Raw genomic sequence first — 69604 nt, 5'->3', positions numbered from 1 at the left:
CGGGAGAACCACCTATGTGATTAGGATCCTCTCTGCATGTGAAGGATCCTCCTCGAAGGTGACCCGAGCTCCTGAGAAAGACCCCTTCCCCACCTGCCGCACACACCCATTTGAGGGAGCTCTGCCGGCCAGAATCAGGTTGGTTGGGACTTTCATTCCCCCCACCCCCTGACCTGGGAAGGGAGAGGGGCTGGGGATTGAATTAATCACCAACGGCCAATGACTTAACCAATCATGCCTGTGATAATAGAATCTCCAGAAAACTCTCCTAAACGGCCGCGTTCAGGGTGCTTCTAGGTTGGTGACCATAACCAGGTGCTAGGGGGTGGCGCACCTGGAGGGGGTGTAGAAGCTCCACCCCTCCCCCCACCCTATACCCCCTCGCCCTATGTGCCTCTTCATTTGGCTGCTCGTTTGTACCCTTTGTAATATTGTTTAGAGTAAACTGGTAATAGCGTTTCCCTGAGTTCTGTGAGCCGTTCTAACAAATTGCCAAGTCTAAGGAGGGGGTCATAGTAACCTGTGACTTTGCAGCCACGTCAGACAGAAGCGTGGGCACTTTGGGCGCCTAATACTTGCGCCTGACGTCTGAAGTGGGGGGCAGTCTTGAGGGACAGAGCCCTTGAGCTGGGTTAGTAACTCCAGGGAGTTAGTAACAGAATTGAACTGAATCGTAGGCCGAAGTCAGAGAATCGGCTGGTGTGGGGTGAAACCCCCCCCACAACTGGTTTCAAGAAAGGTTGCAGAGAAAAACAGTTTAGAACCGTCTACGTCTGTGGGCGCCTGGACGGCTTAGTCGCTCAAGCGCTCGACTCTTGATTTCAGCTCATGTCACGATCTCACAGTTTGTGGGTATGAGCCCCGAGTCGGGGTGCTGCGGAGCCTGCTTGGGATTCTCTCTCTCTCTCTCTCTCTCTCTCTCTCTCTCTCTCTGCCTGCACTCTCTCTCTCTCAAAATAAATAAATAAACTTAAAAAAAAAAAAAGAATTGTCTATACCTGTCTTGCCCTGGGTGCTAGGAGCTTCCCAGCTGTGACGTGATGAGTGGTTCATCTACGTGCCCAGAGCCCAGCTGCAGGCCCGGCATGGAAAGGCCCAAGGGGTCAGAGGATGAACGGAGGCATCCCAACCTCCCAAAGACAGAGGAAAAAGAAACTACTTGAACGGTCGGAAATGTGACAGAAAAGTCAAAGAGCCAGGGAATCAGGGGCACCTGGGTGGCTCAGTTGGTTAAGATGCTGACTCGGGCTCCAGTCGTGATCTCGCGGTTCGTGAGTTTGAGCCCGAGTCGGGCTCTGTGCTGGAGTCGACCTGGTGCAATCCAGCACTCCTGGTGTTTCCTTATTACCGAATAATCTGTATACAAATGATGCCAATATATAGGGAGAAAGTAGTATGGTTTGAAATGTGGGATGAATAAACTAATTTTTTGTGTAAGAGAGAAAGTGCAAACAGAGGAGACGGGCAGAGAGAGAGAATCTTAAGCAATCTGAGCGTGGAGCCTGACGTGGGGCTCAGTCCCACGACTGTGAGATCGTGACCTGAGCCAAATCAAGAGTTGGAGGCTCAACCACGTGAGCCACCCAGGCGCCCCAAAATGTATTTTTTAAAGTTTATTTATTCATTTTGAGAGGGAGGGGAGAAGCAGAGAGAGGGAGAGAGAATCCCAAGCAAGCTCCGAGCTGTCAGCACAGAGCCCGATGTGGGGCCCAAACTTATGAACTGTGAGATCATGACCTGAGCCTACGTCAAGAGCTGGACACTTAACCGACTGAGCCACCCAGGAACCACCGCAAAATCTATTTTTTTTTTTAATTTTTTTTATTTAAAAAAAATTTTTTTTTCAACGTTTATTTATTTATTTTGGGACAGAGAGAGACAGAGCATGAACGGGGGAGGAGCAGAGAGAGAGGGAGACACAGAATCGGAAACAGGCTCCAGGCTCTGAGCCATCAGCCCAGAGCCTGACGCGGGGCTCGAACTCCCGGACCGCGAGATCGTGACCTGGCTGAAGTCGGACGCTTAACCGACTGCGCCACCCAGGCGCCCCGACAAAATCTATTTTTAATGTATGAGGAGTTTAAGGCCCGTCTGGAAATTATGAGGACTCCTAATGTTCAGATTTGCAAGGGGAGTAGGAAAGGAGGTGGTAAAACATGATCCCTTCATTTCTTGTACCGATGGTTTGCCAACACAATGCACCCGCAGAGGAGAATCAGTCCCGTAGTACAGGGAGTTTCTGTTTGGGGAGAAAAAAAAAAATCTCCGTGAAAAATCTGAAAACACGAAAGATGTAAAATGCACCTGAAATCATTGCAGTTGGGGCAGGGACGGGGGAGAAAACATCGATTTCCCGGTGAAACAGTCACTAACAAATTATTATCTGCTCACTCCTAACAGCTTGAGGAAACAGAACATTCCGGAAATCCAGAGTTAAACGTATTTTATCCCTTGGAAAACAGTGTTTGTCCTGAAGAAGTCGTGACAAGTGTATTTCATCCGTGAATAAAGGCAATTTGGAGGGAGAGAGAGAAAGCCAGCCATTCTACCTCATGAATTCATCGGTGCCTAAAGAAGTCAGCAGATTCAAAAGGAAATCGCCAGAAAAAAATAAAACCTGAAACGTTCCAGGGCACAGCAGATGAAATCGATGTTCCCCGATTGGCTAACATGCGACAGGACCGCCGGTCGGGCAGAGAAGGAGCCCTGGCAGTGTAGGCGGGAAAGGTCTCGATCGCCGGGTCAGTCACAGAGGTGCCTGGATTTCGCTGGTATCGAAAAAGATGACCGGGGCCAACTCACATATGGTCCCTAAAGATTTGCCTGCAGCAAATCAAAGTGGGGTTCCTAACACGGGCGATCAAATCCGCCACGCAAACGTGGGAAATGTGGGGGTGCCACGCCGTGGGGCGCGAGCACCAGAGGTGTTCAGGAGTACTGGCGTGCCCATCGGTTGTGCTCTGTGATGCCAAGGCCTCTGCAGAAAAACGCAAAAGCCTGTGACGCGCTTCCACGACGCTCCGTTCCTTGTTCCACGCCACCCATGCGTCTGTCACAAGACTGGCGATTGCCCAAAACACATGTAACCAGAGCAGCGAGGCAGTATCGGGGACACGGAGTGGTTCGCTCCAGTCACATCGGGCCGTGCATCAGCAGGCTTTATCTGCCGCGATTTGAGCGGCTTGCAAAGATTATTGAAACTTGGGAAGCAGCATTAAACGATTATCAGACACACAGGTGGCCCATGAATTGAGAATTCCTTTACACGTGCTAAATGTTATAGGGGTTTTTTTCTTCCCCGACGAGCTTCAAAGTGAAACTGTAGACATGTTTTCATTGCCTTCAGAAGTAAAAGCAATCTTTAGCATCTCAGAGAAATGATGACTATTTCAAAACCATTTGGTAGACAGCAAAGGAAACTCGCCAGAGACGAATCTCGGGGAGGGGGGGCCGCGGGGGGGGGGTTCAAACTAAAAACAAAACAAAAACCCCTTTCCTTCAGAGAATAAAGATGCTGGCGTGGGGGCAGTGTGTGTGGGTGTTGGGGTGCAGGGAGATCATGCAAGTTCAGATGGTGGAACTTTCCCTGCTTTGTCGGAACAGCATCCAACAATATTCGACCCATAAAAGTGTTAGTTACTGTATCACTAAATTTGAAGTGTATTTATTTATTTAATTTTTTGGGGGGGGGGGGAGAGAGAGAGAGCACGCGTGCAAGCTAGCAGTGGGGGAGGGGCAGAGAGCAAGGGAGAGAGAGAGAATCCCAAGCCGTCAGTGCAGAGCCTGATGCGGGGCTCGACCTCATGAACTGTGAGATCATGACCTGAGCCGAAGTGAGTCGGTCACTTAATTGACTGAGCCGCCCAGGCGCCCCGGTTTATTACTAGATTTAAAAACCTTTTTAATGTTTTTTATTTATTTTTGAGAGAGAGAGAGAGAAACAGTGTGAGTGGGGGAGGGGCAGAGAGAAGGAGACACAGAATCCGAGGCAGGCTCCAGGCTCCGTGCTATCAGCACAGAGCCCGACGCGGGGCTCGAACTCACGACCTGTGAGATCATGACCTGAGCCAAACTCGGACGCTCAACCAACCGAGCCAGCCAGTCCCCAAAACAAATTAAACGTTTTTACGTAACTGCTTAAATGCAACAAACGTGAAGCAACGGACGGACGCATGGGGCGCATCCGCAGACCCGATGTAAGAAAGACGCTAGAACTTGAGTCTCACCAGAGCCGCACAGAGGCTCAGCTTCCCCATGACGGCTGGCGCCGACCGGAGCTTCAACACCATCACCCGGGACAGCCTGTATCTCAGCTTTGCACTCGGCCCTGGCTTGGCCAAGCCCTGGGACAAGTGAGGAGGCTTGTTTTGGACCCTGGGAGGGACCTGGTGGCTGACACTGACAACGGCCGGGCAGGTCCTCACGCCAGGACGAAGGAAGGAAGCAAAGGCAGCTCTCAGGGATGGTGCCTCGGAGAACCTTATGGCCCCGACAGGTGTGTGAGCCCAGCTTCCATATTTTACCCTTGAAGCCTTAACTCACGGGTCTCCAAACTGGCTGCCCCAGTCTCGAGTTGAAGGAGGGGTGGTTATTAGAAAATCAAGAAGCCTTTTGGAAAACAGTTAGCCGGAGACTTGTCAAACTCTCACTCCTGTCCACCGGCGGACGGGGTAGTTACTAAGCGTGCAGGTAAACAAATGGTCAAACACTGGGATGGAATTCAAACGAAGGAGCGGCTGCATGCCTGGGAGGAGAGTGGGGGGACGGGGACGGCACTGGGCCAGCTTCCTTTCCCACCTACACGCCTTGGCGTGTGGCTTCTGTCGCCCCACACTGCCGCCATCCGCACCTGCGTCCTCCCCACGAAGCCACGGGTCCAGCCCGAGGGTGCCCTGAAAAGAGCCTTCATGAGGTGGAAGCCTGGATGCCCCCTCTGTCCTGCCGTATGTACCTTGCCCCGTGACCTCCGGGAGCCCCGGCCCCACCATGTGACATGCGACCTGCCAAGTCCTCTGCTGGCTGGCATTAGCTGACATCGGTCCCTTCCAGCTGCCCAGGCTGACCTGTGTGACCTCTCTGAGGGGGTTCTCCAGATACACAGAGGGATAAAGAGAGATTCACTGGAAGGGATCGGCTTCTGTGATTATGGCGACTGTTAAGTCCCACGATCTGCCGTTTGCAAGCTAGAGGCCCAGGAAAGCTGGTTGAGTTTCAGTCCAAGAATTAGGAAAACTGAGGGTGTAAGCGCTAGCCAAAGCCCTAAGGCCTGCAGCCCAGGGCCAGCCAGTGGCAAGTTCCAGTCTGAGTGCTGGAGAAGACCGAGGTCCGGGTTCGCAGTCAGGAAGAGAGTCTATGCAGGCCCTCAACTGGTTAGGCGAGGCCCACCTGTGTTGGGGGAGGGCCATCTGCTTTACTCAGTCTACTGATTCAAAGGCGAATCTCGTCCAGAAACACCCTCACAGACACACCCGGAAATTAAGTTTAGCCAAACATCTGGGCACCCCACGTCCCGGGCAACTGACACACAAGGTTAACTATCGTGGGGGTGGCGGGCCTTGAGCCCTGAAGCTTCAGGATGCAGGGCCCATCCTGGAGCCCCGCCGGTGGGTTTCAGGGCCCACGTATGGGGTCTGCTGAGGTTTCCAAGAGAAGAACTAGGGTCGGGGAGAGGCCCCCCGGGAGACCAGACACTGAGGCGGCTCACCTTGTCAGCCGGGTGGGGACCCTGGATGACCTGAGCCTTAAGTCCTTCAACTTCAAGTGGGAATAAGAGAATACTCTCCTGGAGGGCGACAGTGGATCTCAGGTGGGATAGAAAAAAACCACTTGGTCAAGTACAAAGCACAGCCCGAACGGGAGGCTTTACCATCAAGAATCCCAACCCGGTTCCCATCTTCTGGCTTGCTTCCTTCCAGGGGCGTCGATCTCCCCGTCTCGCAAAGCATTGCCAGATAAAGTATAGACTGGATACTTCTTCATATAGGCATGCCCCAAGCATTGCCTGGGACCCACTTACACTGAAAAAAAAAAAAAAGGCGTTGTTTATCTGAAATTCAAATTTAACTGGGTGCCCTGTATTTTTTATTTGTTAAATCTGACACTTCTATCCCCGCAGGAAGCCCAAGGTGAGTGCAGGCTTCATTTCAAGTAACCTTCAGCGTGCCCTCAGATGACCAGAGGTTTATTTACATCTCATTATCCCTGCCTTGTGTTTGCCCAGAAACCACAGGGCTCCGGGGACGGCAGATCACCCAGAGAGTAAGACAGGGGGCCAGACCTCACCCCAAACCAGCCTCCGTTCCTCCGGACCAGCCTGCCGCAAGGCCGGTGGGGCTGGGGGCTGCTTTTCTCAGAGCTGAGGACAGCCTCTGTCCCCTAGGTAGTAGCTATGAAAAACATTTCTTCCTGGCGCGCGTGTTGAAGTACGTAGGGCGAAGTTACCGTTGCCTGCAATTTACTTTAAAATGCATTAAAACACAAAACCAAACCAAGGTGGATTTATGGGTGGATCGAGGGAGGGATAGGCGGGTACGTGACGTAGCATAATACAAAGTTAGTGATAGAACTGGAAAGAGGTACCAACTTGGCTGCATGTTTGAACTGTTTCCAATGAAGACGCTGGGGAATCTTGAACTAAAACACATTTTAAAAAACCCGCCCCTTACAGAAAATCTCTAATCCCACAACTCGGCAACATTTTGTTGCATTTCCTTCCCGCCTTTTTCTACGCATGTTTTACAGACTCGAGATCATTCCATATACCGTGTTTACTCATTCCTGCTTTTTAATCGCACTCCAACCAGGGGCAAACGTCGGTGTCCATCATGTTGCAGGCACCTACCTTACTTACCTTCTGTAATCCTCGTGTCGTCCTGAAGCATTTCCCATGTTCACGAACCCCAGCCACGAGCGCCGCTTGGAACAGTGATGTGGCGTTCGGCTGCATCCCGTTTCTTGGCATCGTGCGTAAAGCTTCCGGAACATCCTTGGTACTTCTTGTCGCTCATTTTTCCCCCTCCCCTGGAGATGGCTTCCTAGCCTGAGCATTTCTCTGGCTCTGTCTCCCCTTAAAGACCTTCAAGTGTCCTTTCTGGGCCAACTTCTGGGGCCCCTGTGGGGCTGGAGGCCTTGCTCACTAAGGCACGTGCCTTCTTCCCAGGCCGGGCACTGGAGCCCGGGGGGCACAGGGCTGCACCCGGGTGCCCACAGCTAGTCAGCACCCCAGGCGTGTGGCTCCACGTGCTCTCTGTCCACTGGAGAGGGGCTTTTGGGGGGCATGGGGGTCAGATGTCTGGAGGTCCGTGAGAGTCCAAGCTTATAGGACATCTTTTGGAATTGACGGGGGGGACGTCTAGAAAGAGGTCAGTCGCCAGCAAAGCACACCGGTGGGGAGAGATCTTATAGATGTTTTTACAGTTGAATGTGTCATTTAAATTTTTTTTTTCAACATTTATTTATTTTTGGGACAGAGAGAGACAGAGCATGAATGGGGAAGGGGCAGAGAGAGAGGGAGACACAGAATCGGAAACAGGCTCCAGGCTCTGAGCCGTCAGCCCAGAGCCCGACGCGGGGCTCGAACTCACGGACCGCGAGATCGTGACCTGGCTGAAGTCGGACGCTGAACCGACTGCGCCACCCAGGCGCCCCTGAATGTGTCATTTAAATCCTATTCTGGAGGCGCCTGGCTGGCTTAGTCAGTAGAGCGTGTGACTATTTTTTTTTATTTTAATTTTTTTAATTTTTTTTTAACGTTTTTATTTTTATTTTTGAGACAGACAGAGAGCCAGAGCATGAATGGGGGAGGGTCAGAGAGAGGGAGATACAGAATCTGAAATAGGCTCCAGGTTCTGAGCTGTCAGCACAGAGCCCGACACGGGGCTCGAACTCACAGACCGCGAGATCATGACCTGAGCCGAAGTCGGCGGCTTAACCGACTGAGCCACCCAGGTGCCCCAATTTTAATTTTTTAAAAAATTGATTTATTTTGAGAGCGAGCCAGTGGGAGAGGGGCAGAGAGAGAGGGAGACAGAGAATCCCAAGCAGGCTCCACACTGTCAGCGCAGAGCCCGACACAGGGCTCGAACTCACCAACCGGGAGGTCATAACCTGAGCTGAAGTCAAGAGTCTGACGCTTAACCGACTGAGCCACCCGGGCGCCCCTTCGAAGTTGTTAATCTCACAGTCATGAGTTCAAGCCCTACGCTGGGCACAGAGGCTACTTAAAAACAATAAATAAACAAATTCCGTTCCTGTCTGTGGTATTACCGCTTCCCAGTATCTCCAAGAGATCTCTGTCCTGTTTCTCTATCTCTAGGTTACGCCTAGAGTTTAAAATCGGGCCGTTGCTCCAGGCTGGGCACCAGCAGGGAGAGTTGGAAGACACTCTTCCTTCTGCGCTCCCTTTTCCGGGAAGCATGAGGTCCTGAAGAGCAAGGCATTTGAGCCGGAACCCCGGCTCTGCGGGTGCCCTGGGTGACCCTGGGCACAGGAGTCCTCCCCTGCCAGCCTCAGTTTCCCCATCTGTAAAGCAAAGGCAGTGCTTTCTGTTCCTGTGGGCGGGCTGAGAGGACGCACGCGGGTGTGCAGCACGGGGCCAGACACACACTAGGCCCTCGGGCCGCTAGTGGGACTGGCCGCCTCCACTCACCACCCCCTCGGGGAGGTCACGTTCACTTGCAGACCTGGCTGTGCTCCATCTTGCTCGGCTCTCTTCCCTGGAGCCCGAGAGGAATGTTTTCTCTTCCCTCCTCCTCCTCCTCTTCCTGTGCACTGTCTGTGGGACTCCTCCAGTGTCCCGGGCCCCCCAGGGGAGGCCCGAGTCCTCTCCCAGCCCTGCTCCTGCCCCGTAGCCCACCAGGCTGTTTCCAATTTGAACGCCATGCATCTTGCCCCCTTCAGATCCCAGCCGCCTCTTTGATGGAACTAATGATGATCTAGGACTCCAGGGCCCCGGACCTCCCCAAACTGAGATAAATCCTGCTTCTTTTCAGACAAGGGGCCTCCAGCCCTGCAGCTGACGCCCCTCCTCCAGGCAGGATGAGGAGGGGAGGTGCCTCTGGGAGCCCCCTCCTGGAGGGCTGTGCGCTTGGCTGGATCCAGGGAGACAGGAAGAGAGGGATTTCTCCAAGGCTCCCAGAGGGTCCCACCACTTGGTGGGGGGAGTTGGCAGGTTTGTGAAAGAGCCGACCGCAACACTCCTGCGCTGCCCCTCAGCTACCCTGGCATTCACTGGGATTGACTGGTATCTCTTGAGCACGCTGTGTCTCTGAGGCCGGCCACTGGATGCGGGAAGTGATGGGCGCCATGTTCCAAGAGGTTGGACGGCTCGGAGAAGAGCCAGTAGTGAGGGGAGTGGAGGGGCGGAACCGTCCGGTTTTGCCCAAGGACACTCTTCGCTGGCCTCCAGCCAGCACCCCTTTCTTCTCTGCGGCCCAACGCGGCCCCTCTGCCTTTTTAACCTTTCACTTCCTCCTCCTTCACCCCCTGCTGCTGGCTGCCCCAATTTTACCTCAAATGTATCAATGTAAAAACTTAAAACGAATTCAGGTTTAACTAAAGGGCTTTGGGCTTTCTGGGGGTGTCACTTCCTCCCGAGCAAAGGGCTCCATCAAACCACTGCAGTTGAACATCAGAAACGCGTGGGACCCTTACATGTGAAAGCCAGAGCTCACCTGGCCCCTCCCTCGGGGGGTTGAACTCCAAAAGGGACAAGTGCTTCCGTCCTGGCCTTGTCTTTCGGACTCCTGCTTGACGTCTGAAGCCGTGGCTTCGGGGACCCCAACAGCCTGGGCTGCTGGCTATGTACCCCGACCGGTGGGACCCGATCTTCTGAGTCCTGTAGCTGCTTAGAAGAGGCCTCCACTCAGGCTGGCGGTGACCCCCCTTTGCAGGGGCCCGAGGAAGGGATGAAGGGTGAGGAAAGAGGGTGTGGCAGCTCTCCCTGGGGCCTTGTGGTGGGGGTGGCAAGCCCTCCGTGACCAGCTTTGCCACTTGCCACCCGGAGCAACTTCCGGCCCCAATCCCGCCCTGGAAGCCCTCTTCTCTTTCCTGCTTAGGGGTGTGTGGTCCCAGGCGCCTCTGGACTGGGAGCCCCGAGGGCAGGCAATGTTCTTGCTTGTCTTTGAGGTCAGGGCTTTGTTCAGGGCCTGGGGATACAGCAGGTGCCCAATAAAGGTTTGCAGCGTGAGGCTCTGTGCCCAGCACACCCTCTCTGTTCAGTCTTCCAGCAGACAGCCATGCCCCCCCCCACCCCTGCCCCGTGTGTGGCCTTTGGGGAGGTGGCCTGGTTATGGGAGGAGGGGTCGGTCGTGCAGAATCGTGGGAGCGATTGAGAGGGGGGTCGTCCCACGGGGCCGGGCTAGCCCAGACGCGAACCCTGGACCTTGGCTTTGCCGAAGGTGCCTGGGCTGTGGTTTCTCACCCTGGGGGCGGCCGCCGAGCACCCAGAGGAGGAGGAGGAGGAGGAGGAGGAGGAGGAGGAGGAGGCGTCTGCAGTCTGTGCCCATCACCTGAGCTGCACCGGGCGGGGAGGATAACAATTATTGGGAGAGGTTTAAAAAAAAAAAAAAATCATTATCAAATAACTACAGCTTGAAAAAGTTGGCGGGCGGCACGGAAAACGCGGCCTGGATCGCGCCGGGGCCGCCGCCGCCGCTCGCAGGCGCCCCGCGGTAGCCAAAAATGGAAGGAAACACATCTGTAACGCATTTGTGTGATGTTCACCTTTGAGACCGCGCGGCTGGATGGAGGCGGTGAGTTCACGCGAAAGGAAAAACTCTTTAAGAGGACTTTCCTTAGGGGACCGGCCAGGCGCGGCGGCCGCGGGGCCCGGGCGGCGGGGAAGGGCGCCCCCTGCCTGGCGCGGGCGGAGCGGGGACGCGCAAGTGGTGGTGGGGGGGGGGGCACCCCCCTCTCCGAGCCTCAGTTTCCCAGCCTGGATAACAAGGTTGGATTTTTCAAGGGCCCTTCCGCTGGGAGACATTCCAGGAGTCTCTTCTTGTCCCTTGTGGTTCTGTGCGCGTCCCGGGCTCGGAGGAGAGGGACTGGCCCTTGGGTGGGGGGAAGGGAGGAGCCCTGACGTCCTGCCGGTTGCCAGGCCGCTGTCACGGCATTCCCAGCTCTCTTTCTACATTCCAGAGCCAGTGACGTCTTCTGGGTGAGCGTTGGTCCCCCGAGCCAGGCCAGATCCACCTTCCTGGACAGTCCCTGCTCAGTCGGTGCGGGGAAAGTGCAAGGGGCCTCTGCTCCTCAAGGGCAGGGGTGACCCACTCCCTCCAACCTTCTCATCCGCAACCATTCTTACCTCTTCAACACACCCCTCCCTCCTCGGGCCCCACACATCCCTGTCTCCCTTAGAGCCCCTTTTGTCCAGGTACCCACCACCTGCCCGCCTTCCCCATGGGGATTTCCTTCCCAGAATGCTCCAGCTCTCCCCCTCCCCCTCCCTCTTTGACAGTGACCCAAGCTTCCCCACCCTCACATCCCAGGGGCCCAGCCTGACTCCAGAGAAAAAGCAGATTGCAGGCTGACTCAGGCTTCCAGCAGGCTGGGAGAGAGATGTAGGAATGAAGTATAGGGACTCTCTTCCCTGGGGGGGGGGGGGGGGTCTGCTTCCTGCCACTACACACACACACACACACACACACACACACACACACACAGTCCCACTTTGCCCAGGAGAGGCACAGCTGGGGCATTCTCAAGGTCCAGGATTTCTGTCCACAATGTTATGTCCCTTGCAGCCTTTGCCCACAAGGAGACAGAAAGCACTGGAAAAATGGTTAGGTAGAGCCAGAAACACAGATAGTCCCTTTGCACAGGTCATGGTCAAATGTGCACTTAAAAATGGTAAAGATGGTAAATGTTATGTGTATTTTACCGCAACTAAGAAAACAATTAAAGGGGCGCCTGGGTGGCACCGTCTTTGGAGCCAAAGCATCCGACTTTGGCTCAGGTCATGATCTCATGGTTCATGAGTTCGAGCCCTGCACCCGGCTCTCTGCTGTCCTTACAGAGCCCGCTTCGGATCCTCTGTCCGACTCTCTCTCTGCCACCCCCCCCCCCCATAAATAAACATAAAAAAAAAAAAAGAAGCATCTGTATTTAAAAAAAAAAGCAGAGAAGGGACTTGAACTCAGGCCATTTGGCCCCAGAGTCTGGGCTCTTATCTCTGTACTATCCTACATGCCTAGAAGAAGCTCAAGAAATATTTGTTGAAGGACTGAACGGGAAAATGAATGAGTAACTTCAGAGACTTTCACACATGTCAGTTTTCCTTCCACTCCCTGGCGCCTCGGTGTCCCCGTATTACCCACAGCCCCGGACACATGCGGTCCCCACGTGTGTCTTCACAGTGGTGATCTGTGAACACCGGTCCCCCTGCACTTGCTGCTGTCTCTCTCCTTCCCCGGGTTTCTCAGCCCTCCCTCAAGCACCTTCTGGCCAGTGCTGCCCAGTCTGGTTGTGGGGCAGGGAGGCAGCCGGGCACGGGAACAGCCACCTGGGGCTCTCACACCTTCTCCTTTCTCCTCAGGTGTTGCTGTTTCCCGTACACCTCGCCTTGGACATGACCGTGACCACAGGCAGCGTCTGAGAGATCGTGTGACCCTCTTGGGCACTGACTTCCTTCCTAGATCTCAGAGTGGAGTCTGGCAGGTTAGTAGGGTTGGTGGGATTCCACTTAGGCCATTCCCCTGTGTTTTGCGGCATCTCGACTGAAGTCGGGGATCCAGGTGTCTGGTTCTCTGTGGGGGGGGGGGGGGCGGCGGCCGGAGGGGTCGGTTTCTGGATGACAGATAAGAGCATCTCGTTTGCCATCACTGGTCAGAGTTTGGCCAACCCAACCCCAGGCCACGCCTCCATCCCAGGTTGCCGTAAGACCATTTCTCCCGACTGAACCCAAGCCAGCTCTCTCTCTCTCTGTTCATTCACCTCATCTGTTCCTTACATGGCCCAGACACGGCACAGGTTGAGTACTGGACAGAGATTCAGAGTTAGCCAGATCTGGGTCAGCCTTGAACTTGGGCCCTGGACGGGCCCAGAGGGATGGTCAGGGGGCTTGGGAGCTGGCTGGTTTACAGACGACTGGGGGTCACGAGTGCAGACCCTCGGCCTCCCAGGGTGCGAGTTACGTTTGGTCAGGAGGTGGTCCCTCAGGTGGACAGACGCCTCGGGGCAGGAGCAGGTAGGAGGAAGGACCGGCAGCCTGGCAGCCCTGAGTGAAGCTGAGTCTGGGGCTCTGGGGCTTGGGTGAGGCGGGGATCCGCGGGTGCAGACAGGGCTCCGGGCTGGCAAGCGTTCTGGGCAGATTGACAAGGGCAAGGCCATCCCTTAGAGACCCCAGGAGGATGCGGGACGCTCGTTAGAACTGGGCCACCGGGTCACACAGAGCACACGTGGCAGGGCATCAAAAGGTCTTTACCAGGGGATGGCCGGGTAGCAGAAAGATATGGAGGGGCCAGGTTCCGTGGCAGATTCTCTCACTGTGCCTCTGTCATGAATTACCCAGAGCTCCCAGTTCAGGAGCCAAAGCAAACCCCTCAGCCCAGCAGGCCCAACTGCCTCTTGGTCATCCGTCGGGTGGGTTCCTTGTAGCTCCCTGCCTCTCCCCGCACTTCCCCCTGCCGAAGCTGGCCCTGTCCGGAAGATGGAGCCTGACATGGGCAGACAGCTGGGCACGGCTTTGGCGTTGTCCTGCCTGTCCCGTCCGCTCCAGACCCAGGGCCCACCTGGGCTTGCTTTTCTCCCCCTCATTTTCCCCGAGAGGCCAGTTTCTGGCACCAACTGTCATCAAATTCTAAACAGCCCAGCACAAACCCCCCTTAGAAGTTTAAGATAAGAGACACCCTTGCGGGGAAGGAAGAAAAAACCTAACAGGAAGCCAAGTGGGTAAACCGTTACTGGCATTGATGTGAGGGTCGTGTCTCTCTGTCCCGGGCGAGAGACACTGTGACTTTGGCTCCCAGGCTGGTGCAGTGGGGAGTCACAGAGAGGAGACCTCTGTGCACCTGGGTGGGGGGCGGGGAAGCCAGGGAGCAGTGTCACCAAGTCATGTCATTTCCTTTTATGACCTTCTAGTCCCTTCCAAGGTCTCTCTGCATGGTCACTTCTTTTTTTCTTTTCTTTTAAACTTCTTTTAACGTTTATTTATTTTTGAGAGACACAGAGAGACAGAGCACGAGCCGGGGGGGGGGGGGGGGCAAGGAGAGAGGGAGACACAGAATCCGAAGCAGGCTCCAGACCCTGAGCTGAGCTGTCAGCACAGAGCCCGATGCGGGGCTCAAACTCACAAACTGTGAGATTGTGACCTGAGCCAAAGTTGGACGCTTAACCGACGGAGCCATCCCAGGCGCCCCTGCATGGTCACTTCTGAGTGGCCTCCCGAGGGGCGGTCACTTCGGAAGCAAAGTGACCAGGAGCAGAGACCCTGAGGTCAGACAGGCCTGCCATGAAGTTACTGAGTGTCCTTGGGAAGTCACTTGGCCCTCTTGAGTGTCCTTTTTTTTTTTAATTTTTTTTTTAACGTTCATTCGTTTTTTTTTCAATATATGAAGTTTATTGTCAAATTGGTTTCCATACAACACCCAGTGCTCATCCCAAAAGGTGCCCTCCTCAATACTCATTCATTTTTTAAGAGACAGAGAGACAGCACACGAGAGAGGGGGACACGCAGATCCGAAGCAGGCTCCGGGCTCCCAGCTGTCAACACAGCGCCCGACGCAGAGCTTGAACCCACGAACCGCGAGACCGTGACCTGAGCTGAAGTCGGATGCTTCACCGACTGAGCCACCCAGGTGCCGCTTGAGTGCCTTTCTTGAGACCCTTCCGAACGTACCTCCCGGATCAAGTCATGGGGGTATCGAGAGAATTACCTGAGACAATGCGGGTGACGTTAGCACCGTGCCCGCCAGCACCTGCCACACCGTGAGTGCCCAGTGAAGGGTCCCTGCTGTTCCTTCCAGCCATGACTGATTAAGGCTGGCAGCTGGAGACAGGCTGGGGGGTGCCTTTTGCAGATCTGAAACCTGGGGAGAAAAATCTTCCTCAACCATCCAGAGCTGGGATTGGTCTCCCGAGGAGAAACCCCCTACCCCCACCATCTTATGACAGAGACAGAGACAGAAAGAAAGACAGGGGCACCTGGGTGGCTCAGCCCGTTAAGCATCCGAGTCTTGGTTTTGGCTCAGGGTCATGATCTCCCAGTTTGTGAGTTCCAGCCCCGTGTTGGGCTCTGGGCCGGACAGCACAGAGCCTGCTTGGGATTCTCTGTCTCCTTCTCTCTCTGCCCCTCCCCTGCTTGCACGCAGGTGCACGCTCTCTCTTTCTCTCTCTCAAAATAAACATTCTAAAAAAAAAGAGAGAGAGATCTTCAGCCTAGCTTGAGAACTATGAATCAAACACTTTTGATTCAACGCACCAAACATCGAGTAAGCACCCAGTATGCACAGACGAGAGCTTGAAAGTTGGCAGAATTGCCCGGGCCAAGTCTGTGTCTTCAAGTGGGATCGTGGAGAGCAGAGGAGGGCCGCCCGTTCAGGTGGGAAAGTGACAGAAAGGAGGGTCCCGAAGACCAAGACTGACACCGAGCTCCATACCTGATGGCACGCTGGCCCCCCCTAGAGGTGGAGGCACGAAGTGCAAGCCTGTGACTCCCTGTGCGCAGCTCGGCCTGGACAGCTGCATGACCGGTGGAGGAAGGGGCATCCCGGCCTCTCTCCCCCCCTCCCCCACCCCTCCCGTCCTCCCCGGAGTCCGCCCACGCTGCCTCCATCGCTGCTTCCTGCCCGAGCCTTTTCTCTCCCCGAAACTGCAGGAATGTGTGCCAGTGTGGCCGGAAGAAGTGGGGAGGTGGGCTGTGGAGGGGTCGGGGCCAGCTGGGTCTCCCAACTCAGAGTCCCAGTTCCCAAGAACTCTCAAGACCTGCTTCCATGCACAGCAGATCAGCCCTCGGCTCTAGTGAGGGCACCCACTCACCTGGCCCCCATTCCGTCCCCAAACCCTCTAGCACTCACCCCTGAGCACCAGCCCCTGTACCCTGCTGCCCCTTAACACCTCCGCCTGGACGTCCCCAGGACACGCCCAACTCCCCATGTCCCCAACTCAACGCTGACCATTTCTCCTGTCCAGAAAGCCCGTCACATGGTGTGGCTTCCAGCTCCAAAGTGCACCCCCCATACGGCTACTGCACCATGGCCACGGCCATCACGCCCGTTTCAGCTGCCACGACCCGTCGTCTGGACCCACCTTAGCGGCCACAGCCGATCGGGTCCCGTCTCTCCCTGCAGAGAACTTCAGAATGGCCTTCGATGAGATTTAAGGTAAAATCCGAATTCTGTGCTGAAGCCCACGAGGCCTCCATGATCGATCTGTGTGTGTTGTTTCATATTCTGCCCCGGTAGACTGGAGGCTCCGTGAGGGCAGGACAGGGCCGCTTTTACTCCACAATTCATAGCGCCTGGCGTATAATAGGCACTCAGTAAATATTTGTGGATCGAACTCATTTACTGACATGCTCACACACACATTCATGCTACACCTGTTCACCTAGGCCCTCCTCCGGGCCGCCTCCCACACTGGTCTGGGGAAACGGGGTGAATCAGAGGGCCCTCCTTGGCCTGCTCGGGAGTGGATGACCCAGTACCAAGCCCAGGTTACGACGGTCTGCCCATCAGAATTGCCCTTTCTTACCAGACTGTGACCGTCTGATCCTCTGTGAGTCAGGCCAGTACTGGCTTAGGGTCAGGAATCCGGGAGAGCTCACTGGGGCTCCTGTGGGGTGTAGGAGAGAATCCTAGCCCTCTGCCATTGTCCTGAGCTGGCATATTGCACACAGCTTCTCCATACACGTTTCCATAGCATCCTCACAGAACCCATCTCGCTGGGTGCCATCATTACAACCAGCACGTAGGCAAAGAAGTCAAGGTTCAGAGAGGGCAGGTGACTTGTCCAAGGTCACACAGACGGGAACCAGAATGTGTCGAGCACATCCTGCACACCATGCCTGGTTGCCAGCATTCTACATGTACTTTTAATTTTTAATTTTTAATTTTAGAGAGATAGAGAGCATGAGCAGGGGAGAGGGGCAGAGGAAGGGAGGGAGAGAGAGAGAGAGAGAGAGAGAATCTTTTTTTTTTTAATTTTTTTTTAACGTTTATTTATTTTTGAGACAGAGAGAGACAGAGCATGAATGGGGGAGGGTCAGAGAGAGAGGGAGACACAGAATCTGAAACAGGCTCCAGGCTCTGAGCTGTCAGCACAGAGCCTGACGCGGGGCTCGAACTCATGGACCACGAGATCATGACTTGAGCCGAAGTCGGACGCTGAATCACCGACTGAGCCACCCAGGCGCCCCAAGAGAGAGACTCTTAAGCAGCTTCTGTGCTCAGCGCGGAGCCTGACATGGGGCTTGATCCCACAACCCTGGGATCATGACCTGAGCTGAAATCAAGAGTCGGCCGCTCAACCGACTGAGCCACCCAGGCGCCCCTCTGCGTGTGCTTTTATACGGAATGCTCGCACACTTTTGCCCTGAGCTGGTTACACAGTGTTATTTCTAGGTGGCTGGCTAGAAGCCTGTTTTTACACGGCATCTCATTCAGTGCTTTCTGATGAGAACTCTCGATGCGTCTGGTTTTCACTGCAAGCTTCTAGAAGGCAGTGGTGACGTCTGATGGTTTTCTCTGAGGTCTGGTCTGTGAGGGGAGATGGCAAGTGCCACGGAGCGAGAACTGGACGGGAGTCACCAGGCCTGAGTTCTAAGGGTGCCCGAGGCACAGGCTGTGTGCCTGACACGCCAGCTTCTGAATCCCTCGGTCCCATCCCTGAAGAGTGGGTGGTCTTAGGTCATTTAGCCTCAGTTGTCCCTGTCCTTCAAATGGGAATAATAGTAATACGCACCTTACCGTGTTGTTGGATAATTATTATGTACCTGCTGTTGGGGGTTTGGGGAGGCCAAGAAATACAACTTCTCCCCTGGCAGATTCGGAACCCAGTTGACTCAGACACTTGCAGGAGGTAGACCCTCCCTGCACGTGGCCGGTTGGAAAGGAGCATGCCCAGAAGGAACTACGCTGGGCACGGTCATTCCTGCTCCAAACTCCACCAGTCCGGGGAGTCCATTCTCCTCCCCGGGGGTGGGGGGGGGGAGGGGAGGAGGATCAGGAAGCGAATAGGGGGCACCCTGCCCCAATGGACACTTCAGCAGTGGGGGGAAACGTGCTCCCCTGATATTTAGAATGTCTGGCACAAAATAACTAGTAGCTGTGATGATCTTTTTCCAGCTTTTCAGGGCGCCTTGCATCACCCATCTGGGCGGACGATATCGTTCCTAAAACCCTTCGCGGGCTCACACGCACAGCCCCGGGGTGCGATCCGAACCAGGCTACCGTCCCCTCTCCGTGCGCGTTTGTGCGGAGATGTGCCCTGGGCCATGCCGCTTCAATCTCAGCAAAATTTCCCAAAACATATTTGAAACCCAGTTTCCCTTTGCTCGCTTCAACCCCAGCAGGAATTAAGTCCCAACTGAGTTGGCCTCTGGTGCGGGGGGCGGCGGGGGCTCGCCATCGGGGGGTTGGGTTCGGGGCTGGCGCTCGCCTGGCTTGGCGTTGTCACGATAGGAGGGAGCTCTCAAGGCCTCAGTTTCTCCGGAAAGGGGGTCCCAGGGCCTTGCCCTTTCTTCTTGCCCTCTGCTACGGTCTGAATGTTTGCGTTGTATCCTAATCCCCGGTTTGTAACGGTGGTAGGAGGCGCGGCCTTCGGGAGATGATTATGTCAGGACGGTGGAGCCCTCGGGAATGGGATTAGCGCCCTCATAAAAGAAGCCCCCCAAGAGCTCCCTTGCCCCTCCTGCCACATGACGACACATCAGGACGAGCGCTATGGACCAGGAAGAGAGCTCTCACCTGAAACCGTATCTGCCAGAGCCTTGATCTTGGACTTCCCAGCCTCCAGAACTGTAAGAAGTAAGCTTCTGTTGTTTATAAGCCACTCAGTCCCTGGTACTTCCGCTACAGTCACCTGGGTGGACTACACCATCTTCCGTTCCAGAGCCGATACGAGCAGCAAACTAAATCGTAGCCATGGGGGACGGACGTCTGAGCCTGTCTGCCCTGCGCTATTTCCTTGCTTCTCCTTTTAAAAAAATTTTAAAAATGTTTTTATTTAGTTTTGAGAGACAGAGCACGAGCGGGGGAGAGGCAGAGAGAGAGGGAGACACAGAATCCGAAGCAGGCTCCAGGCTCTCAGCGGTCAGCACAGAGCCCCACGCGGGCCTCGAACTCACAAACCGCGAGATCATGACCTGAGTCGGAGCTTAACTGTCTGAGCCACCCAGGCGCCCTTCCTTGCTTTTTCTGACGGACCCAGTTCTCCGGCCACCGTGACTGGGCCAAAGGGTGGTCACACGACACCACATGCGCCTATCACAGTCCTTCGCTGGGGCTTTAGAATCTAGAGTGGGGAGAACAAAAGTGACTTTGTGCTCTGGTGGCGAGTTTGAGGAAGTGGATCTGGAGCAGCCAGGAGGAGAGAGAGGTCCGCAGTGACAGCAGAGGAAGTAGGGACAGGAGGCGGAGCCAGAGGCATGCAGGGTCTCAACCGCCTCAACCAAAGTGCCTAAAGCCAGCACCTCCGCGGCCTGACCTACATTTGGGTCACTGGAGTCAACGGATTTCCCATTTTTGTAAACATTTTTTATTAGTTTATTTATTTTGAGAGAGTGAGAGAGAATGAGCTGGGGAGGGGCAGAGAGGGAGAGAGAGAATCCCAGGCAGGCTCCTCACTGTCAGCGCAGAGCCCGACGCGGGGCTCCATCCCGTGAACCGTGAGATCATGACGTGGGCCGAAATCAAGAGTCAGACGTTCCACCGACAGAGCCACCCGGACGCCCCTAGATTTTCCATTTTTGATTAAGCTTGTTCCGTTTGCATCTCTGTCATTTGCATCTGACAATGCCAGCTGCCATCTCCTCGGGAAGTTCCAGAAGGCACGTGCTACGAGGATGGGACTCTGCATCGTCCTCTGCTGTCACTTCAGTGTCTGTTCGAGGCTGAGCTTATGGGAGGTGCTCAAATCAGAAGCACCTGCTGAATGGATGGTTCCCGTTGCTCCAGTAGCCCCTGTGGGGGTAAGGTCGCAGGTCCTGAATGCTGCCACCCTGCCCGGCTTCATCTCCCACCTCCCCTCCCCTCTCCTCCCCGCTTTCTTCTCTCCTTCTGCAGCCTGGCCCCGAGCTAGCATTCTGGTCTGCAGGAATTAGGCCCAACCCAAGCCTTGCCTTCCCAGAGCGAGGCTTCTGGGTGGGCCGGTAGGATGGAATTCCTATGCCCACACGAGAATCAGATTGTAAATGTACCCTTGAGGCACAGACCCAACGTGTTGGGGCTCGGAGAGGGAGAGAACTTTAAGGTGAGCTTCTAGACAAGTCTCTTCTGCTCTGTGGGCCCCAATCCCTGTCTTGGGGACTTGGGCTTAAAAGTGAAAACGGACAGGGCGAGGCTCGGTCGGCTGGGAATACGGGCGGGGGGAGCTGAGGTCTCAGGAGGAGGCTGGGGGCGAAGGAGGTATACCCTGGCAGAGACCCTGAGGCTGATCTGTCCACCCGGAAGCCCTGACACCCCATCCAGAGGCCCCGACGGTCCCCTTCTGGCGCTGTCCCAGATTCTAGGTTTACCTGGGACAACAAGGTCTCCAACTCAGAAAGCTCAGGAAGCTGGAGACAAGGTGAAGAGGCCAGTGGCCGGTGTGGTCCCCATGGGCCCCTTGGTAGCTCCGTGTGAGTCTGGCCCCAGCTCTGTTATGGCCATTCCAGCCCTGACTGCCCTCTTGGATTTGTTAGCTGTGGGATTGTCAGACGTTGGAAATGAAGGTTCATTTCCAAGGAAGGAGTCATTACACACTTGACTATCTTTTCTAACACCTACTAATGTCCTTCATGTTGGGCTCAGAGTTCCGGACGGCTCCCTTCTCATAGAATCTTCAGGAATGGGCGTGGGGGTGAGGTCGTGGGATTCCTCTGGCAGTAGCCAGCCATAGACCTGTAGGCAGGTGGGGAAGAGCCGGTGGGGGGCGGGGGGGGGGGCCGGTAGGAGAGGAGGGGTCCTGTGGAGGAGGGGTGGGGGGTGGGAGTGGGCTAGGGAGGTCAGGGTTCACATTTCCCTAAAAAGGTAGAAGGCGGAGCTCCTGGCTTTCTTGCACAAGCTGCTGCCTTTCTCTGAGACTCAGTTCCATCATCTGTAAAATGGGCACAATTAGTGTTCCCCCAAGGATGGTCGTGAGGCCCCAGTGCATCATGGTGTGCGTGGCTAATGTCTGTGACGGCGGCGGGACCCTAACAAGGGCTGGATCTGAGCGGCCGAATCGATCTGAATCCCCTTGCGAAAACTGGAGCAGAGGACTGTTTTCCCGGCCAGGGTTTCCCGGCCCGCTTGGCCAGTGTTTCTTTCCCTGGTGTTTCTGTTGAAATTTTACAATTGACAACGATTTGTGCTGCCTGACTAGTCATTAAGCAGGACCTTGCTTGATCCTTTCGGAGAACAGGGCCCCAATCCTGCCTCTTCTCCCCGCTGTCATTTATTCCCTCTCTGCTGTTGGGGGGCAGGGGGCAGAGGCACAGGAAGGCGCTCCCCACTGGAGTCTGACCAGCTGGCTCCCCGTTGGCTATAACTCTGCCCCAGTTTACTCATCCAAAAAAATGCAGAGAACTCGGCCTCCCTGATAGGAGAGTAAGATACGCGTAGATCGGGGTGAGGGGAAATGCCGGCACAAGGAACAGCCAGGAAGAATATTCAGAGGCTTTCTGTTTTGCTCTCACCGCCCCGCCATCAGCAGCGAGGCTCATGGCATAGAGGCTCGATGGAAGGATCTAGAATGCCCACGCTCATCTCAGAGGAAGCCAACAGACCTTAAATGGATGCCATAGCCCTTCCCAAGCCCCAGTCCAGAAAGCCTGTCACGTGAGGGCTGCTTGAATTCCTGCAGTGTGACTGAGTGACTGAGCCCCCACCTCCCTCCCTGGCAGGAAATGCTGACCTGCCCAGCCATGTGGAGTGATATAAAATTCGTGCCTGTGTCAGGGAACCCCGAAGGCAGAACACGAGCTTTGCCCTCCCTTTTCCTACACCTGACCAAGAGGAGAATGGACGGTGGGCATCATCCCGCAGAGCAGTGACGTGCAAGGTGGGGGCAGGTGTGTGAGTGGCCTGTGGTCCTTCCCGGGTGCAGGCAGCAAGGGAGTGCGTCATCTGCGGAGGATTTAACAGCGATAATAAAATGGACCCAGAGTTTGCTTGCTGACACTGCGTGCTGACAATTCTATGTGATGTCGGCGATAAAACTCTTCTGATCGGGGGCACCTGGCACCCCCCCCTTGCTGGGCCAGGGGGGTACAGGCCCCCAGGAGGCTGGCAGGTGGTTCTTCGGGTCAAGCTCAGTGCTCGGGGCTGGCCCTCCTTTCTGACTGGCTTGGCCCCACGCAATGTGGAGACGGAAATGCATTTGGAGGGGTCAAGGGGCACAAAGAGGTCAAAGCGGCAGCTCAGGAGGCAGAGGCTTGCCTAGAACCCTCCAGGGCTTCCCGTAGAGATGGAAGAGAGAAGCGGAGGGATGAGGCCCCGCGAGTCCTTGTAGACGGAGGCAAGGAGTTTGGATTTTATTACACTCACAGTGGGAAGCTTTTGGAGGGTTCTAGGCAGAGGAAGGCTGTAATCTGATTTATGTTTGGAGAGAATGGGGTAATTCAGGAAGCTGAACACAGGAATGGGCGCCAGTGAGACTTCAGAACGGCGTTCTTTCTTTTGTTTCCATCAACAAGGCCTTTTTTAAAAAAAAAATGTTTATTTATTTTTTGAGAGAGAAAGAGATAGAGCGTGAGCAGGGGAGGGGCAGAGAGAGAGGGAGACACAGAATCGGAAGCAGGCTCCAGGCTCTGAGCTGTCGGCACAGAGCCGGCCATGGGGCTCGAACTCATGAACTGCGTGAGATCATAACATGAGCCGAAGTCGGACACTTAACCGACGGAGCCACCCAGGCGCCCCAGCCACCCAGGCGCCCCGGGGTTTTTTGAATGTCTGCTGTGTGCCAGGCTCTAGGCCAGCTACACGGGCGTGACCGCGTGAGTGAAGCAGAGACACATCCCCTGCCTTCAGGGGATGCTCAGCCTGGCAGGGGAGACAGACATTAATTCCATCATTGCACCAATGTGGACAACGCTGGCCAGTGCTGGAAGGGGAGGTGCCAGAGTCCTGGGGCATCAGGGAAGACGTTCTCGAAAGAGGGGTTTCAGCCCTCAATGAGCTAATCAACTAGGTGTGAGAAAAGCAGGGGGAAGGTTGTCCAGGGGCCCGGAGGCGAGAGGGGACAGGGGGACTTGGAGGAGCCGAAATAAAGCCAGCGTGTTTGAGAGGGAGCAGAACACGTGCTCGCGAGGCCCTGCAGGGGCACGGCCCCTGGAAGTCACACCAGGCCAGCTTCGGAAGCTCCTTGTTTACCCTGGGAAGGCATCGAAGGGCGTTAAGCCGAAGGTAGGGGCCCTGACTGAAGTTGGTTTTCTTTTTTTGGTCTTTTTTTTTTTTTTTTTAAATTTTAATTAATTATTTATTTATTTTATAAAAAAAATTTTTTTTGATGTTTATTTATTTTTGACAGAGAGAGAGAGAGAGAGAGAGAGACAGAGCATGAGCGAGGGAGGGGCAGAGAGAGAGGGAGACACAGAATCCAAAGCAGGCTCCAGGCTCCCAGCTGTCAGCACAGAGCCTGCCCGCGGGGCTCGAACCCACAGACCGTGAGATCATGACCTGAGCCGGAGTCGGACGCTCAACCGACTGAGCCACCCCTAATTTTTTATTGTTTAAAGTAGGCCTCACACCCAGCACGGAGCCAACGCGGGGCTTGAGCTCACGGCCCCTGAGATCAAGATCTGAGCTGAGATCAAGAGTCAGATGCTTAACCGACTCAGCCACCCAAGTGCCCCGCTCTTGGTGGGTTTTTTGGGGGGACATAATTGACACATGTCATACAGCATAGTGACTCGATATTGGTATATCTTGTGAACTGATGGACACGGGAAGTCTAGTTAACATGTATCGAGTTAACATCCACCGCCGCCCTTTGTAGTTACAAGATTTTTTTTCTAGAGGCGCCTGGGTGGCTCAGTGGGTTGGGCATCCGACTTGGGCTCAGGTCATGATCTCACAGTTCATAGGTCCGAGCCCCCCGCCCCCCCGCTTCGGGCTCTGTGCTGACGGCTCAGAGTCTGGAGCCTGCTTCCGATTCTGTGTCTCCCTCTCTCTCTCCCCCTCCCCCTCCGTGCTCTGTCCCTATGTCTCTCTCAAAAATAAATGCAGCATTAAAACATTTTTTTAATAAAAAAAATAAAAAGATTTTTTTTTCTCGTAATGAAAACTTTTAAGATCTCTTCGCGCCTTTCAGATGCAATGCGGTATGTTAACTGTAGTCCCCACACCGTGCCTTGCATCCCCAGGACTTATTTAGTTTACGGCTGGGAGTTTGTATTTTTAACTCCTCTTCTCCCATCACCCCTCCTCCCCCTCCCCACCCCCATAGGGTTGTGTTTTATAACGTAACGTGAAGGAGAGTAAGAAAGCCAAAGCCAGGGAACCCAGCATGGGCCCGGCCCGGGCCTGGCTCACCCACCAGAGTCACTGAAGCGGCAAATGGGGACGCAGACTGCCAGGCTCCCAGCGGCACCGCTGTGACGCCACGGGAAAGGTATGCCCCGGGGGCGGCGTGTGGTGAGTCCAGAAGGATCCGGGAGCACGGCTCTCCCCAGTGGGCACCAGGGTGCGGCCCGGCCCTCTGCCACGAAGGCGCCAAGAAATGTGGGTTGTTTCTTCTACATGCACAGTGACCGCAGCCTTCGGTCCTGATAAGTGGATTATGTTGATTCATGGCCTTGGGCTTCAAGGCACAAAGCCACAGTCTGGCTCAGGATGTTTCACGGGGGGAGTGAAGAGATAGCTGGTCAAAACGCAGCCGTGAATCTTCCCCGTCCTAATCACGGGAAAGTCTGTCACGCTGGCCCGTGGGGGTTGCCGGGCCTGAGAGCGTTGTCGATTCTCTGCTGGGCTAGTTGGGTGTCAGCTCCTTTGGGCCCGAGCAGCTGGAGGCCGGAACTGAGGCGGCCGGACTGGGCTGGGCAGGGACGCGGGAACTTCCTTCTCCTACAAAACTCCGAGAAGGTTGTTGGTGGTGTGTGTGTGTGTGTGTGTGTGTGTGTGTGTGTGTGTGTAATAACAGCTATTGAGATATAACTGTAATAACAGCTATATTGAGATATAATTCACATACCATACAGGCTACCCATTTGAGATATACAAATTTAAAAAAATTTTTAATGTTTAGTTTTGAGAGAGAGAGAGAGAGAGAGCGAGCACAAGAGGGTGAAAGGCAGAGAGAGAGGGAGACACAGAATCCAAAGCTGGCTCCGAGCTGTCAGCACAGAGCCCGACACGGGGCTCGAACTCACGGACCGTGAGATCATGACCTGAGCCGAAGTCGGACGCTCAACCGACTGAGCCACTCAGGCGCCCCTGAAGTCTATAATTTTTAGTGTATTCATGGGGTAGGGCAGCAACTGTCACAATTTTAGAACATTTTGCTCACCCCAAAAAGAAACCCCGTACCTGTTAAGAGTCACTCCCTTGCCCCAGCCTCTGGCAATCACTAATCTACCTTCTGTCTCTATAAATTTGCTTATTCAGGACATTTCCTGAGTGGAATCATAGAACCTGGGGTCCTTTGCGTCTGGCTTCGTTTACTTAGCATCACGTTGTCAAGGTTCGCCCGTGGGGTAGCAGCACGTATCTGTCCATCATTTCCTCTTACGGCCAGATAACATCCGTCGGGTGGGTAGGCCACACCTTATTTGTACACTTCTCACCGGATGGGTATTGGATGGTTTCCACCTTTTTTGCCACGAACATTTCCATACAAGTCTTTGCGAGAACGTACGCTGTTTCTCTTGGGTATATGCCTGGGGGTAGGAGAACTAGGGGCATGGGAGCTGGTATCTTTAACCTTTGGAGGAAAAGCTAGACTTTTCCAAAGCAGCTGCACCATTTATATTCCTCCCGGCAGCAAGTGACCGTTCTAATCTCTGCAGCTTTGCCAACACTTGTTAGTGTCTATTTCTCTCTCTCTCTTTTTTTATTTACTTATTTCGAGAGAGACAGAGAGTATGTGAGCTGGGGAGGGGCAGAGAGAGAGGGAGAATCCCAAGCAGGCCGCACACTGCCAGTGTGATCACAAACCGCAAGATCACGACCTGAGCCAAAATCACGAGTTGGACGCTTAACCGACTGAGCCACCCAGGCGCCCGGTGTCTGTTTCTTCGAGACAGCCATCCCAGTGTGCAGAAAGTACATCTTACAGCAGTTCTGATGTCCATTCCCCTAACCATTATGTGGAATATCTATTCACGCTTATCGGTCACTTGTAAGTATTTTTGTAGAAAAATGCCAATTCCGGGGATGCCTGTGGCTCAGTCAGTCGGGCATCTGACTTCGGCTCAGGTCACGATCTCACGGTTCGTGGGGTCAAGCCCCGCGTCGGGCCCTGCGCTGACAGCTCAGAGCCTGGAGCCTGCTTCGGATTCTGTGTCTTCCTCTCTCTCTAACCCTCCCCCTGTCAGGTGCTCATGCTCTCTCTCTCCCCTCTCTCTCTCTCAAAAATACATAATAAACATTTTAAAAATTTAAAAAAAAAAAAAGAAAAATGTCAATTCCAATCCCTTGCCCATTTTTTTTTAACTGGCTCATTTGTTTTTTTATTATTGAGTTGTAAGCGTTTTAAAATATATTCCAGATAGGGGCGCCTGGGTGGCGCAGTCGGTTGAGCGTCCGACTTCAGCCAGGTCACGATCTCGTGATCTCGCGGGATCTCGTGATCTCGCGGTCCGTGAGTTCGAGCCCCGCGTCGGGCTCTGGGCTGATGGCCCAGAGCCTGGAGCCTGTTTCCGATTCTGTGTCTCCCTCTCTCTCTGCCCCTCCCCCCTTCATGCTCTGTCTCTCTCTGTCCCAAAAATAAATAAAAAACGTTGAAAAAAAATTTAAAAAAATAAAATAAAATAAAATATATTCCAGATAAGGTTTGCAATATATCAGGTGAGCTGCTGTGATTCCCGGAGACCATCCTCTGTTGAGTGGATCCTGCTTTTCTCTTCTTGACAGCAGAATTCCAACCAATAAATGTGGGAGTGATGGGCTTGAGGACCACCATTTGGCAAATGCCAGGGTAGAAACTGTTTCCGGTGAGTATGGGTATTAAAATCGGTGGGCTGCGTGTATATGAAAAACACGATATTTATAGTTCTTTTTAAAAAAAGTTTTTTATGTTTATTCATTTTGAGAGACAGAGCGCGTGGGGGAGGGACAGAGAAAGAGGGAGACACAGAATCCGCAGCGGGCTCCAGGCTCCGAGCGGTCAGCACGGAGCCCGACGTGGGGCTCGAACTCGTGAACTGTGAGATCGTGACCTGAGCCGAAGTCGGATACTTAACCAATTAAGCCACTCAGGCGGCCCGGATATTTATAGTTTTAAAGCATTCTCCCCACAGGATACTTATTAATAAACTTGGCAGGCAACATCTCAATCACTCAGTCAGAATTAATATCAACCATATTGGGACGAGCTGACATCACATGCCTCCTAGGATGATACACTGAGAAAGATACAACCTGTCTTTTGTGGCATTTTTTACTCAACCAACATGCATACCTTGGATTGAATGACGAGGAAACATCAGAAAAAGGCAAGTAGAAGGGCATTCTAGAAAAGAAGTGGCCAGTGTGGACACAAAGGTGTCAAGGTCGCGAAAGACACGGATGAGGAACTGTTCCAGATTCAAGGAGACCGGAGAGTCGTGACAACTGAGAGCAACATGACCCTAGACTGAATCCTGAACCAGAAGACGTTAGGGCAACTACCTAGGAAATGCAAATAAGGTCTGTAGGTTACGTAGTGGGATGTCCCGATTTTGACGCTGTGCCGTGCCATGTTGACATCTGGAGGATCTGGATAGAGTTGATGGGGATTCTTTGTCCTCTTTTTGCAGCTTCTTGGAAAGTATGAAGTTCCTTCAAAATGAAAAGTTCACGAGAACAACAAACTCTTGCTTCCAAAACTCTTTTAGTGCCCGTTGCCTGAAGGAAGAGGCCCAATTTCTTAGCCAGACTGTCACCCACCTTGTGTCTCTTGCTCCAACCCACCTGGAGCGGGGTCGGTGGCCCCGGAGCACACGGGGTGGGTCTGCCTGTTACCCCGAAGGCAGTGGGGGTTTCCTGGGAAGGTTTTGGCTGGGAAGGGCCGTGGGTCAAGTCGACGGCATTTTGCTGGGTGGATTCGATTGGATACGGAGAAGCCAGTGAAGACAGAGGAGAGGCCAGACTCCAGAAGTGTCGGGAGATGGCATCATTAGGACCTGGTGATGGCATGTGGGGGAAAAATAAACAGAGAAAGCAAGGGTGACTTTAAAGCCGTTGGGTCCCTGGAGCCCCAGGGCAGATTCCATCTGGGTGGCCATTCAGGGTGTGGAACGTTCCACACTTGTTCCTGAAGATGTGTTCCCCACGCTTCCGCATCCGCTCAGTGCTTGGAAGGCGCTATGGATTGCCTCGCTCGGGCTCTCTCTGGCTTCCGGTTATGTTCAGCCAAGGAGAGGGCAACAGGGGACAGAGACTGGGGTATCCCCCCAATGCCTACTCTTCCCAGTTTGGCAGTGGCTGTGCTAATCCCACTACGGCAGCCACTAGTTGGACAACCTCCCCGTGGCCTTCCGTGCCTGGAGGGGGGTGTGGAACCGCTGATCCCCGGTGCCTCGCCACCCCTTCCCGGCCCCCTTCGCTCTCACCCTTATAACGAGTCTCCTTATTCAGTTTCTTCAATCACCCCTTTGAGTGAGAGATCTGCTTCTTACCGGGTCCCAGCAAATAAATACACCCGGTCAACAATGCCTTCTGTGGAGTTTGTCGCTGTTGGTATTATTCCTCTAACACTACGAATGGTTAGTCTTTGGGGGAAGAGGGGTTGTTGGGATGGGGCTTCACTCCTCCGTCTTAAATGGAGTTCCTCTGTCTGTATGTTACCGTCTGTGCTCGGCGACCCCACGCTCCTGGCTTCAGCAGAGTGGTGGAGGGTGGGCACTTGACCAGACTCCTTAGAGTCTCCACAGCGTGGAGCAGTGCAGTTCTTGGTGATGGTGATGAGTGTCAGAACCAAATGGCTCCTTGGGCCCCCTGGTACCCAGCACCCCATGGCTACGGATGATACCCCAAAGCCTCCCATTGACCGGGCTAGTTCAACTTGGTTTCCCGTCACGCCGGCCGAAAGCAGATGACGGATCCAGCTGTCCAGCGGGAGGGTGGGGCCCCGGGACTGGTGGAGCTCCGTACCGCGTGCATCTGTCCCTGTGTGATTGTGATTTGGGGACGGAGAGTCTCTCTGGGCTGGACGCTGAGATTTAGGCGTCATCTGAAACGGTGGTGGCTGAAGTCATTGAGCCGGGCAAGCTCTGAAAGAGGGGACAGACCTTAGTACCAAGAGCCAGACTTCCTTCGAGGTACACGTGTCCCGTGAGCACTTGCCTTTTTTGCTGCACGAGATGCTACAGCAGAATAATCATTTTTTTGTTCAATAAAGTGCCGATGCCGGGGCCCCACCCCCAGACCAGTCAAACCAGTCTCCTTGGGGGTGGGGCCCAGGGAATCAGTATTTTCTCAAATGTCCCTGGTGATTCTTTTTTTTTTTTTTTAACGTTTACTTATTTTTGAGACAGAGAGAGACAGAGCATGAACGGGGAAGGGTCAGAGAGAGGGAGACACAGAATCCGAAACAGGCTCCAGGCTCCGAGCTGTCAGCACAGAGCCCGACGCGGGGCTTGAACTCACGGACCGCGAGATCGTGACCTGAGCCGAAGTCGGTCGCTCAACCGACTGAGCCACCCAGGCGCCCCATGTCCCCGGTGATTCTAATGGGTGGCCAATGTGCAGAGGGGCCAGCTGCCCCTGCTGGATTCCAAGGGAGAGCTGTGGACCTGGTTCCGGGCTGGCACTGCCGGAGGTGGTGGGCACAGAGAAGATGAAGAAGGTACGGCCTCTGTGCTCGAGGGTCCAGTGCTTGATGGAAAAGGCCTTTCGTAGGAGTGACCCGAGGACCCGCAGCCCCCGATCCTGCTCACTTTCGGTGCGAAGTGATCACGTCCACGGCCAAGTCCGCCTCTTGTCTCTGCCCTAGCATCAGGGGTCCTGCGGCCGCCAGCACCCCCGGACTCTAGATGCTGCCACGGCTCTCTCACCCCTACTCACCTTCCTTCCCTTCCTTCCTCCCAGGGCTGAGACTGATCGAACTTGGCCCTTGAAAGGAGATCACCTTCCAGAGCTCCCAGCTTGGCGGAGGAGGCAGACCCAACAGCCAGTGATCCCAGCGCAGCCTCAGCAGGTGAATCTTAGAGAGGCGCCGATGAGGATTCTGGCCCCACTACCTCTCGCGCTCTTGGAACCCATTCAAGGCCAGCTATCCCATCACGTCTTTGGTGAGGCCCTTTCTGGCTCCTCCATGTGGGGGGAGCTGTCCCTCATCTGTTCTTGCCCATCTGTGTTGTGCCTCCCTCCAACCGGTGTCTCCCCACCTTCTCTGCCATGGGCGAACCCCTTAGGGCTTGACCCTGACCTTGGACTCCGTGAGGTCTGCACCTGTGCTCCATTCAATTCTGGGTCCCTGGAAGGCAGGAGGGACCGGGAGCTGTGAGTCTGGTGGCAACATAGCAGCCGAAAATTCATCATTTTAAGAACTAGTACCAAGTTCCCCTTGAAAGCGGATCCTCCTATCAGCCTCACTAGGGGAGGAAATCGGACTATGGGGGCCAGATTGTTCTGCTTTGATAGTGGGTGGGCAGGATTGGAGGGGCAGGGGGAGGGGAGTAGGGGGTGGGCCAAGGCAGAGACAGCAGAGAGACATCTAGGGAGAAGGATTTTTTTCTTCATGTTTATTTTGAGAGAGAGAAAGAGAGAGAGCGTGAGCCAGGGAGGGAAGGAGACAGAGACAGAGACAGAGACAGAGGGAGAATCCCAAGCAGGCTCCACACTGTCAGCACAGAGCCCAGCAAGGGGCTCGATCCCACAAACAGTGAAATCATGACCTGAGCCACAAATGAAGAGTGCCTCTGGTGACCATGACCTGGAGGAACAGAGACCCCTGGCACTTTGATCCTTTGCTGCCCGTGGCACCTGGCTGGTGCAGTGCAGTGGCCCGATGGCCTCTGAGCAGCTCGCCAGGAGCTTCCCCTGCCTGCCAGGGAAGGAGGGAGAGGGGGAGGTGTATGCCCAAAGGGATGCGCTTGACTTCTACCCAGTGTCGCTCAGGAAACCGCTCTTGCGGCCACGTGCCTTGATGTCTGCGTGACAAGCGTCCCAGGCAAACAAATGGAGAGGCTTAAATCTCCAAGATACAAATCAATGTGGGATAAAGGGGGCCTTGAAGCCAGTCGGTAGCTCTAGATTTATTTCCCGGGAAATCTTTTCCTGGTGAATTTGCTCTGAAACTCGCGCGGTGGATGGGGCTGCAGGCATGGACCAGCCCCACACATTCCCTTTGCACAGAAGCAAGCCGAGCACGTGCCTGCCGGCCTGGGGTTTCAGGTAGGGGTGGGCGCGCCCGCCAAGCCCCAAGGCCCTGCTGTACTGTTTTCCCTCTCCCGTTTTCACCGAGCCCAGAGACCCCTGGCTTCTCCCACCCACTCACTCAGTCACTCAGCAAACGTTCCCGGGGCATCTCCTGTATGCCGGGAGCACTGAGTGCTCGGAGTGGACCAGAGGTGACCCCTGCCCTCAGGAGGGGGCAATAGACAGTGACCGTGCAACGTGGAAGGGCATTGTCAGATGTGGCCCTGGGGGCTCTGGGAGCACCGAGGAGGCGCCTGGCCCAGAGGGGTGGGGCTGGAAGCTTCCAGAAATAGACAATGAGAACCCGAGTCTCTCAGGATGATAAGGAGTTATCGGAAGTGGTTGGGGGTGTGGATAGGCAGAGGCCTGAGCAGCGGCAAAGACACAGCAGTGAGAGCCGACCCCCACAGCTGTGGAGCCAACCTCAGGATGCAAAGCAGCCTCTTCTCAGGGTCCCCACTTTGGTGCGTGGGCACCTCTGGTTCCCCCTGCCCCCCGCCTCCCCCAGCCTGCTGCCCCACACAAGGCCTGACGTCTTACTCACACACAAATACTTCTCTAAACTGGGACCTGCCAAGGCTTCCTGGGGCACGTTCATCACCGTGAGGTGAACAGGTCGGGGTCTATGATTTCAGACACAGAAATCAACTCAATCAACTCTGGCCAGGTTGAGTAGACAGAGTTTATTCAAGGATACCCCATAGCACAGACTCTCTGAGAAAGAATGTGCAGAGCCAGGAGTGGGGGCCCCCAAACCCACGGCAGGAATCGCTGCAGGGAGCTCATGCCAGCTCGTCCCCCCTGGGCACCCTGCACGAGTCTCAGCACTGCCTCCTGCCCGCCAGAGTAGATTCTACGCCGCAGCACCTGCCTCCTGGGTCGTCCCTGCCCATCCTGAGTCTGGCAGGCTTGTGATGGTGGAGCCCAGGTCACATGATGTAACTCTAGCTGCAAGGGAGGCTGAAGGGGGCTGGCCGGAAGATGAAAGACGGAAAGGAGGCGATTCCCCAGGTGGAGGAGATGCGGCCAGAGGTGCTGGGCAGGCAAAGAAATGATGTGCCGGTGTTCTCCGAAGCAGAGGGTGAGGGCTGTGCTTGGGAGGGCCCCAGCTCCATCTGAGGGTACCCCAAGGCCCCCCGGGCCCCTCTGCTTCCTCTTCTTTCGTCTTTTTGCTCATTCATTCGGCCAATGGCATTCCCGTGTTCTGGGGAGGGGGGGCGCCCTGTGCTGAGCCACACCCTTCACTGCGTGCCCCCTACCCTCGCCCCAGGAGCTCACCGTCTGATGCGGGGACAGAGGTAGCAGGCCTGCACCCGTGATGCCAGCTGCGATCCGGGCGGCGGTCGCCTTCACTGTGGGGTGACTTCTGGGAGGGTGGAATCGGCGCTGGGCAATGACGCGCCTGTGGACTCAGATGCGGCTGGCTGGTGGGCTCCGGGAGCGTGAAACTCCAGGCCGGGGCCTGGAAGGGGGGGCACGGTGTGCACAGGGACCGGTCTGCCGCTTAGTACAGCCCGGGCGGACAGGAAACCGTGCGCTGGCCGCACGTCAGCCGCTCTCAGGCCAAAGCAGAGAGACTGTGCAGTCGTGAAGCGGGAGGGGAGAGGGGGAGGGCCTCCAGTGGAGGCTGAGGAATCCCTTGACCATCTGGGCGGCGGGGTTGGGGGCGCACTGTTGGATCTGGGTGGGCCAGGGGCAGGATTGGAGGATCCCCCTGCTGCACGCGGGGCTGGATGGCAGGGCTGAGGCTGGGGGCGGGGGCAGGGGGAGGGGCAGGGCCAGGGCCAGGGCCGGGTCTACCCCCACCGCTAGGCCTCTACCGCCAGCCCCGGGCACAGAGTGGGCTCTGGGGCAATGCTTGTGGGCTAAGGAGGAGAACACGGGGGGCAGGTCCAGGCACTGTGTTTTCTAGGTGTTTTGGTGTCCCAGCTCAAAGGGTGATGGGAGATGAGACAAGGGAGAGCTCTCTGTAAACTGTGAAGGCCCTGCCCAGCTGTGAGGGGTCCTCGGGTCCAGGCCCGGACCGGTGGGATGTGACCAGGACCAGTGACCGACCCTCCCCGGGGGACCCTCCCCTCCCGGACCCCCCCACTCCCACCCCCACCCCAGCAAGCGGGGTGATTCACGAGGGAGGCAGGGAGGGCCGAGGCTGAGGCTGTCGTTTATAAACCACCACGGCCAGCCAGCCACGGCGCTTTAGACGGGAGCAGGACAGGCCCGCTTCGAGTTGGACGTTCCCATTAACAGCTGTGAAGAAATCAGCTCCAGGGAGAACACCCAGGCCGAGAGGCCATTAGGTCAAGTGGCCACATTTTCCCCTTCTGGGGACGGCTCTGAGGGAGACACTCAAGAAGGGGCCTGGGTGCTGACTCAGTCACAATGATCTCGTGAGGTCCACCCAGGAGAGCCCTGCCTGCCCCTCAATGAGCTGAGCGGAGCGCTTCCCCTTCCCGCTTCCCCCCTGCTGGGGGGGGGGTCACTTCCTGTTGTAATCACTTATCCCTCAGGGGACTAACCTGAGAGGGTGGAGTGAAGGCATCCAGGGCGGCATTGCTTTGGTGCCAGGGTGGTTTTTAGGTACCTTTGCGAAGCGGGCACCTGTCTGCCTAGGGAACAAGGCCACGTGGCTCTGTGTGTCCCTCCCCTGAGGGTCTGAAAGTTTCCTGTGTGGCTTTGCCTGTGTGTGGCGGGCAGGGCAGAGCAGAGAGAGCCTAGGGCAAAACGCCCCGAGGGAAACTGAGCCTCCCCAGGGCTTAGAGCTGACAGCTTTGTTCCAGAACAGCTCCCCCCGGGCCCACATCACCACTGTAGCCACATAGAAGGTTCTAGACACCAGGGGCTGCAGGCCAGGAGTCCCAAAGGCCTACAGGAAGCCCTGCACAAAGCCACAAGAAGTTTTAAGCTCTTCTCTAAACACACCTTTATCGCCATCCCCAGCATGGGGGGCCCCGGGGGGGGGGGGGCCCACCCTTGCCCCTATGTAAGCTCCGCCCCCCCTTCCGGGGTCAGGGGAATTAGTCCTGAAGTTGTGTTGCAGCCTCTCTAGGGGGCGCTCCACCTCGGTCAGCCTCCCTTTTGCTTTCTCTTTGCTGTCATGGTGACAGCTGTTGACCTGCCTTGGCGGTCCAGGCAATGTGTGCACCCCGGAATTCGCAAATTCCATGGAGGAAGTGCCCGGAGTCACAAAGGAAAGGAGGGCATGCAGGGCACTCTACCCGGTGAACATTCTGGAGAACCCTCTGCCTCTTTCTTCTCCTGGGCGGGGAGGCAGGTGCACGGGGCCTGGGGCACCCCTCTCTCGTTTGCTCTAGCTGGGATGTCATGACTTGTTTCCTCCTACCCCTTCCAAGCTTCGGGGTTCCCATCTGGAAAATGGCGGCCTCTCTGTGGAGAAGCGCGCACGTCGTTGAACTAACTTAGTCCTGCTCCCGCTTGGTTGGTTGCTTCCCGAGCCTGGAATGAAGCGGTGGCCGTGGCTTTTTATTGAAATAGTTATCACCATGGACTTCCGCCCGATGCCCCCTCCGTTAGACACGCACAGCATCTCTATCCCGGGGCGGCACGGTGGCGAAAAATCCCTGGGTCTCACCAGCTTTGTGACACTGGGAGATCCCGCTTCGCCTCTGCGGTCTCCGCTCTCATCCGGATAATGGGGATAACAGGACTCGCCTGGCTCGGGGAGGCGAGGGCCTGGTCGATGAGCCCAGGGCGGGTGGGATCCACTGAGAGGACAGGGTCCGGGGTCACCGGCTCACCAGCGGGCGGGACTCGCTAGGGTCCCTCTCCTGGGGGGGACGTCATCCTCTTCCGAGAGCTGCGGTGGCCGGAGATGGCCCCGTGGCCCGCTCCACCTGTGGGAGCCCCCGAGCACCTTCCCGGGGACGTGGAGACGGCTCCCCTCCGCGCCTCCGGAGAGCAGCCACTCCTGCGAGTCAGAGGAGTGGAGAGAAACGTGGCACCGAAATAGCTCTTTTCCATAAACAAAGCTGCTTTCCGTTGGGGTAATGTAAACAGGCAGATGCAGCCGGAGCCGGTGCCATCCGGCAGAGCCGTGGGGGAGGCAGGAGGCCGCTCCGCTCCCGGGGCGGCACAGCGGACGGGCCATGCTCGGAGGGACCCATCGTGACGGGGACGGGCCTCTCCTCGGGCTGGGCGTAGCTCCGGGGGCCGGGGGATCAGGGCCCTCTGGGCCCGGCGTGGGCCTGGCAGGCCGCAGGCGGGAGGGAACGTGGCTGTCCCCGGGCGCCCCTGTCCCGCCCCTTGTGGTTCGTCTTCTCTGCTCCCCAGCCTGGGTTCCCGGTGCGTTCAGCTTGCTTCGTCTTTGGTCATCCTGTCCCGTGAATCAGCCTCCGATCCCGCGAGTGTGCCTTTCGCCGGGAGGGCTGTATCGGGTGCAGAGAGGTCTTCCTGGCGAGGCGTCCATGGGACGGGGAGAAGGAGATGGGCCGGGGGAGAGCGAGTGAGAGACACCGTGTGAACGTGCCTGTCCCAGCTGGTCTGCCTCCACAGGGAGGGAGGGTGGCAGGGGCTCCTGGTGCCTCCCGAGTCACCGCCCAGCCTCAGGGGTCTGGAGCCCCCCGCGGAGATCCCTTGGCTGGACTCCAGCAACTCCAGTATGGGCCCATTTCCGGGTTTGCAGCTGTGGCCTTACAGGGACCTCTACACAGACCTGTTTTGGGCGAAGGGGTTGGTGGTCCAGCCTCAGCGCTGCTGAAGCTGTCCCCTGGGAAGATGGTCTGTCAAAGAACTATAGAAAGTTCTAGAGCCAGACTGAACCTTGACTGAAGATATCACACAGTACCCTGGTTGCACCTGCCCTGGGCTGAATGCGAGGGAGAAACGCTGTTAGATCCCACTGACTCATGAGAAGACACGGGCCCAGAGCAGTGAGGGGGCCCAGCTCCAAGAGGCAGCGCTAGAAACCCACCCCCGCGGCCAGCCTGCCTCCGTGGCGGCTCTCCATTGTGCTGTGTTGCCTTCTCTTACCCGGAGAAGCTGGAGGCCGCTGTCCCTTTGGCAGGGGTGGGAACAGAAGCCCAGGGATGGTCAATAACTTCCCCCAAGATGATGGAGCTGGGACAGCCACGTGTCTGCCAGCCCCAAGGCCAGGGTCCTGTCCCGCTTCATTTGGGGCAAGGCTGGTCTGAGACACCGGACGGCGAGCAGGTGCTTGGGAGGAAGCCAGGCCGGGGTGTGGGGGACTGGGTGGCCCCCACCTGCCCAGGAAGCAGAGGGTGGCTGGGGCGGGCCCTGCCTCATGGGAGCAGCGGGTCCCCTCATCTGTAAAATGGGATGCTCGTGGTGCCTGCCACGGAGGGCAGGTGTGAGCACCAACTGAGACCCTGGCACCGGTCAGAGGAAACCGTCCCCCCTACCTAGACTTTGTGTGTGTGAGGGTGTCGACAGACAACACTTGGAAAGCGGCCTCTGGCAGAGGGGAAGTGACAGTCCTGCTGACAGGTCTGTGCCCCAGGACAGGCAGCGAATGCCTGGTTGAGGCACGGCGGGTGCACTTCCTGTGGGGAAGCTGGGTGGGGACTGAGGCTTGGGGCACAGGGAGGAGACTTGCCTGAAGCAGAGGAGCCCGGTCTGAGAGGGGGCCCGGCGGGGGGCGAGCGTGGGCTGAACAGCGGGGGGACAGGAGTGGGCCGTGTGGAGGACTGTTGGGGTGGCTGAGGGGCCTGGGGCCCTGCGAAGGGCCTCCCTGGTGACCCCGAGAGGCCATGAAAAGCCAGGGGGAGGAGGGTGAATCTGGAGAAAGAGGAGGTGGGATCAGCGGGGATCAGGAAGGAGTTTGAGTCCTGGAGCAGGGGGCCAAGAACCACATAAAACCATTTTCTGGATCCATGTGTCCCTTCGGGAGAGTCTCCGACTGGCTGCAGAAAGTCCGACCAGAGCAGAGGCTCAGCGTCCCTGCTGAGGGGGACATGGGACCAGCTGGGGTCCCGGAAGGGCCGACTCCCGCAAAGACCCCAGAGTTTCCCTTGAGCCTCTCCCCACCCTTGAGGCCTGTTTCTGAGAGGGACCTGCTCCTTGTCCCTGTCCTCCCAGCGTGGGACCCAGTCCCGATGCGTCTACTCGAAAATGTCCTTGGGCCCATACCTCCTCTGCCTTTTCCTCTGCTCACTCATGCTGGCCATCGTCCCCGTCCGGCCGCTGTCAGCTTCCTGGTCGTGCTCGGTGCCTCCCGCCTTCCTGGACCCTCCCCTGGAACTGTCTGCTCGCTTCTTGCTGCCCCCCCCTGCCCCCCGCCACCAGCCAGAACCCTCTGTCCCAGGATGCTTTGTAAACGTGTGTGTGGGGGGGGGGGGTTGGGCATGGAGGGGAAGGTGGGGAGGTTGGTTCTCAGCTCGGACGTGCCCAGCATCGCTCCCAACCGCTGGTCTCCCCGCGTGATTGGCGACTGCTCCCTCCTCTAGACGACACCTCCCTGTTGGCAGCTGGCCCTATGCTACCTTCCACTCTCCCCTTGGCCTCCCCACGGGGTGGTTGAGGTTCAGATGAAATCTTGGATGGGGGCTGAGCTGAATCGAGGATTTCCAGTTCGAGATCTACGGAGGGGAGGCCAGCGGGTTCCTGAAGCCTCCCCCACAGCCTTTGGAGAAGCCGCCATGATGGGAGGGTGGCCAGCCGTGGGTGTTGAGCCAGAGCTCTGAGGACCCACACGCTTGCCCACCCCCAGGGAAGTGGGAACGCGGTCGGGGCCATGATTCACAGCTGCTGCTGCCATGAGGTCATCTGCGGCCTCCTTCCCGCACGGGGCCGGCCTAGGTGGGGGCCGGCCCCGCGGGATGGGGCCGGCTGGTCCTCCCCTCTCCCTCTCCCTGGCAGGCGGGAGGGAAGGCAGGAAGGCGGGCTATCTATCTCTGCCACCATCTAATTACCCCAAGAGGTAATTGCTTTGGGTTTTCTCTGACACCTTGAGATTTCTCTCCAGGGCCTTCCACGGTGGAGCCAAAATAACCCTAAGGAGGCTGCAGGCCCCAAGACAGCACCAATTGCTAAACCCCAACAGCTCCCCGTCAGCCCCGCCGCGACGTGCCTGAGCTTTGAGACAGCGTGAGTTTATGACAGGTCCCATTATGTCTCTTGCACAAGCACCGAGTGTTGAAATACCCAACGGATGATGACACTGTTGAAATAACCTGTCGCCTCAGCACTTTCTCCGTCATTAGCCAGATGTTCCAGCCCTCAGAAGCGTCTGCAGCCTTTTGGAGCGAGGCGGGGGGTTGGGGGGGAGCTGGATGGAGGCGGCTGGGGCCTGGGTGGGAGGACGGGGCTGGGGGCTTGGAGGCCTGGGGAGAGCACGGCAGGGGCTGGTTCAGCCGTGGAGGAGTGTGGGAACGGGCAGAGGGGCAGGTGGGACCTCCCGGAGGAGGAGGAGGGCGGGAGGCTGGCCTCCACTGTCCCTTCATCCCGGAGCCCCATGATCACCGTGGAGAACCCGGCATGTGCTTTGCCTGCTGGGACGGTCTGGGGAGGGAGTCTCTGTCGGGGCCCACGGGGAGCCGGGCCTGTGGGCTCATTTGCTCAGGGTGCAGCTCAGAGAGGTGAAGTGACGTCCTGAGACACCCCCTGCCCCCCGCCAGGGAAAGACGAAGCCTCGTATCGAATCCGGCTTGTGCCCCTGTCGTGCCATCGCCTCCCGCCCCAGCCCGGCCGGCAGTGGCCTTCCGGAGACCACACTTTGGCCAGAAGGGGAGCTAAGAGCGGGGCAAGCTGACCAGGCCACCACCTGCTAGAGAAGTTTCTAGAATCAGCCCCCGCCCCCCTGCCTGAGTTTGCATCCTGGCTCCATTCTTGCCCCATGATGTTGGATAATCCTTCACCTCTCCGTGCCTCAGTTTCTTTATCTAAAAAGGGAAACCGATTTATCCACCTGTGTTTGCTTTATACCCACCTGTAGGGCGCACACCTATAGGAAAGCACTTTCTGGGAGATGTCAAATAGCGTAAGATCCCTTGATAAGCATAAGGCCCTGTCACTGGAGGCGTCCCAGCCCGAGGAGGGACAGCCACCAACTGTGGAGGGGACCGCAGGCATTAGTGGGGGGCGGTGACGAGAGCCTGAGCTCCTACATCTGTTGTTGATTTGGGGGAATTAAGTGGAGGAGTTTGCGGCTAATAACTGAGCCCCAAGGGGCTACAGCTGCCAAGAGGGTACAAATGGGAGGGGACAAAGTTTGTATGTTTAGTACCTTCCTGTTTCTCCTGCTTCTGGAACCCGTTGTGCGTCCCCTTTCAGGAAAGGGCTAACTATCAGTCATTCACACTTTAGTAAGAACCGCTGTCCTGGGAGCCTGGCTTCTCTCGGCTGAGGCCCTGGGCACCCCGGAGATGAACGTGCTGCCATCTTCAGGCTGTGTGGACCCAGCCTAGCTTGGGCTCTCAGTCCTGCTCCTGTTCGTCAAGACCACCAGGCAGCTTTCTGCCAACAAGTCCTCTCACCCTCCTGGCTCAGAGGAAGGAGGTGGGCCCAAATCGGGGACCCAGCCCAGGGCGGTGGAACCGTCAGTCCTGGATTTCACTTGTTGTGTGGTGTTGAGTGAATGCCTTTGCCTCTCTGAGCTTGAGTTTCCCCATCAGTATTAGGGACTCTGAGAACACGTGCTTACGAGGCGAGTGTGAGATGTGGTCCGTTAAGGTGTGTGGGTGCCTCTACAGGAGGGGACCTTGTGGCCACGACGGCTCTGGCTGGGGGGCAATAGGGCTCAAACAGTAGGCTGAACGCGCAAAGGCAATTTGATTCTGCTACCCAGCCTCAGGGCTGGTGGGGGCTGGGCGGCCAAGAGGCCTGTTTCAGTGGGTTGGCATCTCCTCTGTTGTCACCTCCCTGAGTCCAAGCCACCGTCATCTCTCTCCCAGACAGAGTGAGGAGCCTCCTGACAATTCAGTCTCCACCTGGCAGCTAGAGTGATCTTTTTGCTTTCTAGAGATCTTTTAAAATCCTAAACCAGATCAAAGATGGTCCTCCCACCCGACCGAACCTGCTGCAACCCTTACTGAAGTCTCTCCATTGCGCCAAGAATGAAATCCAGACTCCTTGTCGGTGGTGACTCCCTCTCCAGTGCTCCCCCCTCCCTCCAGCTTCGGGGCTGCCTCGGGGCTCTGGCACCTGCTGTTCTCTTTGTAGCAAGTGCTCCTCCACCCCCCACCATCTCTTCTCCTGGTTTTGTCCTTCCCATCATTCCAGTTTAACTGTTACCTCCTCCGGGATGCCCTCCTGAACTACTCCATCAAATGGGAGCTCCCACCTCTCTGGTTACTTTCTGCTGTGTCTCCTTATTTCCTTTAGAGTCCCCGTCATGTGTAATGATCTCCCTTTTTTATGGTTTGTCTCCCCCATGAGGGGATCCATGAGGATCCATGAGGATCTTGTCTCTCTTGTCCATCACTGCACCCTTGCCGTGTCTTGCACGTAGTAGGTATTCAATAACACTTGTTGAATGCACGAAGGTGTCAGGTGATAAACTTAACACATTTATGTGGGTAGATGATGATTTACTGAAGGCCTGCGAGGGGCCAAGTGATTGCAGATGGCCCACCCTTCCTCTGCAGACAGCCCACCCTTCCCCCGGCGCTGTAAATGGCATCCCGGAGGCTTGTAAACTATTCCTGCCCTCGGTTCCTCCCCCGGAGATGCTGATCCAGCTGGTCTGAGGAGGGGCCTGGGCCTCCTCTAAGTGATTCAAATTGTGTTTCCAAGGTTAAGAACCACTGAGATGGTCCTTTAAAAAACATACAAAAACAAAACAAAACACAAAAACCAACGAAACTGTTTATTTTAAGCTCATTGCAGGCTTAACGCGGAAAACTTACAAAAAACAGGTAGAGAGGGGCGCCTGGGTGGCTCAGTCGGTTAAGCGTCCGACTTCAGCTCAGGTCACGATCTCGCGGTCCGTGAGTTCGAGCCCCGCGTCGGGCTCTGGGCTGATGGCTCAGAGCCTGGAGCCTGCTTCCGATCCTGTGTCTCCCTCTCTCTCTGCCCCTCCCTGTTCATGCTCTGTCTCTCTCTGTCCCAAAAATAAATAAACATTAAAAAATTAAAAAAAAAAAAAAAACAGGTAGAGTTCCTATGTATCTTTCAGCCGGCTTCCCCTAACGTGAGCACCTTATACGACTGCAGTACGATGACCCAGAGCAGGACATTAGCATTGGCACAATCCTACGTGAGTAAGTAAACCGCAGATCTCGCTCCAGCGTCAGTTGACTGGCCACTGCCGACCCCTTGCGGGCCCCGGACCCTAGCCAGGACCCCACGTTGCTTTTCAGCTGTCATTTCTCCTCCGGTTGCTAGCAGTTCCTTGATCTGAATTAATCTTTACAGCCTTGACGCTCTGGGAGAGTCCCGATCAGTTACTCTGTTGAATTTGCCTCAGTCTTGGTTTGTCCTGAGTGTTCTCCCGATTGGAGTGAGGTGACGTGTTTTAGTGGGAATGCCACAAAAACAATCCTGTGTCCTTCCGGTGCCTCGTGGCCGGATGCCTTGTCACGTTAGCCTCCATCGCTTGGCCACAGCGTGCCGGCCAGGTGTCTCCTTATAAAGTTACTGTCCTTCCCCCGTCGTGAGCAAATAAATATCTGGGGAGTGATACTTTGAGGCCAGGCATCTCCCATTTCTCTCGAACCTTTTGTCCATCAATGTTAACATCATCCATTGGCGGATCTTACTTGCAACGAGCATTGCCGGGTCGTTGGTTCACTGACCACTTTTCTGTTTCCTTCTTTCCTTCTGCAGGGTCGAGTGGCATTCTGGTGCCTGGAAGAAGTACCCTTTCTCTCCATTTCTTTATTTCTCTCCATGTGGCTGAGTCCCTCTTTTTGTCCCTGTTAAATCTTGCCACCTTGGGAACTAGACCGCACCGCTGAGATTTAGGAACGAGGAACCGTGGTCAGGAGCAGGAGATCACTTACCCGAGGCCGGTAAGTGGCTGAGGAGGGATTCAAGCCCCGTCTGTCTTTTGCTTGGATCGCTGCCCTGGCCTCTGCACTGCCTCTGCCTCCACCCTTAGCCTCAAAATTCACATTTGGCCCCGCCCTTGATATGCCATAGCACCAGAAGACTTTCAAATCCTTTGCAGGGCTCCTGGTGCCCTCTAGATTGAACTCAAACCTCAAAGGCCTTCGCCTGGCTGAAAAGGCCCTTTTGGATCTCGCCTCAGGGCCTCTTCAGGCCTCGGCTCTCCCCATCCTTCCCTTTAGGCTCCGGCGGTGTTTTGCCTCAGGACCTTTGCACATGTTGTTTTCCTGTGTGAAACACTACAGTCCTTTTCCGGCTCACTCTGACTCTTCCTCCAGGGCACAGAGTCAGGCATGCATCACCCTAGGGTTGCTTCTGAGCCCTCTGGCCTGTCTGGGGCCTGCTCGGCAGGGAGGGCAGAGCCCCCTTGGGCTTCCCTTGATCGTGGGGCTTGCCACCTGCCTTGTCTCCCCTGTTATTACTCTGAGTCTCCTCCCTGGCTGGACTGTGAGCCCCTCAAGGGCAGGGAGTGGGTCTCCAGATCCCCAGCACCTGGTGCGTCAAGGTATTTGGTTAATACTTACGGAATGGATGAAAAGTGGCCTCCAAAACGCGGGCTCTTTCCGCAGCGCTGTGTACCTACTGTGTGCACGGTAGACATTGACAGAGTTGGAGGGACAGGAAAGATGCTTGTAAAACTAAACCGTAGGAGGGCCTTTGCAGGACTCAGCATTGATGGAATGTCTGCCGTCAGCTCAATCATCCACCCCACTGGGAGTGGTGCCGTTCTATAGGAAAGCAAACGCAGGCTCAGAGAGGTGAAGTTCCTTGTCCGGGGCCACACAGCGGGTTAGCACCAGAGGCAAGGTTTGAATGCAGGCCTGCGGGATGGGGAAGCACGTGCACCAGCCGCCACCCCGCACCCACCCGGAGGGCCCGTGCCGTGTCCAGACACAGCGCTTCCTTCGGGCCCCGAACCCCGTGGTTTTGCGTGGCTATTCCATATGTCATTAATTGCCTTCCAGACCCTGCCTCTTTGGGTGTTTCTGCTACACTTAAAAGAGCAATAAAACACGGCATAATTGGAAGACAAAGGCGACTGCCTGGCCAGCCCGCCCCAAGGAGCGGAGTGCCGGTAACTTGGGTGTGATCCTGCCTGTGATTCATGCAGAGAAATTACAGTCTTCCGTGTACAGGCGTGTACAAGCCGCCGGGCGGGGTGCAAGCGAACACGGCATTTAGTGGGGCAGTAAAACTCAGGCCCGTGGTGGGGGAAGCACCTCCCCCTCTGCCTCCCTCCCGCCCCCAGGGAGACACGACTGATGCACAGCCCTTTAAAGTCTGCAGAGCGCTCTTGATGGTGTGTTTCTCTGGACAGAGCCCCACCCATGCTGGGGCCCGACGGTGAGGGGCTGCGCGCTTCCGGGCCGGGGGGCCTGACGTGCCAGGGCTGACGGGAGGGTCATGGGATGGCGACCGTGTGCCGTCAGGGTCAAGGGTCCTAGCCCTGGACAGGTTGTGGCCCAGCAGAGGGCCTCTGAAAAGATGTCCTCCCGTCTCGATGAATCCAGGAAGACTTCCTGAAGGAGGTGGGGCATGGAGAGCCATCTAGGATTCCCTTCTTCCCTATCTAACCCTTGTCCGCGGCTGGCGAGAAGTCATTTTGAGAGAGAGGAGAGGGACACCCACCAGGTCCCCCCGCTGAGTATCAGAGCTGCTCAGCCACCTACCATCATGATGGCTGACAGGCCCTGGGCTCAGAGACTGGCCGCCATGGGCTTACTGAGCTCGCTGATGTGGCCCCTCTCCCCGAAACAGAATCCTCCTTAGCAGAAAGCAGCCTGCACAGAAGCCGGGAGCCCACACTAAGCTGCTTCCAGGGAGCTTGGACATTGGGCATGTGGGGTTGTGACAGCTTGGGGCCCCGAGGAGGCCCCTTCTTGACCCAGAGCTGCCCCCAGGGCTCCGGCCACAGGTCCCCTTGCCCTGCAGGTATGTCCGTTGATCCCAAGCCCTGGTCACAGGGTTGCGGGCTTTCTTGCCCACACGTGCCTACCCCGCCTAGGACCCTCCCCACTGCCTACAGCTCTTTCTCCCCAAATGGAGAGGGACAGATTCCTGTGGATCTAGGACTTGGTGTCTAGGGCTAAGCAGACCGCCAGATACCTGATAAACATCGGTGTTCACCTGGCAAGTTTTATTTCTGGAAATGCAAGTCACATTTCCCTCCACGTCCCGGCATCCCAACCCCCTGCTCCCTAGAGAAACCCTTAAGATCTCTTGTGTATCCTCCGGGTATTTCTACGTAAATGCATCAAGTGGTGGGTGTTTGCATACACATATGCTGTTCGACTTCTTGTGTTTTACCTAATGGTACACACGGGGGACTTCTGCTAATGCAAAGCTGCCCCCTCCTTCTTCCTCCTCCCCCTCCTCCTCCTCCCCCTCACGAGGTCCACTCGTGGCTGTAGCATGCTTTAATTCGCTTCTCCTTTCACATAGACCCTTGGGTTGTGCATACACACGCGTTTCTCACGTGCTCAACGTGTACCTGTGGATTGAATTCCCAAGCAGTGGGATCGTCGGCTCAGGGGTCAACCCATCTGCATCTATGATAAAAATGCCTAAATCATCTTTTATCAGGGTCGTATCATCTTGCATTCATAGTGACCTAGGAGAGCGCCTGGTTCCCAGTGCGACAGCCTTACCGAGAGGCTGTGTCGTCGCGCTTTGGGTATTTGCCTGATAGGTAAGAAATGGGATCCTTGGTATGGTTTTTCTTCATATTTCTCTTAATGGGAACGAGGTGGACTATCTTTTCCAATGTTTAAAGGCCGCTTGTGTGTCTTTATCTATTATTAGTCATTTAAAAAAAATTTTTTTTTTAACGTTTATTTATTTTTGAGACAGAGAGAGAGCATGAACAGGGGAGGGTCAGAGAGAGAGGGAGGCACAGAATCTGAAGCAGGCTCCAGGCTCCGGGCTGTCAGCACAGATCCCAACGTGGGACTCGAACCCACAAACCGTGAGGTCATGGCCTGAGCTGACTGAGCCACCCAGGCGCCCCTGTTATTAGTCATTTAATTGATCATCCTTTCCAGCTTCTGAATTTCAAGTCATTGTTGGAAGACTTTCCGCGTGCCACGGTTGTAAAGGGAGTCAATCACGTTTTCCTCTGATTGTCTGAGGATTTCAATTTCTACGTCTAAATCTCAGATCTCTTTGGAGTTTGTCCCGGGGGCTCTCTGGTGAGGCTGAGATGCAGCCTGATTGGTCACCAGATGGCTTCCTTGTTGTGCCAACACCATGGATTGAAACTCCCGTCTTTGCCTCCCTTCTTAGCCGCCTTCGTCCCGCCCTCACTTCCAGCGTTTGGGGGTGTATTTCTAGGCTTTCTTTCTGTCCCATTGATCCATCTACTCATGAATGTGGTAAGCAATTTGAAAACGTGTTTTCCGGGGCACCCGGGTGGGTCAGTCGGTTAAGCATCCGGCTTTGGCTCAGGTCACGGTCTTGCTTGTGAGTTCGAGCCCCACGTCGGCTCTGTGCTGACAGCTGGGAGCCTGGAGCCTGCTTCGGGTTCTGTGTGTCTCTTTCTGTCCCTCCCCTGCTCACGCTCTGTCTCTGTCTCTCTCACAATAAAAATAAATAAATAAGCAAACCTTAAAAACAATTTTTTAAACCCTGTTTTTCTCTGAGAACGAAGGCTATACCGTGGAGCAGAATGCAACTTTCACGTGCATTTCCAAGATGACTCTGTAAAGCTTCAAAGTGATTCTGAACTTGCCCCCAACCCTCTTCCCTTGGCGACGGACCCGGCCGCTTTCTGCTCCGCACAACGGACCCACCTCAAGGTGTCAGCTGAGCTCTGCCATTAGGACAAGTGCAGTCTAAGTGCCGCTAGCTGATGCCTATGAACCGGGTGTCCCCTCTTCCAGGAAGTCTTCCCGGCCATCTCCTTGCCCCCCGGGCAGAGTTAGCAACTTGCCCGGCCTGCACCTGAGTGAGCTCTCCTCTCCAGGCACCCATTCGAGCTACTGGGCTGCACTGTAATCACCTGTTTACTTGTCTCAGGCTCGAGTCCTCCTGGTCGTGAATCCGTCAACATGCTCCTTACTCATTTATAGGGCAATCGTCTGGCTGCAGTCCGAGCGCCACGTGCAAAGGGGGTGAGTCTTGTAAAGTGTCAATCAGTCCGTGGGCATTTTCTAGTTCCTTCTAGGCGCTCCGTGCTGGATTTCTCTCCTCCTCCCATTGGCCCCACCCCTCAGCCTTGCCTCCTGGCGGCCATGGGCCCCCTCACCCTTGGAAGAGGGCTCTGCAGAGTGGCTGAGGGCCCAGACCCCCACTTGTCCCGGACCCTTGTCCGGGAGAGCTGAAGGGCCATCCTCGCTCCTTCCTGGACACCTCACCGTGGCTTCCTGGGCCTGGCTGACATGCCCCCCGCCAACCCTGAACGCCAGGCCCCGGCAATTTCATGGGCAACGAGTCTCAAAGGGCTGTTACAGTGGGTACCGATGAGCCACAGACGGATGCAGATGGGGGGGGGGGGGCTTCCTTCATCTTCCAGAGGAGAAAGCTGACGTGAGGTGGGGGAGGGCCAGGGGACTGGAACCGGGTCTCCGGGGGCCTCCTCAGGTAACCCTGGTTCCCCAGCCCGTGGCCTGGATTCTGGCAGAGTGTGACCGGAGGGCTTAGGGCAGGGCCAGGGCTGGACTCACAGCGGGAGCCGAGACTGCACGGAGCCGGGTTCTGAGCAGGTGCCCCGAGGCTGGGGCCAGAAGACGGTGGCGGGGACGGGGCACAGAGATGCAGCGCGAGGGACAGAGCCTCGCTCCTCCAGACCCCTCCTGCGCCGCCTCCACCTGTGGCCCGAGGTCCTCATCTGAAAGACTGAACAGTGACCCGGGCCTGGGCCTCCTGCCTCAAAGGCCTGTGTGTTGTGTAGACAGCGGTCGTGAAGGTGCTCCGGGAACCGTGAAGCTGGCCCTTCTTGTATGTGGTGCCGTTGCGTCGCTGGATGACCGCTGTCTGCAGGGCCCCGAGGGGTCCCCGTGAGTCCCCAGAAGAATGGCTCTGAGGAGACCCTGGGGGGCTGATTCCATCTCATTCTCCAGCCAGAGCTGTAAGCAGATGGGACCGACTGGACTTACGAGGCGGTGAGTTCCCCGTCACTGGTAGGGTGAATGCGAGGGCCGGCGGTTTCCCTGCCTGGGAGACCATGAAAAGACGCAAGCGTTGGATGCTATTCTGTCCTTTCCAGCCCTGAAAGGCTCTGGTGGTTGCTTTGAAGACTCGTTTCCTTTACTCCAGCTTTCAGCGCCCCCCCCACCACCCCACCCCCAGGCGCACAGGGCTCCCCTCTTCCGGCCCTGCAGAGCTCGGGCGGGGACAGCAGGGGTGGAAGCCGAGAACCTTCTACTTACCTGACGCCTGACAGCTGAGACGTCATCTCCCAGTCCGAGGGTCCTGCAGGCTCAACATGGCCGGGATGGCAAGGATTCCGCATAGTTAGCCGGGGCAGGGCAACTTCAGCTTTCTCTGCTGGCCCCCCACCCTGTCCCCCCCCCCCCCCCCCGTTGAAGCCCGTCTCCTGTTCTCTCCTGCTTGGTGGCAGTCTCTGGAGTCCAAGCTGCGCTGTGATGGAGGGACCTTCATAATTTAACTCTGACCACGTGGCTCGAGGAGGAGGACCAGGGAGTGGGCCCTCATCCAACCCTCTCTTCCCCTTGCACGACCTGAGGGCAGCCAACTCCACTGACCTCAACTTTGGGGGGGCGGTAACCCAAGGACATTCTCCCTCCCCACACTCGGCTCTCTCCTTCTGTTCCCCAGACCCTTCTCCTTCGATCCGGCAACCCAGCCCTCCCCAGAGGGTGGAGGGCCGTGGTCCCATCCCTTCTGGTGCCACGGGCATTGGCGATGGGGAGCCTCCGTCCCCTGACCCCACGAGCGAGGGAGACGGTGAGTGCTTCAGTCCCAGTTCTGTCCCCTCTCCCCGGACAGCTAGGGATGCCACCCAAAAGGAAGACACACCTTGTGTCTCAAGGAGCATCTCAATTTCTCAGCGTTTAACCCTGAGGATGGAGAGGCTGTTTCCTTCGGGACTGTGACTTTGACCGTGACCCTTGCTGGCGAGCTCACGCCTCCATCTAGGACGGATGCAAGCACGTGCCTTACCTCTCAGCCCTGCTGCCCCATAGGTTGTGCTGCGTGCTTGTCAAGATCCTTCGCCAGGATGGGGGAAGGGGGCGACCCAGCCCAGGTCCTGAGTCTGTGACGGGGGCAGTGAAACACGGCCCCCAGTAGCCCAGGCTCTGGGGCTCTTCGGGAGCTGGGTTTGCCTGTGGTTCTGTGGCTTTAAGAAGCTTTGTGACCTTTGGCAAGTTTCTCAGCCTCCTCTGGGTCCCAGCCCACCCGCCACCCCCCTCACCAGGCTGTTGTCAGATGAGACACGGTGGCGGTGGCGGTGGCGGGTCGGCCACACGGCGACCGCTCGGTAAGCCCGGCTCTGTTGCCGGCTGGAATGGAGACCCCAGCCTCTGGCCCTCGGCCCCCTACTCCCCTACACCCCCAGTTCCCTGTCTGGCCCCAGCACACAGGCCCCCTTCCGCTGGTGCCCCCCACCCCCACCCCATTAGAGCCAGATCATAAAATCTCCAGGGGAGGGAGGCTGGTGACATCTTTAGTGGCGACATTTGGGTGAAAAATTCATGACCATCAGTTACTCAAGGAAGAGGGGAAAAATGAGCCATTTCCACGGCTCGGGAACGTGGCTCTCCCCGGCTGTGAGTCCACAAATCTATTTTATGTGACGAGATCTACAGTCTAATAGAAGGAGCTTATCACAGACTTAAGAAAAAGTGCACAATAATGCTCCACTCTTTCCCCACCTCTCGGCCCCGCAAGGCGCCCTTCGGGAAGGTGAGGGCAGTGGCTCTCCAGGAGCCACGGAGAGTTCACCAGCCAGCGGGGTCCCGTGGGGGGACGGCTGGGTGGCCCAGGGTGGGAACCGGTGACCCCCGTGCCCTGCCTGTGTTCTGCACCCCTGGAGGCCACACCCCATCCTCATCACCACGGTGGAGGGGACCCTGGGAAACCCGCCACCTTGTTGTGACAGACACGAGTCAGTCTGTCTGTCTGTCTGTCAGCACAAAGGAGGAATGGAGGTTTCTCTTCTCCTACTGCCTCTCATCCTGGGGGGGGGGGGGGCAGGCCGAGTAAGAGGCAGTCAAGTGGGGTTGCGAATCCTCTCTGAGACCCAACAGCCTTGGTCCCAGGTCCCGGGGGGCCCCGGGGCAGCTCTGAGGGGAAGGGGCTTGGTGGCTACTCTTTGGGGAGCCTTGGTGCGGTGCTGGGGGAGGCTGATGCCCTGAATGCGGCAAAGAGCAGGGCTAGGGATTCCGGGGCCCGACCTGGGGGCCCACATCTGTGGCAGGGGGCAGCCGGGGCCAGCTCCCAGCTCTGGAGGCCCACGGCAACTCCTCATCCAGGACCACCGTGTCCATCTGGCCCCATCGACCAACCTCTAAGACCCCCTCTCCCCGAGACATGGGTGAGCCAGACGGCGGGTCCCCGTGGAGCCTTGCACCGTGTGCCTCACAGATGAAGAGTGAGTGAATGAATGGATGGCTGGGGGCGGGCAGATCCCAGCTTGGTCCCAAGCCTCTTCCCCTGCAATGTTGGGCCACGTCCAGAACTGGAGGGCAGACCGGCCTGGGGTTTGTTTGCATGAGAAGCCTGGAGCTTCCAGGGAATAAAGTCACCTGGGCCTTGAGACACACACTTTTGGATGGGGGTGATGGCTCGGCGCTGGGGGCGGGTGGGGGAGGTCATTTTAAATTTATCTGGGGGCGCCTGGGGGGCTCAGTCGGTTAAGCATCAGACTTTGGCTCAGGTCATGATCTCACGGTTCGTGGGTTCGAGCTCCTCATCGGGCTCTATGCTGACAGCTCGGAGCCTGCAGCCTGCTTCCGATTCTGTGTCTCCCTCTCTCTCTGCCCCTCCCCTGCTTGCTCTCTGTCGCTCGCTCTCAAATATAAAATAAACATTAAAAATTAAGAAAAAATGTATCTGGTTGGTTAGCTGTATTTACCTTGTCTGGCAGAGTTTCGTGAGGCATATGGGGCCAGGGGGGTTCTGGGGGGCCCCCAGGGGGAAAGAAGCAAGAGGAAGAAGGTTGCAGGTCTGGTCGGAATCCCAGGTCCATAACCTGTGGCCTCCATTTTCTCATCTCTAAAATGGGGGTAATAGAGAGCCTTGGGTTGTTGTAAGGATTCAACGAGAAGAAACCTGAAAAGCAGCCCACACAGTGACTGACGTGGGAGTCTCAATACATGACAAACCAGCCAATAAATAATCAGTGCAACCAGGGATGTTGTTCTGATTACCGCATGGCCCGAGGGCCACTTGTTGGGCCGGTCAGCTGGACTGCTAAGGTCCTAGGAGGCCAAGCAAAGAGGGAAAGTGGACCAAAGGGTTTCGCGAGGTATACGATAATCAGTTTTGGTGTGTCTGAATTCACGCAGTGAAAGAGATCACATTCCGTGAGTAGGTTAAGCATCTCCGTTGCGATCCTGAGTGTAGCTTAAGGAAGATGTGGTTTTTTTTTTTTTCTAGAATGTTCGAAGGCCAGCGTCAGCTGAGCCCATGTCCCACTTAGGCCAACTCCACACTGCTGCTGCCTGAATTCGTGAGGGTCCTGCCTGCCCATCTCCCTGATGGATCAGTTCTGCCGGCGCCGGGGACTGTATGAGCAGATTCTCCGTGGCTTGGGTTTGCTGCTGTGTCTCCCCTGCGTTGAACCCCAGAAACCACTTCCTTCTGTTATTGATGGTCTCCACGAGGCCCAGAGGTGGCTCTGTTAAAATATCGTCTCCTCCAGGGACACTCCGGGACCAGAGTGCTTGAGGCACGCGTCAGGTAGGATGGGGGGATCAGGACGGTTCTCCGCGCTCGTGTAAGGGAAGGAAGAAATCAAGGAAGTGATAGAACAGACATTGTGGCCTTCCTCTGTGTGGCCCGGTGGGGCCACGTCTGCTGCTGGGAGGGGCCGGCTTGCTTCCCGAGCCCGCTGTTCCCCAGGGGGAGGAAGGTGCCACTCCCCCAGACTCTGAAGGACAAAGATGGACAGCTGGCTCTAAGGGGCGCCTGGGTGGCTCAGTCGGTTGGGCGTCCGACTTCGGCTCAGGTCACGATCTCGCGGTCCGTGAGTTCGAGCCCCGCGTCGGGCTCTGTGCTGACCACTCAGAGCCTGGAGCCTGCTTCCGATTCTGTGTCTCCCTCTCTCTCTGACCTTACCCCCATTCATGCTCTGTCTCTCTCTGTCTCTAAAATGAATAAACGTTAAAAAAAAAAATTTAAAAAGACATAGAAATAGAGACGGGCGTCTGGGTGGCTGGCTCATTCGGTTACGTGTCTGACGTCGGCTCATGTCGTGATCTCATAGTTCCATGAGTTTGAGCCCTGCGTGCTTGGGATTCTCTCTCTCCCTCTCTCTCTCTCTCTGCCTCTTTCCCCCTCACACTTTCTCTCTTTCAAACAAACAAACAAAAAAAAACATAAAAAAAAAAGGGAAGGAGGGAGGGAGGGAGGGAGGGTGGAAGGAGCAAGCAATGACATTTGCTACCTGCCATGGTGCGAATCCCCCCACCAAGGCCGGGAGGCACCCACTCTCTCTAGAGCCGTGTGAGACGCCCCCGGCACACGGCCACTCAGAGCCCATCCTCGGATTGATGAAACCCAAAGAAGACCCCCAAGGCTACGCAGGGGCAGGGGCGGAGCGGGGCCGGGACCCAGGCTTCCAACGCCCCCAGCCAAAGGCTGGCTCCGTGATGCCATGCCGGCGGCACTCTCCGGAACGTCCACGGCGCCCGGTGACTCGGCCTGAGACCCCCAGAGAGAGGATCGAGGCCGGTGGGCCTGGCCCGAGTCAGCCCAGCCCACCGCGGGCCGTCAGCCATCAGCCCTGGGGACCGGAGGTGCAGCTTTCTCAGCTACACAAGCCGGGCCATGACAGATGGCATGTGGTGACGAGGCCCAGGACCCAGCAGCGGGCATTTCTGGCTGTGAGTCACTCCCTCCCAGCTGCATTCTACAACGTCACCATGTCTGGCCCCTTGAGTGAGTGGACGCGTGTGTTTTAAATTCATCCCTCTGGGGACTCCCTTTTTCCTTATACATGTACATTTTCTTCTCACGAAGTGTGTGACCAGACCTTGGTTTGCGTCTTGTCTGTGCTCTGGTTTGCTGTGTGACCATGTCGGCCACCTGGCCCCTCCGGGCCCGGGTTTCATCATCTATCCTGTCTGAGCTTGGCCTACCGGAACGAATACCACAGACCGGGCGGCTTAGACAACAGACAATTTTTTTTTTTTTTCTCACAGTTTTCTGGAGACTGGGAAGTGCAGATTTGGCTCTCTCCGTGAGAGCCACTTACGGTCTCGCAGGCAGCCACCGTCTGGCTGTGTCTTCACGTACCGGGGAAAGCGCTCGGGTTTCTCTCCCCCTTCTTATAAGGACACTGATCTCACTGCGGGGGCCCCACCCTCACGAGCTCAGCCATAACCTCATCACGTCTCGGGCCCCGCCTCCTAACACCGTCGCATTGGGGTTTGGGGCTTCGGTGTATGAATTTTGGAGGGACGCATTCAGTCCATGACGTACCCTAACGGCCCTTCTAAGAGCTGCTTTGTGGGGGCGCCTGGGTGACTCAGTCCGTTAGGTGTCCGACTTCGGCTCAGGTCATGATCTCACAGTTTGTAAGTTCGAGCCCCGCGTCGGGCTCTATGCTGACAGCTCGGCTCCTGGAGCCTGCTTCTGAATCTGTGTGTGTGTGTGTGTGTGTGTGTGTGTGTGTGTGTGTGTCTCTCTCTCTCTCTCTCTCTCTCTCTCTCAAAACAATAAACATTAAAAGCTTCTTTGTAGACTGGGTTTGGTATGAGGTGTAGGTCCCCCCATGGAACACCATGGGGGTGGTGTGGCCCCCGACAGCTGGCTAAGTCTACATGTGTCTGGGCAACGGACCAAGTGAGGTGCTAAGCTAAGGACACCCTCCCAGGGAGGGTCCACTGAAGCCTCCACCTAAGGAGTAGTCATGGAAGGCTTCCCGCAGGAGGTGATGCCAGGGTGGGCCCTAAAGGATGAGACTGGAAAGACATCTTTCTTGGCGGGAGGATCGGCCTCTGCAAAGGCTGGCCTCAGAGGAACCGAGGTGGAGCAGAGTCAGGAAGTCTGAGACTGGCCCAGTCGCTACACCTCGGGGGTTAGTCTCAGGCAGGGAAAGAGGGGCTCGTCACAGCGAGGGTCTGGGGCACCCTGGAGCGTGGCGACCCTGGCTATCATTGGCCCCTGTGTGACCTTGGGCTCTCTGGGCCCCGGCTGCCTTGATGTCTGTAAAGCACACAGAATTGTTGGGAGAATACGGTAGAGAAGCCGCTTTCACGGTCCCTGGCATGGCGTGGGGTCCATACGTGTTGTTAGCGCCCTGTCTCTTCCTCGCATGAATCGAGTTAACAAGCATTTACTGAGCACTTACTGTGTTCCCCCTTCCTGTGCCAGGCCGCTCTGATTGAACAGGATTTCCCTGTCCCAGGAGCCTACAGGGCTGGTGACAGGGGTGGGGTAGACCCACAGGACAGGCACAGAGGCCAGAAGTCTGGTGAATGCGGGTGTCCTAAGGCCTCCTCGTGTCTCTCTCCATTCTGGAAGTGGGGGTTGGGCCAAATGTGCCAAGGGGGAGAACGCGGCCTTCCTTTTCTGGGGGCGCAGGGGTGGGGTGCCGGCTGCTGTTCATTAGATGCTCTGGGCTGCAGCCTGTGCTGTGGTGAGGGTGCCAGGGGCATGAACACTGGGCAACTGACCGGGCAAAGGCCGAGCTCAGGGGATCCCGGGGAGATATGAAGGGCAAACTGAATGGTAGGGGGAGGGTATCATTGCGTTTCCTATCTATTCACCTCTGCACTGTGCCCCAGGAGCAGAGGCTCCTTGTGGAGTCTGTGCCCCGGAGGACCAAAGGAGCTGCCCAGGGGGGAAGCGGGGCCACGGGTGGGGGTGGTGGAGGGGGCCCCGACGGGGTATGTCCTGAGCCCCAGCCTGAGCCTGGGGCCGGCAGGGAGCGTGGGTCGGGGTCTGGGGGGCCACGGGGACCGGGGTGTGAGCAGCCGCGTGAGAGGGGGGCGCCTAGACTCTCCGCCCCTTACTCTGCCGACCAGCCCGTCCATCCCGATCCTCGTTAGCGCGGCGCCACCTAGCGGCGCTCGGGGGAAACGGCGGCGCGACCTCGTCCGTGCCCACGGGCTGGGTCCCCGAGTTCCCGGGCAATCAGGCCCAGAGGAGCAGGCGGTGACACCCGACGCCTAAAGGGCTGAAGGAGTGGGGGCAGAGCCTGGAGAGAAGCAGCCGGGCACACCAGGCTTTGACCTTGACCCTAGTCTCTGTTTGCCCCCTCCTCAGCCTCAGCATCAGCGAGTACAAAGAGGAGGTGGGAGAAGGAGCAAGTCCAGAAGGGCAGGCAGGAAGAAACGTGCAGGTGTCCATGGTCCAGGAGCCCAGGACCGAGTGGGAACCCATCACTACGGAACCTCAGTGGGAGGCGAGGCCATGCACACCTGCTTTCCGACCTTGGGGGCGTTCGTGTGGTGGTGGGGTCTGTGTTTCTGTGTGTGCGCCTGTGCGAGTGTATGAATGCACATCTGCATGAGTGTATCTGTGCCGGTGTGCGATTGGATGTCTCTGTGTGTCTGTGTGAGTGTGTGTGAGCGAAACACTGGGCAGAGCCGTCCCTTTGGCTGTGCGTTTGGGGACAGCCTGTCCTCTGTGCCCCGCACCCCTTCCTGGGCCAGTTCATGCCCTCCCGTGTCCCCGGGGGGACGTGCGTGGAAACCTCTCCCAGGTGGGGCCCCTTCTGTCCCCACGCCAGCCCCACGCCTCAGCCCCAGCCCCAGCCTACAGGCCCAGTGTCAGCCGCTGAGGGAAATTGCTCCTTAAAGCTGGACGTGGAGGCCACCCAGCTTTACAGCTTCAGCCCGAGAGCCCTGTGCAAGGACATTCAGGTGGAAAATATGAGGACGTCCAGCAGCCCTTTGGTGTGTGCTTTAAAAAGCCAGGTGTTGGGGCGCCTGGGTGGCTCAGTCGATTAGGCTGCTGATTCTTGGTTTCGGCTCAGGTCCTGATCTCACGGTTCGTGGGTTCGAGCCCCATGTCTGGCTCTGTGCTGGCAGCATGGAGCCTGCTCGGGATTCTCAATCTCTCTCTCTCTCTCTCTCTCTGTCCCTCCCCCACTCACTCTCTGTCTCTCTCAAATAAATAAACAAACTTAAGAAAAATAGAAATGATTTTAAAAGTCAGGTGCGCGAGGACAAGGATGTTTCTTCTGCCCGGAAGAGACCAGAACCTGATGCTCTAAACCCCGAATGAGGAGGTTTGGAGGAGACTCCCGCTCAGTGAGGACTCTCAGACCAAGGCAGTTACTGTGCCTGTTTGTTTTCTGGCCACTCTCGGAGTCTCTGTCTCCTGGAGAGGAACAGGCTGTGTCAGAGCAAGGAACAGTAATGCTCGAGGAAATCGGAGGGTGACGGCCACAAATCTGACCGACATTGTTTGTCCTTTGGTAATGCCCTTCCCAGGAGTGATCAGGCCCCAGATGTCCATGGTGGAGGGGGAGGGGGCTCCCCCTGGCCGAGGGCCATTAGCTCAGCCCCCAGTGTGGGTATCTCCTTACAGAAGCAGGGGCCGAACCTCAGGGAAGTTATAAAACCTCCTTGCCCAAGGTCCCTCTGCTTCTAAGTGACACAGGGAGGATTTGAACCAGCTGTGTCGATGCCCACAGGCAGGAGCACCGACAGATATCGAGGGCATGGTCGGGCATGGTGGGGCCGGGTGTGCCTCAGGGTGGGCACAGCTGCCCGGATCCCTGGCTGCTGTTCCGTGACTGTGGTGTCACAGGTGACTTTGTGTGGTGCTCGAGCCTTTGGCTCTGAATTCCGGGCGGGAGTCTGGGAGTGCGGTCTTGCCTCTCTGAGCACTGTCTGCCCGCCCGCCACATCGTGTTGGGCCCACAGGGAGGGGTTTTCTTGGAGCTTATCCGGGGACAGGCATCTCTGTCCTTGGCTCTGATAACGGCTCCTAGTTTCCCCCAGGAGGCAAGAGGCTCTCCCGGGAAACCAGCAAACGTGTTTTCCACCCGTCCTGCTTCCCAGCGTTTCCTTCTCTGACTTCCTCCTCCTCCTCCCGCGCCCCGAGGGCTGGCACTGGCTTCTAGGGTCCTCCTGTCTTCCTCTAAGAGATTGGCTGGCTCCCCGCCCCCCGGGGCCCCAGGGAGACCTAGGGTGGGCCTAAGGGAGGCCACACAGAGTCCTGAACTGGCCGCGGTGGGGGAGGGGGGCGTGCCTTTGCCTCTGCTTCCTCATCTGGGAGGAGGGCGTCGGCTCCAGAAAGCTCTGACCATCAGTACCTTCGTGGCAGGGGGTTGGCCTGTGGGACTGTGGCTCCTCGTCCGGGCCTCTTGTTCTTCCTGGCTGCCCCCGGGCTCTGGTCTAGGGGCTCCCAGGCCTTTGCCCAGTGATTTCCCTGCTTGGGCCTCTCATTAACAGATTTGAAAAACCAAGACTCATAATATTAGTGTCAAAAGACAAGTAGGGAAACTGAGGCTTAGGGAAGAAGCTGATCTGAGGTCACGCAGAAGTTGGCGGTGGGTTGGGCCAGAATCCAGAACCCTGCGCCATGTTCCCTTGCTGGGGATAACTGGGGGAAGGGTCCTAGGAACTGTCTCTCATCCTTGTCCCAATCGACCCCTCCAAATGGTTTTAAGTGTCCTCAAGTATGAGCATGTATGCTTTTAAAAAGAACATAGAAGTTGACTTCTCTCACACAAGCAGCCCAAGGTTTACCTGGCGGTGTCCTAGGAACCATTGTCCTTGCATCCGACTGTACGGCCATGCTCAACAGGTGACTTCCATCTGTGAGTCCAAAAAGGCTGCCTGAGCTCCTGCCATCATTTCTACACCCCAGCCAGTGGCAAGGGGGAAAGAGGAATGAGAAAGCTTAAGCCTTTCTTTTTCCCCCCTTTTTTTTTTCAATTTAAGAAATTGTGTTAGGGGCGCCTGGGTGGCTCAGTCGGTTGGGTGGCCGACTTCGGCTCAGGTCATGATCTCGCGGTCAGTGAGTTCAAGCCCCGCATCGGGCTCTGTGCTGACCGCTCGGAGCCTGGAGCCTGTTTCGGATTCTGTGTCTCCCTCTCTCTGACCCTCCCCCGTTCATGCTCTGTCTCTCTCTGTCTCAAAAATAAATAAAGGTTAAAAAAAAAGAAAGAAATTGTGTTAAAACACACAAAACATAAAGTTTACCATCTTAACACTTGAAGCATACAGTTCGGCGTTATTAAGTACGTTCATATTGCTGTCCAACTGGAGGATGAAGATGTTTTCTAGAAAAAAAAAAAAAAAAACCGAGGCTCAGAATGGGTGCCTGGCTCAAAGTCACACAGTGCGTAAATAGGTCTTTCGACTCTAAGGCCTGCCTTGGGAGCTCCTGCCTGAGCTGGGTGTCACTTTCATTAGAAAGGTGGCCTTGTGAACAGTATCGGTGGTGGGGTGGGGTCCCCACGTGCCCCTCACCCCCAAGGAGATGAAGAAGCCCAGCGGGCACCTCCACGCTTGGGGGGCCCAGCTGGGAATTTCCACCCAAAGTTCACAGGGCTCACATGAGCACCTGCCTGCCCCCTCTCTCTGCTCCCTAGAAGCTTTAAGAGGCTGGGAAAAATAGGAACGACTTAGTACTGAGGCCCTCTCATTGGATTTTCCCCAGCATTTGGAGAACTGACTACCAAACGATTTACTGAGTATTCTCGCAGCGTCCCGAGCGTGCACGCGTGTGTATGCGTGTGCCCCGCGCACGGTGCCTGGTGCGAGCGTAGATGCGTGTGTTTCCGCGTGGACGTGCGTGTGCGTGCACGCGTGTGCCCTTCGCGTCCGGAAGTACCACCAAGAGCCCCGTACCCGGCGGGCACGCTGCCCGCCCAACCCCTGCCTCTCGGAGGAGGGACCCTGGGGCCCGCAGCGGTGAGCGGGGAGGGCGGGTGCCAGCTGGGCCCGGTGAGGAGTGCTGTCTGGGGTTGTGTGTTGTAACTGGCAGCCTGGCATATGAGTCACCGGCCAAATTAACTCAAGTTTCCTTTGGGGAAAAATGTAATCAGTGAGTGCGCTCCCTTCCATTTTAGCAAATTAACTTCTCCATTTTTTTCTTTCTTTCTTTCTTTCTTTCTTTCTTTCTTTCTTTCTTTCTTTTTTTTTTTAAATTTGGGGGGTGGGTGGGCACAGAAGGGGGCAGAGAATCTTGGAGAGAGGTTGGGTCTGGGCTGAAGCGGGGGGCGGGGGCCACGCTGCTCCTGGAGGTCCTGCTGGGACCTGGGGGTAGACATGATATTTGAGGAAGAACCGCGTTTTCCTCTGAGCACGTTTCCTGGACGCTTTTTTCTGTGCCCACCAACTGGAAGGACGTAACAGCCCCACTGGGAGCAAATGGGGAGGTTTTCCCCGGGCCGGAGCAGGCCTCCTGGGAGAGATCGTTCCAGTGCCAGAAAACACCAGTCTGGAAGCTTCTACAGGCCTTCCTGTGTGTGAATGACCACACTGCCGTCATTCGCACGGGCACCGGAGGGCCCGGCCTGCTGTTTCTAGGACTTTCATCTCCATTCTTCATGTTCATACCTCTGAGGAAGGTATTGCAACCCCCCTTACCCAGGCGAGGAGTCTTTATCCCCTGAGAAGTGACACAGTGACCCCAGACCCTGTTCCCTTCAGCCCTTAGCTGGGCCACGTGATCCTTTCCCCTCAGATGTTGGGGGATACAAAAGGTATTTGATCTTTTTTAACATTTTTTTTAAGTGTATTTATTTCTTTATTTAAATGTTTATTTATTTTAGAGACAGAGGGAAAGAGACAGAGCGTGAGCAGGGAGGGGGACACAGAATCCCAAGCAGGCTCCAGGCTCTGAGCTGTCAGCACAGAGCCTGACGTGGGGCTCGAGCCCACGAACCGTGAGATCAGGACTTGAGCCGAATTCAGACGCTTAACCAACTGAGCCACCCAGATGCCCCTGAAGTTTATTTATTTTGAGAGAGACAGAGACAGCACAGGTGGGGGAGGGACAGAGAGAGAGGGAGAGAGTGCTGCCAGCCCAGAGCCCCCGTGCGGGGCTCGAACTCACAAAACCATGAGATCGTGACCTGAGCCCAAACCAAGAGTCAGATGTTTAACTGACTGAGCCACCCAGGCGTCCCCAAAAGATATTTGTCCTTAAAGAGCCCAAGAGTGCCCTGAGGCCCTGGGGCCTGTGGTGTGGCCTGGGTGCACGTCAAATCTCTTCTTGGGGGTCCACCCCTCTGTTGGCATCAGGCCCCTTCATTGTCCAGCCCTTACCGGCTGAGGTTCTGCTTTCTCTGAGAAGCTTCCAGACTGTCCCCAGCCCACGTACTCTCCCCCACCCTCCTCCCACCTCCCATCGGTCAGTGCCCTGATATGCTGACCGCGGGTGCCGGATCTGTGTCCACCGTGGGCACGGAAAGCTGTTCCATCATGCGTGGGTGGAGGGTGGGACGGGCAGGCCGAGCAGGGGGCAAAGGTGAAATGTGTACCCAGCCTGGCCTGTGGGGTCTGGTCCGCAGGGAGGTGGCTTCGGGCAAGAGCAGGGGCAGGCGTGGGGCCCGAGGAGCTGTGTGGTCCCGAGGAAGCAGTCCTCTGCCCCGAGCCTGGGTGGGGCTCTAGGGTGCTCCTCCCTCTGGGGTGCTCCTCCCTCTAGGGTGCTCCTGAGCACTGCCATTTGGACTCCTTGGAGTCGCAGCCTGTGGGGCGCTGGGCTCCCTCGGTGCCTGGCAGGCACCTGACTTCCCCGGTGGGCGGAGTCAGGGAGGGGAAGGATCAGGGATCCAGGCTCCACTCAAGCAGGGTTTCTGGCCACCGTTGCCCCCACAGCGTGACCGTGGGGCAGGAACTGAAGCAGACACCGTGTGGCCAGCCCGGCCTTCAGGTGAGCATCATCAAGCCGTTTGTGGGTGGCATCAGATGGTCAGAGCAGTGCAGGACGACCTGGGGAGCAGCCCATTGGGGGCTCCCTGCAGGTGTTTCCTCTGTGGGGTCCCATGGGTGGTACTTATGGTGGTCACGATGCTGGGAGGGACGACTGGCGCTTGGCAGGCAGGGATGCACGCGGGTCTCTAACGTGCCCAGTGAGAAATGGTGACTGCATTCCAGGGAGAACTGCAAATGTCCCTCCAGGCATTCCTGTGGGTGAAACACTTGTTGAAAATGATCTGAGCCTAGGGACACCTGGGTAGCTCCGTTGGTTGAGTGTCTGACTTCAGCTCAGGTCATGATCTCGTGGTTCGTGGGTTCAAGCCCCGCATGGGGCTCTGTGCGGACAGCTCGGAGCCTGGAGCCTGCTATGGATCCTGTGTCTCCCTCTCTCTCTCTCTCTGCCCCTCTCCCGCTTGTCCTCTATCTTTCTCTCTCAAAAATAAAACAGACCTTAAAAAGTCGTTCTAGAAAATGATCGGAGCCTAGAACTGGACCCTGCTTTTCACATTTTACATATCAGCACACAGTTTGGGGGTAGGGTTTTTTTCTTTGTTTGTTTGCTTTTTTGTTTGTTTGCACAATTTTAACAAAAAAGGAGTCTCCCATGCTTGCAACTAGAGCGACAGTTGAGGAGAGATCGTCTCTTGTTTTGTCACGGGATTTTACCGAGAGTGTCCACTCTTCCAGACACGTCCCTGAACGCGAGGCTGCTCGTGGTATTTCAGTGTCAGATACAGCGTCACGACGCCAGCCCGCGCTTGGAAATGTCACATTCGTGGTGAGGAGATGAGCAGGTGCCTCAGTTCCACTGCTTCCCTAGTGTCTGGCTGCCGAAGCATTGAACACAAAACATCGTTTGGTTGTAAATCACTGTCCTTTTATTTCTCCTTTGCGTTACAGGCTAGGGCACTATTATCCTGATTTTTATAATTATGTGTGTGAATAGGTCATGTTATCGATGAACTTTATTTCTGGAGGGAGAAGGAGGGGTCACCGAGCATTCGTTAGAGGACAGAAATGCTGGGTCTGATCACGTGAGGACCGTTTCACGGATGGGAAATCTGAGTCCAGGATGTCATTGTGACCTGCTGGATGTCACCCTAGGAAGGGGCAGGACAGAACTGGAGCGCAGGTCCCTCAGGATTCCTGGTCCCGGGCTCTTTCTGCTTCCTCAACAGCCCTTAGCAGCCCTCCTCGGCCTGTCTTCTCAGCATAAGCCCTGCTCCCTGTTATAAAGGGAAACGAAAGATTTTTACCAACGTGTCGACTTTTGTTTGTCATGTCGTGGAAACTTCCTGAAAAGGCCTCGAGGCCCTAGGCTGTGTGAGCCCAGCAGTCTGCCGGTGTGCGGGGCCTCTCTGGGCTGTACCATCCGGTCACTCTGGCCACGCTCCCTCTGGAGCCAGGGGGAGGAACCAGATGACCTCCTGTGACCTCATCCAGCCAGCACTATTTTCCCCCTTTCTAGATTGTTTTTCCAATCACCAAGTGAATCTGAGTGAGACTCTCTATTCTTTCGACGACTACCTTTCAACTCAAGTTATGGTTTTATAAATAATATATATGGCAAGTCGGGACTGTGGAAAGGACGTTCTTTCGGCTCTGAAATATTTATGGCCTGGAGTGTCTGCTTACTTTTCTTTGGAGTCATTTTTTTCGCATGGCGAGCCAGAAAGCGCGACAGCCCAGGGCATCTTCGGAAAGGGAGGCACGGATGGCCCTTCCAGCCAGGCTGCGGGGCCTATCCATCCTGCGGCCGACAGGGGAGGGGACGGCGCTGCCCCGGGGGGAGCGCTCCTGAGCCCAGACCTCCTAAATTATCTCGGGGAAGGCTCTGCTCGGGTGACAAGAATCAGCTTTCCAGCGTGCAGTTTGAATACGAACAGACTCTATATCAGGCTTTCTCAGATACGTTCTGGAACCCTTGGGCCTTTCTTGGGAGGTGTGCATTCTAACCTTCATTTTACAGATGGAGAAACCGAGGCTCGGCGAGATCAAGGAATTTCTCAAGGTCAAAGCCACAATCCAGTAAGAGCCTGGATCTTTACCCAGCCTGGCTGCCGCCTTATTTCAATCTTTTCTCCTTACCCCACGATGCTGCCCAGCCTGGCCCATCACTCACCCGCAGCTGGGAGCCAGTGAATGGATTGTAGATCAGTTTCTGAGGCTGCACAGGCCGGTTTGTAACGGTTTGCAATTCCGGAGGCCTTGGATGTGGGACTAGCATAGCAATCTGTGCTGAACAGCCGGGCTCGAATCCCAATCCTAACGGAATGGATACATTCCTGCATGTGCTGAAGTGGAGCCAGATGGTGCTGGAAAGACCCACAGAGTCATCTTGTTCAACTTCCCATGTTACAGGTGGGATATGAGGAGCCGGGCAGGCGTAGGGGTTTGCTCAAGGCCGCAGAGATAGTTGGAACCCATTGGTCACAATGGTGTCTCTTGGAGACATCTGGTCAACCTCGTCTCCCTCTCATTACCCCTTTCCTTACAGGGGAAAACCAGCACCTGGAGAGTTAAGAGCTCGATCAGCGTCACAACGGTGGACGGCTATAGGGCCGTGTGCTTCCCTGGTCTGGCTGTAAATCCGCGAGGGAGTCAAATAATTTTGAGACTGTGCTTGAGGAAAAAATTCCAGGGCGTTTCTAAACTAGTTGGACCATGGAGTGGGCTGTAGTTGATAAATTACAGATATTTTTTTTTTTTCAACGTTTATTTATTTTTGGGACAGAGAGAGACAGAGCATGAACGGGGGAGGGGCAGAGAGAGAGGGAGACACAGAATCGGAAACAGGCTCCAGGCTCTGAGCCATCAGCCCAGAGCCCGACGTGGGGCTCGAACTCGCGGACCGCGAGATCGTGACCTGGCTGAAGTCGGACGCTTAACCGACTGCGCCACCCAGGCGCCCCAAATTACAGATATTTAATCGGTGATCGGATTGAGTAGCGAGGACAGAAATGTCTCACACCGTTGCTCCACTGGGAAAGACACTTCTTTTCCTGATAGTTGGTGACTCTGGGCACCCTGTGGGGCCAGGCTGGCGCTGAGTCATAACGGGGGCAGGCAACAGAGAGTAGTTGTGAAATCAGCCGGAGACAACATTTCTGAAGAAGTCTGGCTCAACTCGGAGCCAGATGGAAGTGTTGGGCTGCCCTGCTCTGGCCGCCTTGGGCCTGGGACCCCCTCCCTGCTCCTGCCATGGGAACTCCCCCTGTGGTAGATACAATCTTCAGAGATGGCCCCCACAGTGAGCCGTGCCTCCTGGAGTCCATGCTCTTGTACAGCCCTCTCCCCTTGAACGTGGGCTGGCCCTGTGTGCACCAATAGATGTCGCGGACGTGACCGAGCGACTTCCAAGGCCACGTCGGAAGAAGAGGCTCCTCGGAGGTGACCTCTCCACAAACGAGAGCACGTGCAGGCATGGGGGAAAGCGGGGGCCTACGGAAGGAGGGTCTCTCTGCCCTTCCCTCTGGACAGCCCTGCCTCACCTTGAGTCATTCTTAGACCTCACCTCTGCCCTTGGTTTCTGACCATCTCCCAAAAAGTGTGGTCAGCAGGCCCGAATTGTCAGTATGTGAGGGGTGTCCCACTTGACCCGAGCAGCATTCTGGGCATGCGCAGAGGGACCGCACATTGTCCGCGATGGTACCCTGCCGGCTTTGGAGATGCAGGAGGGCCGTGGGCCAAGGGATGCAGAAAGTCTGCAGGAGGAGGCAGAGGCGAGTGGACAAGATTCTCCCCAGAGCCTCCGGAGTGGGAAGCAGCCAATGCTGACCCCCCGAAGAACGCAGTGAGCCCGCGTCAGATCTCCAACTCCAGAACTAGAAGATAATCGATATGCATGGTTTTAAGCTGCTACATTTGTGGTCACTTGCCACAGCAGCTGTAGAAAACTAATCCAGTGGGGCTCAGAGAGGCTCTGTAACTTACCCAAAATGACACAGTGTTAGGAGCGATCCCAGGTCAGCCTGACCCCAGAGCCCTTTGCTGCTCTGGGGTCCTCTGCTCCACACTGCCTCCTGCTGGTGCTCAAGGTGGCCTCCATACGGGGGCGGGGAGAGCTCGGGGAACTGGGTACTTGAAGAATGGGGCAGAGGGACACAAAGCCGGGAGGGATCTGTGACCCTGCTGCCCATGGAGAGGCCCCCTCTCTTGGCCCCGGCTTCGAACAAGACAAACCGTGAGATCATGATCCGAGTCAAAGTCAGACGCTCAACCGACTGAGCCACCCAGGCGCCCCCTAGCCTGTTATGTTTTTACGTGACTTAACGTATCTTGCTTATTTCGTGCCTCCCTCCGTAGAATTTTGGTTCCGTGAGGGGAGGGACTTTGCACATCTTCTCCTCCAAGGTGTCCCCAGACCAAACACAGTGCCTGGTACGAGACAGGTGCTCCAAACGCGTTTGTTGACTGAGTGAGTGAGCGAATGACAGCGTAATGAGTGAAAGCGGTCCTCTGTGGACGTGAGTCTCCCACCGAGGCATCGCTGAGGGCTGGGGATTTGAGGGACTGATTTTCTCACAAAGGGGCCAGCAGCGAGTGCACCGGGTTGGGGAGGGGACTTTTAGGAGGCCGGCGGAAGCAGCTATGATCTGAGCGCATGAAACGGGCGTGACACGGGTGACCTCACAGGCCTGAAGGACACGGAAGGAGTCCTTGGCCTCCAGTGACTTTCAGCGGGGGGGGGGGGGGGGGGGGGGGCGGGGGGGGGGGGGACGGGCACCTGGGTTTATTTATAGCTTGAGTGGACTGTGTTCTCCATTCGGAAGGAGCAGAGAACAAGGAGCATGAGCTGAGTCATGAGCTTGGGGAACGGGCAGTGGTGGGGAGGGTCTGGGGCCCCTGGAGTGAGTGGGGGACGGGCAGAGGGAAGGGGGCAGGACCTGGGATTCCAAAGCGACGGGTGACTCTAGAAGGTCAGGTCCCCAGAAAGCGGACTCGGGCTGGAGACTTTGTGCCGGAAGGTTAATGGGGTTGCTCCCTGGATCAGTGCCTAAGAGGGAAGGGCAGCAGCGGGGCTCAGAGGGAGCACTGGCCTTGCAGCCAGACCTCAGCCAACCTCAGGGCTGCCGCTGGGCCTCCAGAGCCCCACGCTCGGCTCTCAGGGGCACAGGCTGCCCCAGTACGGGTCCGGCCCGAGGGCGGGGGTGGGGCTCGCCTCAGAGAGGGCCATGCAGTCACCTTCCCGGCCGGCCGGCCGTTGGGGGATAATCCCTCGGACTTTCGGGAGCCTTTGGGTGGCCGAGGGAGAGCAGCAGGGGCTGGGGTGCGTGTGGGCAGGTGGGGGCGGAGGGGAAGGATGTGGGTGTGCAAGAGCATGGCCACGTGCGGACAGGGTCAGAGCCTCCACGGGCCAGCTGTGTGTGTGGGAGCCCGCCTCCGTCGGGGCTGTGTTGCTGAGGGTCCTTGGGGTCCCGTCTCCGGGGGTGGAGAGCCCCTCTCCTTCCTTGGTGACGTCGAGGAGGTGCTGGGGCGGCCCTCAGGGTGGGGGACACTGGGGCCGCCCCACCGTGAGGCCCACGGGGGGACTCCGGGCTGAGGGCGAGTGGGGGAATTTATAACCAGAGAGCGTCGTCAAAGCCAAGCCCGAGAAACTAAGCCCCGGGTCCCCCCAAAGCCTGCACAGCCTATTGCTGGTGAAAACAGCAATTATGAGCCGTGTTATTAAAGGCTGCAGGATTTTAATTAACAATGGAATTACCAGGCCAGGGAAGAGATAATGACGGATTGCTGGAAGGCAGTTGGGGTTTGCTGTGGGTTGGCTGCCGTTACAGCCTCTGTCAGCCCCTGCTAGGCCCGGGAGCTGGTGGGGCCGCCCCCCCCCACCTCCTTCCCCAGGCTTTCTAGTTGCTAATGAGAAGCATTTGCACAGAGCTCGGGGCCAGGCTGGCCAGAGCTGGCGATGGTGGCGGTGTGTGTGTTCCTAGGGGGCAGCCGACACCCCAGGACTCCAAGGCCTGGGTGTGGACCGATGAGCGGACCAGATAGGGGGGTTTCCCGGCAGGGCCAGGATGGGGAGCCCAGCAGAACCGAGGGACCGCCAGCTACAAGGCCGCTGGGAAGGAGGCTGTTCTCAACACTTGGGTCCGCCGCCAGCCTCCCCAGAACCTCCTGGGCCTCTTATACAGCCGGTCCCCGGGTCCCGTCCATGGGCAGGTTAACGAGGAGATTCTCATCAGGTTCAAGTTTCAAAACCAGTGAATTTGAGGCCTTTGGTTTTCAAATGTTTGGCTTGTCTCCTGCCTTAGCAGCCCTTGCCTCAAACGCAATCTTAGGGGGAAGGTGAATGAGCCCAGCAGAGTGCTCCGTCAGTGCCAGGACTGGGGAGGGGGTGGGTCCCCTTTTGCAAACAGCCCCTAGGATCGGTTCAGGCGAACGCAATTTCTTCTCTGTCTCCAGCACCTGCCCCTTCCCTATGCAGTCCTGGGACGGTTCGGACGGTGGCCGGAGCGAGGCCTTAAGGAATGGACTGGGCAGGGCAGCAGCTGAGTTCCGGAAGATTTTGACCCAGGAAGGACAGACCGAAGAGCGCTTCGCGGCTGAGACTTGGGATAATGAGGGCAGGGCTCTGACTCCTACTGCCTGATGAAACTCACCGCACGAGTTACGACGCTTGCGTGCCTCGGTTTCCTCAGCTGTGAAATGGGTGTGAGGCGGGACTCTGAGACTCTCTTTCTTGCGGAATGTTCTGGAACTCCGGCGAGGAGCATGAGTCCACACGGGCCAAGCCCTTAGAACCGGGCTCGTCGGCAGTGACTGGTCAGGAAGTGCTCCCTGTGACGGGCCAGCTCAGAGCCATTTGACAAAGCGCACGGGGCTCCTGCCCAGAGCCTGCCGGGGGTGTCAGGAGAGGAGCTCTCTCAGCTTGGAGGCAACCACTGGCATGTCAACCTTGCCTCTGGCGCCCCCTCCCCACGCGGCCCCCCGCCAGACGCTTGCTCCTCTGAAGCCCCGTCCGGAGGGATGACAAGAGATGGCTGCCTGGTTCCCAGTCTACATCATCCGGGACTCCCCAGTGGCTTTTGGCACAACTGACCTCTGTCCTCCAGAAGCGCGTTCTCAGCTTGTCCTCTGGGACCCTGCACCCTCCTCGCCTTCGCTGGCAGCTCCTCAGCGGGGCGGACAGGCTCTCCCTGAGGGCCTCGGTGCTGTCTGGGTGCACACACGGCTTTTTCAGCTCCTCCTGGGTAACTGGGGCGGACGGATGACTCTCTTGGTTTCTGTGGTCGGGTCTTTCCTTTGGACGATCTTCTGAGGTCTGGACCTGACTCTTGATTATCTCTTGAGTTAGCTCTAGCGTTCCCGCTGTCAAGCAGCCCTCTGCGTTGGACTCATAGCCAGGGTGCAAGCAAGGTTTATTAAATGGCCAACAAGAGAAGTGGAGTGAGGTCAGACAGTTTCTAGGACATTTCCTGGCTACGCGAACTTTCTTCTTTTTTAAATACATTTTTTGAAACATGTATTTATTTTTGAAAGACAGAGAGAGACAGCACGAGTTGGGGAGGGGCAGAGAGAGAGAGGGAGGCACAATCCGAAGCAGGCTCCAGGCTCCGAGCTGTCAGCACAGAGCCCGACGTGGGGCTCGAACTCACAAACCGAGAGATGGTGACCTGAGCCAGAGTCGGACACTTAACTAACTGAGCCACCCAGGTGCCCCTACATAAACATTAATTCTGTGAGATTAACTGGAAATGGTGCTTGGGGCCTGGCAGTCACTGCATGTGTGGGTTCAGTGCCAATATAAGGATGCAAGAAGTAACCCTTTCATTATTTGCTGAGCCCTTGGACGTGATCCCATGAGGTCCTCTGAACCGGTATTATTCTATTATGTACATGAATATTCTGAAGCACGGACACATCGGCCATTTTGCCCAAGCATTGCCACCCCCAGAAATTCACTTATAAAGAATTGGGCAAATAATTATTGAGTCGATTGTGTGGCAGAGAATAAAAGAAGGTTATATACCGTCCAGCTGCGTTTTTTGCGGATGCCGGATTTGTGAATTCACCCGCTCACTAAAGTTTATCTGTAATCCAAATGTGCCATCAACGCTCACAGTGCTTTCACTGTTATGAATCTCTGCAGGGTGGTGACAATTTCTATTTGCCCAATGCGCATGTCCCCTGCGGAGGTTGAACGAGGCCACGCCCTGTCTTCTTGTTTCAGCTCTCATATGGAGATCCCCAGAGGCTGGAGAGGACAGGGGCCATTCAGCCTAGTGCACGCTCTGACCCTGGGGCCAATGGCACGGGTTTGAATCCCAAGGTTGGCACCTGCTAATGGGGCAGCCCCAGGTGAGCCACTTAACCCTTCTGGGCTTCATTTAATCTTTTTAAAAATAAAAATAAAAAAATAAGGGGCTCCTGGGCGGCTTAGTCAGTTAAGCATCTGACTCTTGACCTCAGCTCAGGTCATGACTTCAATGGTTTGTGAGACAGAGTCTGCTTGGGATTCTCCCTCTCTCTCTCTCTCTCTCTCTCTCCCTCTCTCTCTGCCCCTCCTCCATTCTTTCTCTTGATTCTCTCTCTTTCAAAATAAATAAGCATTTAAAAAATAAATAAAGGGAAGCCTGGATGGCTCAGTCAGTTAAGCATCTGACTCTTGATTTGGGCTCAGGTCATGATCTCGTGGTTTATGAATTTGAGCCCCGCATCAGGCTCTGTGCTGACAATGCAGAAGCTGCTTGGGATTCTCTCTCTCCCTCTCTCTCTCTGCTCCTCCCCTGCTCGCTCTTTCTCTCTCTCTCTCTCTTTCAAAATAAATAAACTTTAAACAAAATCTATCAAAAATTTTAAAAATAAGTAATAAATAAAAAGTAAAAAAGATAGAACCTTCCAAACTGATCACCAATCACTAAAATATAAATGAGCTAAACTCTCTAGTTAAAAGGCAAAGACTGT

The 69604-nt window shown here is 56.3% G+C and overlaps 3 long non-coding RNA genes across 4 annotated transcripts in view; all 3 read left to right on the top strand.

The window, feature by feature from the left end:
- The window catches only part of LOC121017841 (uncharacterized), a 5912-nt gene extending 2484 nt beyond the window's left edge, over positions 1–3428 (top strand). Inside the window, exons 2-3 of the long non-coding RNA XR_005784915.1 lie at positions 2401–2894; positions 2925–3428. This is a non-coding gene — a long non-coding RNA (uncharacterized LOC121017841). The remainder of the gene's footprint in view (positions 1–2400; positions 2895–2924) is intronic.
- Positions 3429–10616: 7188 nt separating this feature from the next.
- Positions 10617–17067, top strand: LOC121017682 (uncharacterized). The gene is made up of 3 exons (XR_005784862.1): positions 10617–10751; positions 12533–12654; positions 16126–17067. It is a non-coding gene; the product is annotated as an uncharacterized LOC121017682 (long non-coding RNA).
- A 7263-nt stretch (positions 17068–24330) lies between these two features.
- LOC121017683 (uncharacterized) lies at positions 24331–51826 on the top strand. Of its 2 annotated transcripts, XR_005784864.1 has the most exons (4): positions 24331–24723; positions 27186–27262; positions 30339–30541; positions 51249–51826. It is a non-coding gene; the product is annotated as an uncharacterized LOC121017683 (long non-coding RNA). The 2 variants fall into 2 exon arrangements; XR_005784863.1 differs by lacking the exon at positions 24331–24723 and having other exon boundaries at positions 27109–27262.
- Positions 51827–69604: the final 17778 nt, after the last annotated feature.

This window comes from Herpailurus yagouaroundi, unplaced genomic scaffold, assembly GCF_014898765.1.
Source record: "Herpailurus yagouaroundi ecotype Mexico unplaced genomic scaffold, PumYag 216, whole genome shotgun sequence".
NCBI classification, from domain to species: Eukaryota; Metazoa; Chordata; class Mammalia; order Carnivora; family Felidae; genus Herpailurus; species Herpailurus yagouaroundi.
Note: the sequence above shows the minus strand (reverse complement) of the source record. Positions and strands in the feature narration are given on the sequence as shown.